Source organism: Dasypus novemcinctus, chromosome 1, assembly GCF_030445035.2.
Source record: "Dasypus novemcinctus isolate mDasNov1 chromosome 1, mDasNov1.1.hap2, whole genome shotgun sequence".
Taxonomy (NCBI): domain Eukaryota; kingdom Metazoa; phylum Chordata; class Mammalia; order Cingulata; family Dasypodidae; genus Dasypus; species Dasypus novemcinctus.
The window spans coordinates 66,716,747-66,788,835 of NC_080673.1; the positions used below are offsets into that span (position 1 = coordinate 66,716,747).

Genomic DNA, 72,089 nt, shown 5'->3' on the forward strand with positions numbered 1-72,089 from the left:
TTCTTTTTCCACTTTGATCAAATAGGAATTTATCAACGTGTTTGGAGGGGCCATGATGTTCTAGAAATGTCTAAATGGTTTCTTTTTCACTCCTTTAGAAGACAACTACAGATAATAATATTGACTTTGTGAGGATGCAGCTATTTCTTCACCTTTATGTCTTTTTTAAGCATCAGTCATTTTACTCCCGTGCTGGGAATTTATTGAAGAGATAATTGACTAAAAAATAAGACACATCACCAACTTGGAAACTCAGTGGAGATAAAGAGCAATCTTTAACTGAGAAACCAAAAGCCTCAAAGAACAATGCTTTAGTTTGCTAAAGGCTGTCAAGGCAATATACTAAAAATGGGCTGACTTTTAAAATGGGCTTTATTAACTAATAAGCTTACAGTTCTGAGGATTTGAGTATGTGCAAATCAAGGTTTCGTCATTGAAGCTTTCCTGCCCAAAGATCAGGTGTCATCCATCCTGGACTCCTATCACATGGCAGGGCACAATGGCAGCACCTGCTGTCTCTTCCTTCTTACTTTCAGCATCTGGCTTCCTCTGGCTTCAGTCTGCTCCTGTGGCTTTCTCTCTCCCTGTTTCCACTGATTTCAGCATCTGGCTTCCAGGGCTTCTGGGAGTTTTCTCCTTGTCTCTCTGTATTCATCCCATACATAAAAGTTTCCAGTAAGAGGATTCAGACCTACTCTGGTTCACCCCCTACCAAAGTAACTTAATCAAAAGGAAGATCCCACCTACAATAGGTTTATATCCACGGGAATGGTTTAGCTCTAAGGACATGATATTTTTTGGAGTACATACAGTCTCACACTACCACAAATAATTAATACCTCAAGTTTCCAGATGATTTGGAAACTATACTATATTTTTGATAGTGAATGGATTTCTGTAACTGATCCTACATATCAATTATATTTGAACTTTCCTCCATTCAAGTCCATAAATTTATTGAGGATCTTCAAAGTCCTGAGGTTACAAAGAAAGAACAAATAATCATTATTATCTACCACATTCTGAGCATCTGATTTAGGCTAATACTGTACTAAATCTTTACACATACTGTATCTTTTGATAATCATAACAACCCATGTGGCAGAAATTGTTATCACTATTTTACCAATGAATATATTGCAAAGTCCTCAGTCCTCAAGACTTCCTAGCCTATAGGGAAAATAAAAGTGATAAGTGCTATAGGTCAGCCATTAATCATCTATTCTGGAAGATACATGTTTTCAAATATTCAGTTCCTTTTCCCTACTGTGCGCCATAATGATCTTCCTAGTAGAGGCAAATAATGTAATTAACCCTAATTTGGCTAGCAGGGGTAGGAGGAAAGGCATCCCTGGCAAGTCTCCAAAGGAATGAAAGTGCATGGCTTGTTAGAAAAAGCAAAGAGTCATACTGATTGGAGTGAAGGGTGTATAGGAAACATTTTCCAGAAATAAATCCAGAAAGTTAGGGTGGAAACACTGTGAAGAGTTTTGAGTTTGGACATTCTGCCTGCAGTAAGTGGACAGCCTACCCTCCAAGCTCTTTCTCCTAAGTTGCTTTGAGATGTTCTTCCACTTCTACCCATTCATTTAATATTTATGTTCTTTGGAACGTTTTTAAACAAATACATACTGAACCTGGTCATTTCCTCCCACTTTTAGTACCTAAGTTCCTATCTAAACTCATGAATCCCAAATATATTCCTATATCCAAATCCCCTCTCCTAAATTTCAGTCCTGTAGCTCAAGCTGCCTTAAAATATAACCAAGCACCTCAAGCCGAACAGGATAAACCTGAACTCATCCTCCTCCTCTCACCATCTTAAATCTTCTATTCTCTTCCTTGCATGTCCTCTATCTACTGAATTGTATAACTCTTCCACAACACTGAACAATCAGTATGTACTTCACCTCTCACACCCATTCAGTTTCCAATTTTGCAGATTCTGCCTCCCAAGTATCTCTATTTATTTTCTCCATTATAATAGCCATCACTGGAATCTAGGTGAAGCCCATCAATCCTAGTATCACACTGGTTGAAACCTAATCATTTATAGTTTAATGAGCAAATAAGAATATTAAAAGTTATGACTAAGGACAGGACAAAAGAAGGCACAAGAAGACATGGATGATATTAATCTCAAATGCTTTGTCTCTGAGATATCAAGAAGTAACCAAACTGCATCAGATGGCACAGCATCAGAAGTGAGAATGAAGTATGCCTATTGAGCAAAAGATAAGTCATATTAGCATAAGGACTTTATTTTCAAGAAACTGGAAGTCTCAATCATACAGATAGAAGTTTGCATGTTTCTGGTGCTACATTTTCAGTCTATCTCTTTACTGAAAAGGTACACATACTGTTTTGGGGATTGTATTACTCAGTTAAGGACCTTTAAAGGACTTATTAGACATGTTTAGGACTAACTTGGAGCATGAAGTTGGAGATTAATTTCAAAAGAAGAGTCAAATTATTAGTCCAATTAGCAACTGGGGAAAGGGGATTTTGCAGATATAATTACAAGTTTCCAGGGAAGTTTTCAAAGTAAGTAGAGAAGAACCTTAAAATATGGCTAAACGAAGAATTTATATTTTTGCTATAACCAGATAATGTAAGAGCAGCTCATCTGCTTCTGCACAAGGCTTCTCATTTAAACTTCAAAAGAAGATTACCTGAATCAGAAGTATAGCCAGGGAAAAACCACTGTCTGGGCTAAACAAAGTATTATCTGAGCACAACCCAAGGGCAGGTTACACTCTATTTATCTGTTAAAGGGGATTAAATTAGCCACATTACCTTTTATAACTTTTACAATATATTTCAATCCCATTAATGTACAATGTGCTCTACCCTTGTTTCATGCCCTTTGGGATTAGTGAATCAACTCTCTCTAAAACACTTCTTCAAAAACTGGGTATCTGATCAATTCCCAAAATTGCATAGCACTATGCTAAAGAATCTGACTATATTAAGTACTTAAATTTGGAAATCAAGTTTGAAATAGGAATTGCCTTTTCACAATGATCCACTTGGGCATTTTAAGACTCAGAGCTCCAATTCAAGGAAAAATTCTAATTTAATTATTACAATGCTCTTTGCAAATGTGCCCTGAAAACCAAATAAAAATTAGATCTTTAATTTAGCTGAAGTGTTAAAGATTAAAAATAAATATAGTTACTCATTAATGCTGACCATTTTATTGATTTAAATATAATATTTAACTTTTTAAGACATTTCTCATTTTCTATCAGAGACTGCATTGCTGAAGTAGCCATGCAGGGGTTTTCCTCTTCACTAACCACAGCATCAGAAAATTTGAACTGATTAATGACTGATTTCCCAGAGTCAAAATCTGGAACATTCTTAGTTCAATTTAACACTATAGTATAAAATGTCATAGTCCAGTTGTTAGGCTGGTAGGGACATTAACTTGATGTTTAATATAATGCCAAATTAACTTTTATAAATTTAAATACTGTCCTCTTACAAATATTCACCTCAATGTCTTGTTAGCATTTTTACTGCTGCCACACATTTGGCAGCTGGTTAAAAGGCATTAGACACTCCATCTTTTCTGCTTTAGAGAAGAGAATCCAAATTTGTGTTGTGTATAGCCCCAAATCATGACAATCAAATGTCATTATTTCCTTAGAAAAATATAACAATGAAAAATATTAAAGGTTCTGTTATCATGTGGTTCTGTATGCCTAGCATGTGAAACATCATGAAAGGCTACAAATTATTGTTATCACATCTAATGATACTGCAAAGCTTAATTACTGCCATTGATGTGAGCACATAAAGCCCCTTCATTTTTCTCTTTGTCTCTGTTCTCTTTCTATTTAAATTCCAAACCACAATGTCCTTTAACCTTTAGCCTCAATCTTTTATTTTTGGCTCCAGAAGCTGAAGACCTATTTCACAATCTAGATATGTTCAAAATATACAAGCCCAGTTCAAGGCTTTTTTAATGGCTAAATAGATTCTGAGAAATAATTTTCCAAATAATTTAAATGTAAATTTTTTTTAAAAATGAGTGTGCCACTGGTTCTCTTAATATATCACTTCTTAATAAAAAGAATTACTTTATCAAATATCTTATCCCTTTACCACAGATGTTTCATTGCATATTAATTGGCTGAAATCCTAGGAGTCTTTCCTATATAATGCATGTCTATTTTCATATTTTTATAACTTCCTTAGTCTTTCTTTTCTAAGACACATACAATATAACTCTAGATAAACCAATTCACTGTGGTTCCCATCAACAGAGTAACTTTCCACTACAAAAACAAAAGAACCACAAACATTATTCCCAAACTGTGGCAGTTTGAAATTATTCTATGAATCACTAAAAGAAAGAGATTATATTTGTGGGCTCGTCCACTCCTGCGGGTGTGAGACCTTTTTTCAATTGGACTACCTCAATGAGGCATGATTCAGGTTTAGTATCCACCCACCTGCAGGGTCTGATTTTTTTAAAAAGTGGAGACTCACCAGAAAAGGAAGCTCTGCCACATTTGATGCTGCCAGGTAATGGAAAAGAGAGGCTCAAGATGCTGAGGCCCTGGGGAGAGATGAGCCATATGCCTGATTCCTTATAATAAAATCAGGGGAAAAGCTGAGCAGCTGAGCCTGAGAAAGGATGCCAAGGGAGAGACAAGCCCTAGCTGCCCCTAGCTGAGCTCTGGCGAAGAGTACAGCCAGGAGGGGAAAGCAGAGGCCAGGCAGATATTGCCCGCCATCTTGCTTCAATACATGATAGCTGACTTGAATGAGAAATCACCTTTTATGGTACCTTGAGCTGTACTTTTTATGGCCTTGGAACTATAAGCTCTTACCCCAAATAAATACCGTTTTAAAAAACCAAAACGTTCCTGGTACTTTGCAAGCTAAAATTCTAGCATTAGCCATTAAATATTAGAATATTCCATTATATCCTAATTCATGTACAAATAATATACCCTTTAGAATAAAAATTCTGAGGCTTTTATTTTTATTATATTTCCTAAGTGAATATAAACAAATCCAGCAATAAATTGCTGGTGCTTATAAGTCATAGATAAAAACACAAAAGTCAAATACTAGCAGAATTATGTATCTAATAAAATTCAAATTAATAATTTAGAGTTAATATTTTGTAAAATATCATTTTGCTGAAACTAAATAGTGATCTTCTTTTATATACTTTTCCAATATTGCTATGGAACAATCTGAGAGTATATACCAAAATAAAATTCTGAAAATTTTTAAAAGAACCATTCAAAATTTATTCATGGGGAATTTCCTAGTACATTTATTGCTAATGAGCCATTTTATAAAGTAGTATACACAAAGACAGAATTTGTACAATGCTAATATGTTACAAAATGACAAGGCACAGGTTTTTTTAGTTCAACACCACTATACTTTTCTCTAGTTATTCTTCTGCTTTTCACTATTCAAACTAATGTGAAATCTTTTATAAAATTCTTTATGAAGCTCTTTGAACTTACTCTGGTACAAATGCATCATTCTTAGGACAAACTTGCCTCTGTTCTTTTCTCATTAGCCTGTTACAATTATTCTGTTACACTATGCTATTTTTGTAATATCAAATTAAAGTCTGGATTGACTGAATAACTTAAAACTCAAGTTATGAAAATAACTGTCAATTGAAATGCCAACTCAGTGGCAGACAGATATGCCCACTAATATAAGAAAAGCAAAAATGCTGTCACTTCAACTGATCACTGGGTTCCAGTATAATCATAAACATAAAACAAATGCTGGAGATGAAATCAAAGAGGAGTACTTGGTTGTGGGAAACAAACGCATGTTGTTTCCATGGAGGCAGGTTGCTTCCATGACCACTGAGTCAAACTGTCCCTTATGATTATTGGTGCAGATCACAATCTTGGCTGGGTAAGCACACCTGCAGGCAGAACAATACATATAGAACAGAACAACCTGAGTAACAAGATTTATGAGCATAGTTACTGATTTTTACAATAATAGTTCCAGTAAAGTTTGTTGGTGTTCATCAATCACTAGTTAATATAGAATGAGGTAAGGGTAATAGGTAACTTGATTTTGTGCTGAATGTCACGTATGCTAGGGGTATATATACTAGCCCCTCGACTCAATAAAGTTGTCTGATGAGCTTGAGAAATCAATGCTCTCAGATCCCCTGAACACAATCTTTCTTTGTCTTTCATTCCCGATACCTCGGGTCACCGACCAAGACTCCCATAGGTGGCGCTCAAACGTGGGGCCCGAGGCAGAGGATTCATCAAGACACGGCAGCGTAGAATCTTCCACCTCTGGATCGGGAACACGGAAAGCTGAAAAGCCTTTTTTAGGTAAGGAGCGTCGAAATTAATTAACCTGGGTAGATTGCTGCTTCATATTATTAAGTTTTGCTTTCCGCTAGCATCAGGGTATGGGTAATCAACCAGGACACTTGGAAGAATATTCACAGGTTTTGAAAACACTGTTGCACAGTGTAGGCATCACAGTTAAGACTGCAGATTTGTTAGAATTGTTTGCTTTGGTTCAAAAGCATTGTTATTGGTTTCAACCACAAGGAAAGAATTTGATGAATGTTAAGCAGTGGAGGCAAGTAATGAAAGCATGGGGGAGAGCATATCAGAAAGGAGAGAATATACCTGTATCAGTTTGGGCCTTAGGACAGCATATTGCTGCAGCATTAGATCCTTTGCAGTCTGACGAAGAAGAAGAGATTGTTCTTTTCTCAAGGGAGGAAATGGCTGTGAATGATACAGGTAAAGACAGGAACTTGGAGGAGGATCAGGAAGAAGAAGAGTTATTTGAAGTTAAAGACACAAATCCATTCTTAACTAAATCCATGTCGGAACTAAATATTTCTAAGGCAAACATATATCCTAATTTGACTCATGAGGTTCCTTCTGCACCTCCAGAACCTGGAAAAGTACCTAGTGGACTTTTCTCTACGGACCTGCCTTATGTTCATAGCAGCTTTAAGCCAAATCCTGTGCCTGTTACTCCATTAATGAGATGTCTTTTCCTGGGATCTAGTCAAGGTGAGCCTCTGGCTATGCAAGCTGTAGCAGCTTTTCCTATAACTATTCAACAAATTCCTCCTGATGCTCAACACCCACAAGGGGGTGTCAAGTTTCATCCTGAGCCAAAAACTTTTAAACTATTGAAAGATTTAAAACGGGCAAAGATACTAAATAATGTCCTTGTTAGTGAAATCAGGCATGGAAGAAAACTCTCTGTTAAAGTGTTAACTAAGATAAGGAAACTATTCTGGCAGCAACTCTGCAACCCCCCTGCTGTCTACATGCCAATGCAGCTGTGGGCTAGTCGGGGTTAATAGAGTTAAGACATTGAAAAAAGAGAAAAACATGGCAACATTGGTGTTCTGTTTTATTTCCATGCTAATTCTAATTGGGCTTATTTAACCAAGGTAATAAAATTAGTACAAAATTTTTATCAAGGTTTAAAAAGGAATTTTCAGTTTTAAATCAATAGTTTACTCCTGAACTTCAAGTCTCAGTATAGTCTTACAGAGTAGTAATCCAAAAATGTGCGTTAATGGTCTGTCTAAACTGCTAAATTAGAGTTTTAACTATATTTATGCTGCTCAAGTTATCTTAACTGATTGCTGATAACTAACAAAAATATTTCCAAGCACAAGCTTGCATGTTACAGGCAACATGGATTCCAGAAGAAATCTTAAGAAGTGATATTTAAAATGTGATATAATGGAGAGCTTAAAAGCAGCTGTATCAAGAAAGTAAGAATTATGAGTTAATTGTAAACTGTATGTTTCTGTTACTGTGTTGTGATTGTTCTGTGTTTGTTCGTTCAATGTCAGTGTATATTTTGATATCTCCGGATGGTAATATAAATTAATAAAAATTTATAAAAGAGCTCTATTCAAATGGCCAAAATTAAATAAGCGCTTATATTAATACATAAGTTTAAATGTTAATAAGATCTCTACAATGATAAAAATTGTGAGTCTTGATTAACAAAATTACTATAAGTCTTTTTATAAAAAGTTGTTCTTGCCTAGATTGAAATGAATAGCTTATTTTTCTTCATAGGATAATATGAAGGATGTAAAACTTAAATGAATATTAAAAAGGTTAAAAGTTTGTGAGAATGCTAATTGAAATTTAATAAGTTTTTGCAAAAAAGTGTGTTTTGCCCTAAAGTAGGATGGCTAATTTTCATAAACTCTTGGAACTTAAATGCATGTGGCAAGTTATAGAAAGTATTGTGGTAACTTTAAGTAAAAAAAAAAAAAAATAAGTTCTGTAAAAGTAAAATTTGTCTTAAAATAATATAATTATAGTCTATATGGTTATAAATAATTATAAAAAGTCTTATGAAGCATTGTTTAAAGTGTTTAACTGGCTAATTCCAAAAGGTCATTATTAAACAAAACTGAATTAATAATAATAATAATAATAAAAGGTAATTTTATGACAGAAAAGCTTGGCTGCAGCCAGTCTCCTTTGACAACTTGCTTCTAGGAAACTGTTTCTGATATTGCATGCTACTAAGTATTTAAAGAAAAGTTTATTATTTTAACAAGCTTGTTAAGTGTTGACGGTATTATGTTATAAGAAGTTTGCTTGATAACTTCGTATATGGGCTATATGAAATGTGTTTTCATTATTAAGGAAACAGGAAATGATTTTGTCCTGAGATAAAATGATTGGTTATTAAGAAAGAGTAAAATATGGAACAAAACCTGAGTGAATACTAAAAGTGCAGAAGGTTCGTAGAAAAGAAATTTTTATAATTAAAGTTAAATAAAATTTGATGGTCTATCTATAAAATTTTAAAATCTTTAATATCAAGTAGTATACTAAAGCAAAGTTAAAATTTTGTTCTTTCTCAAAGCCTCTCAAATCATTAATCTGTTTTGGTAAAAGTTTTTATCCTCAATAATCAGTATACAAAGAAAGTCTATTTTATCAAAATAGTTTCTTGTGTTTTAACCTCATCATTTCCTCGGTGTTCCAAGAAGGAAAAGTGTTATCTCTTTTAAAGGAACATAATGTTCAAAACTGCTTTCTCAAAATCAAATCCTGAAAAGTAGCCTTTTATTCCAAACCAATTATAAAAGATTTGTTCTTTTACCTTGAAAGAAAAATTATAAGTTGAATAAAAGGTGTTTTAAAGTGTTATAAAATTAACAAGTTTTTTCTTTCCTTTAACCCTGTTAATTAAAATTGTATGAGTAAAAGGTTTCTATAAATGCTTAAAAGTGTATAAAGTTACCAATATTTCAGCATAATATTAAAAAGAAAAGAACAATGTAGTTAATCATGATTTTAATTATTATAAGAGTGTGTGTCACAGAAACAACCTCTTATCATAGATAAAAGTAACAACACTGTAGTATGCAGCAATCCCAAACACTGCTAATTTGTTGCAAAAAGTTAGTGTCCAGCTGTGTTGCTATCACTTTGTTTTAAAACTTGCTAAGACTTTCTTTAGTGTCTTCTTAGACAAATCAAGCCAGCTACATTCCTCTATCTGTAAAAAATCCAACAATAAACTTTTGCAGTGCTTTTCAGGGCTATGTGCATAGCCCAACTATCTTGTACAGTATTTACTTATAGTAATAGTAATAAAAAAGCAGCATACATTACTTCTAGAAAAGAACAGGCTTGGCAGACTCCATTCACGTCTGCTCAGCGTACTGAACTTGCTGCCATCATTAAGGTGTTAACAATATTTAAGGAACCTTTGAATATTGTCTCTGATTCTGAATATGTATGCCTTACTGTTAAGCATATTGAAACAGCTCATATCTTTGTTACTGATGAATTATCTCAACTTTTTGCTGATTTGCAACATCTGATTAGATTAAGACAGCATCCTATTTACATTACACATATACATTCTCATACCTCTTTGCCAGGTCCTATGACAGCAAGTAATGCTCGAGCTGATTTATTAGTGGGGTGTTTACAAAGTGCTCTTGATTACCATACTTTAACTCAAATTAATGCTAAAGGCCTGTGAAATAAATATCAAAAGTTAACAAGACTACAAGCGCAAGAAATTATTCGTACTTGTCCTACCTGTGGACCACTAACAGCAGTGCCTTTTCAGGCTGGAACTAATCCTCTGGGCCTGACTCCTAATCAATTATGGCAGATGGATGTTACTCACATTCCATCTTTTGGTAAACTACAATATGTTCATGTTTGTATTGACACTTACTCTCATTTCATGTGGGCTACTGCTCAAAGTGGGGAACGGTTTCATCATGTTCGCTCACATCTCTGGTCTGCTTTTGCTGTGATGGGATGCCCTCAAAAAATTAAAATGGACCCTCTTACATTAGTAAATCCTTTGCTTCCTTTTGTAGGAAATATGCTATTGAACATGTTACCAGCATTCCCCATAATCCTACAGGTCAAGCTATTGTTGAAAGATGCCATCATACTCTCAAGACTATGCTTTTAAAACAAAAAGGGGGAGATGATGGTATGATATCCCCTAAAGATCAATTGGCTAAAGCTTTGTTTACCTTAAATTTTCTTAACGTTTATGATTCTATGACACTGGCTGAATGTCATTTTGGACATTCTCAAAAATCCACAGAAATTACAGAATCTGAGAATCAACCAATATTTTGGAAAGACATTTTGAGTAATGAATGGAAGAAAGGCAGGGTTAAAGTATGGGGGCGAGGTTATGCTCTTACCATTTCAGAAAATGGAGAAGAAATCTGGCTTCTGGCAAAAGGGATTAAACCTAGGACTGAAGAAGTGGAGTCTTCTACACATATGGATCCTACTGATAGTGAGTGAAACCGGCAATGGTAATGGTAATTACACATATTGGGCTTATATCCCTAATCCCCCATTACTTCGAGTGTTAACCTGGAAAGATCCTTCTTTTCCTGTCTATTTAAATAAAACTCATATATTTCCTGGACCCGTGGATGATAGGTTACCACTTAAGCCACGAGAAGAAGGACAAAGGATTTATAATCTCTTTCTTCCATTTGATTTCCAACCTCTTTGCATTGGCAATCGCCCACCATGTATGGCTGTGAAAAATAGAACTATGATCAATTTTAGCCATAATAATACTAAATCTTTGGTAACTTTATTCCCATCCTATCAATACCAAGAATATAAGTATCCAAGTTATAGTTGTCCTATGAGGAATGCTGGTGATATGCAAAGATGGTATGAATGCCATATGGGAAGAGGATCTGTCGTTTTTAATGATTCCTATGGAATAGTTTGGGAAAGTGCCCCTATGGGGAATCCCAACAATCATAAGGGACAGTTTGACTCAGTGGTCATGGAAGCAACCTGCCTCCATGGAAACAACATGAGTTTGTTTCCCACACTTGGTTACATAGTGGCCATTCACATTCTAAAATATTCTTGCATAAAGAGTTTAATTGTCATTGAAATGAAAATCCAAAATCAAAAATTACTTTAGCTAAATTATTTCTCCTGCAGTGTAAGTCTTCTTAACACAAATTGGCCTTAACAAAACACATTAATTCTGAAACAGAACTTGTTTACCAGAGACCACTATTAGTGACTATCTAATAACTGAGAACATCCATGAACCAAACATGAAAAAGTCCATCTTAGTACCACAAAACCACTTTCACAGGTTGTATTCAAATTGCATATTTAATGTTTACTTGTTTTGTTAATCTATCTATGGTGATTATGATCTGATTTATGTCTATTTTTATACCATACTAGTGCATCCTTGTGCTTTGACAGAGATAGCAATGCATAAATGTAGTGAGGTTCTAGCCATGTGTCAGTGGTATTGTGAAAACCTACTTCTACTTAACAAATTCAGCATTAACATTCTTTCCGATATTTTTCTTAGGGTGTTTAAGTTACTTTTTGGTCAAATTTGATCAACCAGCATGTTATTGTAACTTGTGATAACAAAATAGACTTGGAGTTACAAGATGCACCTTTAGTTAATTCTTAAGAGCAAAATAGTTATGTTTCAAATATAAACTCTTTACCTCCTAATCCTTTTTTCTCATTAAAAATTTTATAACACAAGTTTTGATAACATGTACTTTCTTAGCTATTTAATCATAAAGTTGTGAAAGAGTAATCTACTTTTCTTATTTTTTTCCTGCTTGTTCCCAAAACATAAAAGTGAGATGCTTACTTCTAAATCTGTTTCTGTCAATGACTTACAATGCCTTCATTTATTAGCTATTCCTATGCTACAAAGGAGGAAAGCACAACATTTTCATTTTGTCATAGATTGTTTTCATAAAATGTTGCTAAAATTTTTAGAGGAGTTTGGTAATGTTTTCTAATGATTTTACTTCTTCGAGTACACGCTTTCCTACCTCATTGTTGTTATCGTGATGTACCTTATATATCTCTGAGTATTGAATGCATACATGTCATGATGGTTAAAAATTTGTGCATTAAGATACATATTAACTCTTGGGACTCTTCAGAATGCAGTTTACATGCTGAAATGTCCACACTGCAAAACTGTGGCACAGTTCTAGAGAACAGAGTGACCATTCCTTCACTGATAGGAGCTAAATGGACAGCAAAAAATATGTGATCCTCTCTACTTGGTAAAGTCCAAGAGTTTTTGCTCCCAGCTTTCATCTCAAACTGTAAAACTCTCTATATGGAAGTCTGTAGTATCCTTTCCAGTACTTAAAGGAAATCTGAGAACTCACTGAAAGAAAGCATAGAACTTTGAGAAATAAAAGATTTAAAAAAAGAAAAGAAAAGTAAAAGACTTGTCATTTATCATTTCTACACTGCTTATGATCAAGCTACCATAACCGTATAATGCATTGATAGGGAAGAGAGATGTCATTTTTACCACCTTCCCTGTAGACAAATTCTTGGAGTAGTAAATTGCAATGCATCACCAATTATGTATGTCACTTTGTCAGAATTTGGAAACACATATTTCCCATAAGTGAGTGTTCTGGCAATTACTGTGTTGTATAAAGGCTAATTATTCAAAGACATTGATCATTTCAATTCTACCTTTTAAAAAGAAATTTGAATCTTTGCTACAACTGCTAAACTTGCAAATTGTTTCATTAATTTTGGCCCTGGCTACAACCTTAAAGCACAAATTTTTTCATGTTCACTGATAAAGAAATAAATTCCTCTCTACTATCAAGTGTATGAGCTAAAGATTTTTTTAATAAGCTGAAGAAAACAATTTATTAAAGGCTAGTATTAGAAGTTGACTTATCAGTTACATTTGGCCTTAAATTTTCTTTTAGTGGTAGCAAGTACATATGAATCTGCATTATATATTTGATGTATAAATAAGACCATTTCCCCAAAGCTTCTAAATAATGGATGAATGATCATTTTACCTTATGGTGTTTATCATACCAGAGTTAATTATGATGAATCAGCATGTAATTATCATAAACTTTTCTCTAGAATTTCATTCTCTTTAAATTGTACTTGCAATTTTTTCACCTTTTTCTTTGAGAAGTTGTGGGTTTACAGAAAAATCATGCATAAAATACAGAGTTCCCATATACCATCCTATTATAAACACCTTGAATTGGTGTAGACTATTTGCTACATTTTTTTCTCATTATACTATGAACTATAACCTATGATTTAAATTAGGGTACATTGTGTAGTATAGTTCCATGGATTTTTAAAAAATTTAATCTGATACCATATATACAATCTAACATTTCTCCTTTTAATCACATTCAAATATTTATTTCAGTACTGTTAATAACATTCACAATGATGTACTACCATCAAATTCACCCATTCCTAAGACATTTGCTTCATTCCTAATAGGAACCCTGTATATTTCGAGCCTTGACTTCCCATTCCCTATCTTCACACCATCCCCAAATAACGTATATTCTATATTATGACTCTATGTGTTTGCTTAGCCTCATCATTTCAAATCAGTGAAATCAGGCAATATTTGTCCTATTGCTTCAGACTTAGTTCCTTCATCACGATATCGTCAAAGTTCATTCATGTTGTTGCATGTATCAGGACTTCATTGCTTTTTATGGCTGAATAACATTCCATTGTATCAACTTTATTTATCCATTCATCAGCTGATGGACAGTTGGATTGCTTCTGTCTATTAGCAATTGTTAATAATGCCACTCAGTACAACAGGGAAAAATATAAGGTTGAGTCACTGCTTTCAATTTTTAGGGTATATACCTGAAAGTGGGATTAATGGGTCCTATAGTAGTTCTACACTTAGCTTTCTGAGGAACTGGCAAACTATTTTCGACAGTGGCTGCACCATTTTACATTGTAACCACCAATGAAAGAATGTTCCTATTTCTCTCATCCTCTCCAATATTTGTTATTGTCATTTATTTCAATAACGCCCTTTCTAATGGGTATGAAATGGTATCTCATTGTAGTTTAGATTTGTATTTCTCCAACAGCTAATGATGTTGAGCATGTTTTCATGTGCTTTCTGACCATTTGTGTATCTATTTTGGAGAAAAGTCTACTCAAATCTTCAGCTGAATTTTTAGTTGGATTGTTTGTCTATTTGTTAAGTTGAAGGATTTCTTTACATATTCTAGATATTAAACATTTATTAGGTATGTAGTGTCCAAATGTTTTCTCTCATAATGTATGGTGTCACTTTACTTTCATGATAAAGTCCTTTGAGGCTCAAAAGTTTGGTTTTTTGTTTTATGATTTTTGCTTGTTTTTTTTTTTTATTACATTCCATTTATCTATGTTTTCTTTTGTTGCTTTTGCTTGGTGTGAATTCTAAGAAATCATTGCCTAGCACAAGGTCCTGAAGCTGCTTCTCTATTTCTTGTAGGAGTTTGATAGGTCTGACTATATTTATGTTTTTGATCCATTTGAGTTGTTCTTGTACAAGATGTGAGGTAGGGACTCTCATTCTCCTTATTATCATTTTTTGTAAATGGAGATCCAGGATCCCCAGCATCATTTGTTGAAGAGACTATTCTTTGCCAATTGAGTGGTCTTTGCCCCCTTGTCAAAATCCATTGTCCACCAATATGAGGGTTGATTTCTGAGCTTTCACTTTGATTCCATTGTTCTGTCTGTACTTGTGCCAGTACCATGCTGAGTTTTTGTTTTGTTTGTTTGTTTGTTTGTTTTTTGAGTTACCAGGGACCAGAGAATGAATCTGGGTCAGAACCTTATATGTGGGAAGCCAGTGATTAACCACTGAGCCACACCGGCTATCCTGAGTTGGTTTTGCCGTTTGTTTTGCTTGTTGTTTGTTTTGTTTTTTTCAGAAAGTGCAAAGAACCAAACCTGGGACCTCCATTGGCAGGTGGAAGCTCAACTGCTTGAGCTACATCAGTTCCCCACCATGCTCTTTAGATTACTGTGGTTTTGGCTTAAGTTTTAAGAGGAGGAAGTACGAGTCCTCCAACATCATCCTTCTTTTTCAAGATGGCTTTAGCTACTCAGGGCTCCTTACCCTTCCATTTAAATTTGATGATTGGTTTTTCCTTTTCTGCAAAAAAAAAGGTTAAAGGAATTTTTATTGGGAATTGTGCTGAATCTGAAAATTTCTATGGTAAGATTGGCATCTTAATGAGATTTAGTCTTCCAATTCATGAACACATATGTCCTTCCACTTATTTAGGTCTTTTTAATTTTTTTTCAGCAATGTTTTGTAGTTTTCTGTGTACAATTTTTTATATCATTGGTTAGATTCATTTCTAGATATTTGATTTTTTAGTTACTACTATGAATGAAATTTATTTCTTCATAATTTTTGATTGTTCATTTCTTTTGTATAAAAACACTACTAAATTCTGTGTGTTGATTTTGCACCTCACCAGCTTGCTGAAACCATTTATTAACTCTAGGAGCTTTGTTGTGTACTTTTCAGGATTTTCTGTGTACGGGATCATCCTATATGCAAATAGGAAAACTGCTTCTTTTTCAATTTGGATGCTTTTCATTTATTTTTATTGCCCAGCTGCTCTGGCAACTTCCAGAACAATATTGAGTAGCAATGGTAACAATGAGCATCCTTTTCTTGTTCCTGATCTTAGAGGGAAACTTTTCAGCTTTCACCTTTGAGTGTTTGCTGTGGGCTTTTCATACATGCCCTTTGACAAATGTTTCCTTCTATTCCTAGTGCTCTAATTGTTTTGGCCTGGAAGGCATGCTAGATTTTGTCAAATGTTTTTTCTGTATTAGTTGAGATGATCAAGCATTTTTTTATTTTATTATGTTAATGTGGTGTATTGCTTTAATAGATTTTCTTATGTTGAACCACTGTTGCACACCAGGAATAAAATCCACTTGACAAAGGTGTAATACTTTTAATGTGCTGTTGGATTTAATTTGTGACTATTTTCTTAAAAGATTTTTGCATCTATACTCATAAGATATATTGGGCTGTAATTTTCTTTACTTGTGGTATATTTATTTGATTGTGGTATGAAGGTGATGTTCGCCTTGTAGAATTAATTAAGGAGTGTTCCTTTCTCTTCAATTTTTTGAAGAATGTGCACAAAATTGGAGTTAAATCTTGGAATATTTGGTAGAATTCTCCTATGAAGCTATCTGGTCCTAAGCTTTCCGTTGTTGGGAGGTTTTTGAGTAGTTGTTCAATATCATTACTAGTAATTGGTTTCTGGGGTCTCCTATTTTTTCTTGAGTCAATGTAGGCAGTTTGTGTGTTTCTAAGTATTTGTCCATTTCATCTATTTTACTTTGTTTATTGGTACACAGTTGTTCATGGATCCTCTTACAGTCCTTTTTATTTCAGTATGGTCATTAGTAATGTCCCTCTTTTCATATTTGATTTTTGTTATTTGCATGCTCTCTTTTTTCTTTGGAAGTCTAACCAAAAGTTGTCAATTTTATTGACCTTTTCAAGGAACCAAGTTTTGGTTTTATTGATTCTATTGTTTTAGTTTTTCTATTTCACTTACCTCCATACTAACCTTTGTTATTTCCTTCCTTCTGCTCATTCTGGGTTTAGTTTGATCTTCTATTTAAACACTGATAGATTTGAAGGAAGAAATTGATGACTCTAAATTAATTTTAATTACACCATTTTCAGTAATGGATAGAACATCTTTTCAGAAGATCAGTAAGGAAATGCAAGACATGAATGATGCTCTAAGCCAAGTAGAACTAATAGTCATATGTAGAACACCTCACCCAATAAAATCAGAATACACATTCCTGAGTGCATATGGATCATTGTCCAAGATAGACCATACTTCAGAACACAAAACAAGTCACAATGAATTTAAAAATATTGTAAATATAACATGTATATTCTCTGATCACCATGGAATGAAGCTCTAAATCAATAAGAGAGGGAGAAATGGAAAATTCACAAATATTCAGAAATTAAACAACATACTCTTAAACAACCAAGGGATTAAGGAGGAAATCAGAAGTGAAATTAGAAAATATTTTGAGGCAAATGAAATGAATATATGATATACCAAAACTTATGGGATGCAGTGAAGCAGTTCTGAGGGAAAATTTAGAGCTCAAATGCTTACATTAAAAAAGAAGAAAGACTTCAAATTAGAGACCTAACCTCAAAACTGAAAGAACTGTACCTATAATTTTAACTTCTGCAATGTCAGTACTTCTCATTCATTTCCCTTTTATTTTTATTAATATTTCTACTCCTCGATCCAATTTATATGCTCCTCACTATTCTTTCTGCTATTTTCTATTTAAGATATTTTTCCATTATGGATGTATTATTTATAATACTGAATGCAAACATTTTTATTCTAACTGTACTTATTATGGACTAATGATCCAACTACTCAATACAATAGTTTCCATTGATCATTCCTTCTATTCATTGGTTCCTGCTTTTAAATTTTTCTCTGCTACTGGTTATTCTAATGAATTTCTTATTCTGTCAAGAGTCACAGAAACTATTATCTGGTATCATATTTAATGGGACTGATAGACTTTTTCCCAGAGTCTCTTATACTATACAGCCATGTCAGAAAACACACCTTTATCACTTCACATATTTATATTCCTATTCATAGTTTAGTTAATACCATGTCTACTACACTTCATTCTTCCCATTTTATCAATGTGTAGGATTTTTTCTTCTTTGACCAATTATATATCCCTACTCCTGTATATCTCTATGCTTGCAATGAACAGACAAAAATATGAGGGCTACAGATATAAATACTATCTTATAAACTATATTAATGTATAGTGATAGAACAAGACTCACAGCTCTTGAATTACATTTAGAAGTAATCATCCTAAAAGGCTAACCATCATCTGCTATTAGAGAATTAGGGAAGCTTATTAGTAGCTATATTATACCACTTCTCTTAAAAAAAGTACATATCTTTGTGTATTGGAAGGGAGGTCAGGAATTAACTAATTCACCTTTCTGTTATAGTGACTAATATTAATTAACTGTGGTGAGAAGTTAATTTAGAGAGATTCTACTTTCCTCATTATTAGCAGTGAATTATTATGTCCAAGATTTAGTCATTCAAGAGCAATGTTGGATACCTTCTCTGCAAAAACTCTTCACAGTTATAGAAAGGAGAAATAAAAAAATTTTCATACACAATGTGCCTATAGCTCCAATAGTATCTAAGACAAAAAGGTACACTCTTGCCCACAGAATTGCATAAAAGAGAGGAGCAACCCAGAAACTTCAGTTAGGCCTTTGTTCCTCTGTCACTTGTAAGGTTCCATTGCCATGATTCTTACAAACCTCGATTCCCAGCTGACACTCTCCAATAAATGATCATCTCAAATTGAAACTGTCACAGAAAAGGAGATTTTTCAGCATTCCTGAATCTGACTGGAATTTTCTACTCCTTGACCTTGACACCAACATTATTACTAAGTGTCGTAGGACCTAATTCTAAGTGCTCACTGACTGCTAACTCTATCCCAATTTGACTTTATGGCTTCAGAGTCCTATTCTTAAATATCAACTCTGGTTTTCAGTCTTCCTAGACACAGAATATATCTCCATGTGGACTTGAAGTTAGCTTGAAACATATCTGGAAACAAACAAAAAAAGCCAGTGAGAAAAATGGCCAATTAAGTACATGTATCTATGCTCCCATGGGTAGAAACAATAGAAAATAAGGGGGAAATAAGATGGCTTGATAACATACAAAACTTGATAAACTTACAAAAGCAATAGCACACCTGTAGGTCACATTTCCTAAACACTTCCCTCAATAAGGAACTATAATAGAAAAAAACGATTTACAATATAAATAAAAGATACAAAATACACATAAACCCCAAAAGAAATATAAATAGGTTAAGTGAGAAAATGAGTAACTTTACACAGGAACAAAAAGAACCCCTGACTAGATTAGGTCCTCAATGGTAAATGTCACTAAAGATGTTATCCACAAATCAATCTATAAATTCAATGAGATCACAATTGAAATCCCAACGGCCAATTGTAAAGTTTATATTGAACAGTATGCATACAAAGATATTCAAAAGAATTGTGAAATTAAATATATAAGGCAAAGCACTGGGAGCAGAATATTCCCTATCAATATCAAAATATGTTTTAAGCAATTAAAATATTATGATATTAGTAGGGTGAAATAAGTATAGACCAGTAAACCAGAATGAAAGATATGTAGGAATTGTGTAAATGCAAGGGGAATGAAATGCACAATTGCTCATGAAAAAGATGGAAGAATAGGCATTTGTACACTGTTCCCTGCTCCCCTTTGTTTGAGGGTCACCCTCCTAGTACTCACCTCCCACCCAACTAGAATGCACTTGCACATTGACTGAACTCACATGATTTCAGAAAAAAAAGAGAAATAGCAGCTCACTCTGAATGCAGCACTCTGTCAACAAGAGTCTTAGCTTGAACAAAACTCTTCAACACACTGTGGCTAAAATCAGATATAGGCAAATAAGTTGTGACTAAGCACACTAAAGCATCTGCTACAGTTTCTCCTTTGCTCAACTCTTGTCCCTTAGTGTCTCCTATTAAAATCACTCCATCACTAAATTTTCAAAATGATGACCAGCCACTGATGCTTAAATATCTAAAACTGGCTTGACATTGACAGGTCAATGGAACAAGCTAGAGAACACAGAACTACAGCTAAGTGCTAGGTCATAATTTGCTCTTTCCTCTACAGCCATTCACAGAATTCTCAGAGTTTTGCCCTAGGGTTTTTCTCAGGCCATTACAAGAGCAAACCATCAATTAACAGCCATAACTTCATTAACAGCCATAACATTAACAGCCATAATTTCAGTTGAGATGGAACCCTTACTGTATCTTTGATAGAGGTTTCTGAATCAGAGCTCTAGTTCAGTAGAATCTCAAGTTGTAAGAACAGAAAGCACAAATTCTCAAAGTAGGACATTGGAAGTGATATTGAGAAGGTGTAATCTTACTTCTGCCCCTTCATCTTCAAATTCCTGTAGACTAACTACTGATGATATGTGTGTCAGATCTGTCAGGTAATTTTACCCAATTGTTTGGTCAAGCAAGCATTGGGTTAATTGTAATACAAGGACATTTATGGTCTTTAATAACCAGTGACTTTACTGCATAGATAACTGATTACATTTACATCAATCAGGGAGATTGCCATGATCAGCAATGAATGACACTTTATCCAATTGATTGAATGCCTCAAAAGGGGAAGTGATTTCAGCATTCAGAGAGAATATCCTAGCTCCTCTTTGGAGAGCCAATATATCCCAGAAACTCATCAAGGACCTTCACTTTGACTTTCATTGAAGCCCTGGTTTGCCTGTCTGTGGAACCTGGACTTGCGTATTCCCACGGTCTCATGAGAGACTCATAAAATTGCATACTATTGAACAGACATCTCCTATTGATCTGTTTTCCAGAGAACCCTGAATAATACAGCTTGGTACCAGGAGTGGGGTGGTTCATGAGGAACAGAGTCTTAAACATGGTATGTGTGAGGTGATTCTGGGAGTTTTGCAATTGGTTCTCCACTCTAATTGGACTCAAGGGTACTAATGACTCTCTTTCCAATAATGAAGCGGCTGCTAACAGTCCATGGTGTGAGTTGGCAATGGAAATACCCAAAATATCATCACTGGATTCCCCTATATCCATGATTATAAGAAGCAAGCATCTAGGTAAGAGTGTTCCCACACTTTAACAGAGTTTTATGGAGTCAAAAGGTATAATTATGTTGTCTGGCTCCTCCTAGATACTCTAGGTACAGTTACAAAAGAAAGAAATGAGTTAAAGGCTTCAAATTTTAAATCTAAACACCACATGAATGATTTAAAATTTTCTGTGTGTGTTCTGAAAGAAAATCATGTCTTCTGTATCCACAGGCTTTAAGTATCTGAGAAACAAACTCAAACTCTCATTATACAAGTAGCTGAGGTACAAAGGAAGATAAATCTCAACCCTATAGGGTTTCTGCAGTTAGAGTGTAGGCATTGATTGGAAAGCAGTTGAATCCAGGGGATTGGGAATGGACTGCCATGTGGAGACCACACCTTGTCAACCTTGTATCACCCTGCCTCCAGCCTGCTCCAGGGAGTCCTGACCTCCTTCTAGCCCTGAGGTGGGTACCAGCCAAACTGAAACCTATACTACCCAGCCTCCAGTCTGCCTTATGGAATCTGCCTTCCAACCCCTGTCTGGAAAGATTAATCCCGTCTCACCAGAAGAAAATGCAAAGGAATGCCCTGAGGTCAGTAGCTTGCAAGGCATTTCTAACCTTTCTCTTTACCTACCCCCACTGCCCCTCTTGTCTTCGAGACCTATTACTAGACTAAAATCACAGCAAGCCCCCAAAGGTGAAATACAAAGTCTGGTCTATGAGGAAGTATGCTATACTCTAAAAGAACTGCATGAGTTTTTCATCTTATGTAGACAGAAATCAGGGGAATATGTGTGGGAATGGATACTAAGGATATGGGATAATGGTGGAAGGAATATAAAGTTGGATCAGGCTGAATTTATTGACATGGGCCCACTAAGCAGAAATTTTGGATTCAATGTTGCAGCTTGAGAGATTAGAAAGGGCTGTAACAGTTTGTTTGGATGGCTTACTAGTCTGAGTTTGAGATGCCCTATTTGACTTGGTATACTGTAGAAGAAGGAATTCAAAGGCTTAGGGAGATTGGAATGCTAGAATGGATTTACCATTTGAGACCTGCCCAACCAACCTAGGATTGTCCAGAGGACACACGTTTAACCAGGACTGTGAGGAATAAATTTGTAAGACTAACTCTGTCTTCCCTGAAGAACTCTGTGGTTGTTCTTCTCTGTAGTCCAGATATTACTGTAGGGAGGGCTGTGATGGAATTAGAATCCTTGAACATTGAGGATGAGCAGATCTCAGTCCAGTAAAAGCCAAGTATCAGCAAGTAATTGCAAAGACAGCTACCACAATGAAAGGCAGATTAAAAGCAGCACTCAAAATAGTCTGAGTTGCATAGAGGTATGACATTGGCTAGTACATCATGGGATACCTAGAAGTGAAAGAGATGAGCATTCTACTAAATTTCTTCTGGATCTATAAAACTGAAGCCTTCTACATAGAGTAAACAAATCCCTAACTCAAATTATAGACACAGAGAATCACAGCCCCTTAATCAATTCCCAGACTTGAGACAATTTACAGACCCAGAGCCCCTTGAATGAGAAGAAAGCCCGGTCCCCTCGGAAGGATCCTGTTAAACTGCCAAAAATGTATACTGTTAATCTTCCTCCCACCTTTCCCCAAGGAGACCTATGGCCTTTTACCAGAGTAACTGTGCATTGGGGGAAAGGAAATAATCAGACATTTCAGGGATTATCAGGCACTGGTTCAGAAGTGACATTAATTCCAGGAGACCCAAAACTTCACTGTGGTTCACCAGAGTTGGGGTTTAGGGAGGTCAGGTGATTAATGGAATTTTAGCTCAGGTCCATCTCACAGTTGGTCCAGTGGGTCCCCAGTACCATTCTGTGAATATTTCCCCAGTTCCAGAGTGCATAATTGAAATAGACATGCTCAGTAACTGGCAGAATCCCCACATTAGTTCCCTGAGTTGTGGTGTGAGGGTTATTATGGTTGGAAAGGCCAAGTGGAAGCTACTAGAACTACCCTTATCTAGCAAAATAGTAAATAAAAAGCAATGCTGGGAGGGATTGCAAAGATTACTGCCACCATCAAGGATTTGAAGGATGCAGGGGTGGTGATTCCCACCACATCCCCATTCAACTCTCCTATTTGGCCTGTACAGAAAACAGATGGATCTTGGAGGATGACAGTGGATTATCCCAAACTTAACCAGGTAGTGACTCCAAATCCAGCTGCTGTCCCAGATGGGGTATTATTGCTTGAGCAAATCAACACTTCCCCCTGGTATGTGGTATGCAGCTATTGATCTGGCAAATGCTTTTTTCTCAATTGCCACTGGTTGTTTAATGCCTCTTGTGCAGTGAATGCTTTTTATTGGGCATTGACATGAGACACCAAAAGTCTGCAAATATTCCCATGGGTCCATCCATCTATCTGTTTTAAAGACCTTCTTGCCTATAATCTTCCAATCATTCTTCTCTCAAAGCCTTTACCAAGGATCCATAAACATTTGGTTTTTCTAACCATGTAGTGTCTGTTACAACTATTCATCTTTGCCTTTGTAACATAAATACAGCTGTAAACACTATATATTTTTGTCTTTATTTATTTTTTAATGTAACATTAATGTTACATTAAAAAAATATGAGGTCCCTATATACCCCCCACCCCCCTCACCCCACTCCTCCCCCCATAACAACAACCTCCTCCATCATCATAAGACATTCATTGCACTTGGTGAATACATCTCTGAGCACTGTTGCACCTCATGGTCAATGGTCCACACCATAGCCCACACTCTCCCATAGTCCACCCAGTGGGCCACGGAAGGACATACAATGTCTGGTAACTGTCCCTGCAGCATCACCCAAGACAACTCCAAGTCCTGAAAACGCCCCCACATCACATCTCTTCTTCCCACTCCCTATCCCCAGCAGCCATCATGGCCACTTTCTCCACACCAATGTCACATTTTCTTTGATTACTAATCACAATAGTTCATGAATAGAATATCAGTAAGTCCACTCTAATCCATACTCTATTCCTCCATCCTGTGGACCCTGGAATGGAACACTATATAAATGAGTAAGTGTGACTGTGTATAAATAAAAATGTATTTATGGACACTGAAACTTGAATTTCACATAGCATAATTTTTATAATCATAAAATTTAATTATATTTAGTATTACAACCTATGAACATGGAATGTCCTTCTATTTATTTAGATCTTTGATTTTTCTTCGCAATGCTTTGTAATTTTCTGTATACAACTCCTTTACATCCTTGGTTAGATTTATTCCTACATTCGTGATTCTTATAGTTGCTTTTGTGACTGGAATTTTTTTTTCTTGATTTCATCTTCCGATTGTTCATCACTTGTGTATAGAAATCCTACTGATTTTTGGCTGCAACCTGCCACGTCAATGAATTCCTTTATTAGTCCTATGAGCTTTGTTGTAGATTTTTCAGGATTTTCTGTATGTAATAGCAGGTCTTTTGCAAATAGGGAAGGTTTTACTTCTTCCTTTCTAATTTGGATGCCTTTTATTTCTTTTTCTTGCCTAAATGCTCTGGCAAGAATTTTCAAAGCAGTTTATAGATTCAATAAATTCCAATAAAAATTCCAACAAAATTTTTGCAGAAATGGAAAAGCCAGTCATCAAATTTATATGAAAGAAAGAGGTTCTGAATGCTAAAGCCATATTGAAAAAGAAGAATGAAGTTGGAGAGCTTGCACTTCCTGATCTTAAAAACTTAATTTCAAAACCACAGTAACCAAAAAAGCATGATACTGGCACAAGTACAGACACATAAACCAGTGGAAATTGAGAGCTCAGAAATTATCTCTCGGGAAACGGACTTTGGCCCAGTGGTTAGGGCGTCCGTCTACCATATGGGAGGTCCACGGTTCAAGCCCCGGGCCTCCTTGATCCGTGTGGAGCTGGCCATGCGCAGTGCTCATGCGCGCAAGGAGTGCCGTGCCACACAAGGGTGTCCCCCGCGTGGGGGAGCCCCACGCGCAAGGAGTGCGCCCATGAGGAGAGCCGCCCAGAGTGAAAAGAAAGTGCAGCCTGCCCAGGAATGGCGCCGCCCACACTTCCCGTGCCGCTGACAACAGAAGCGGACAAAGAAACAAGACGCAGAAAATAGACACCAAGAACAGACAACCAGGGGAGGGGGGGGGATTAAATAAATAAATAAATCTTTAAAAAAAAAAAAAAAAAAAAAAAAAGAAATTATCTCTCACACTGATGGCCAACTGATTTTTGACAAGAAGGCAAAGATCACTCTATTGGGAAAGAATAGTCTCTTAAACAAATGGTGCTGGGAAACCTGGATCTTGATTTTCAAAAAGAGGAGTAACTTATACAAAACTCAACTCAGAACAAATGAAAGACGTAAATAATAGCCAAAACTATCAAACTCATAAAAGAAAATGTAGGGAAGTAACTTAAGACTTTGTGTTAAGCAATGGTTTCTTAGAGTTTACACCCAAAGCACAAGCAACAAAAAGAAAAACTACATAAATGGAACCACATCAAAAATAAAACCTTTGAGCCTCAAAGGACTTTATCATGAAAGTAAAATGATACCTTACACAATGGAAGAAAATATTTGGGAAGCACATAGCTGATAAAGGTTTAATATCTAGAATATATAAAGAAATCCTTCCACTTAACAAAGAGACAAATAACCCAATTTAAAAATCAGCAAATGATTTGAATAGATATCTCTCCAAAGAAGATATGCAAATGGCCAGAAAGCACATGAAAAGATGCTCAACAGAATTAGTCATCAGGGAAATGAAAACCACAATGAATAACAATTTCACACCCATTACAAAGGCAACTTAAAAAAAAACAGAAAACAACAAGAATGGGAGAGGTTACAGAGAAATAACATTCATTCATTGCTGGTAGTGCATCTACTATGGAAGACAGTTTGCCAGTTCTTCAGAAATCTAAGAACAGCACAACTACATGACATCGTAATCCCATTTCTAGGTATACACAAAAGAATTGAAAGGAACTTGAATAGATATTTACTCACCTATTATCATAGCAGTAGTATTCAAAATTGTTAACAAATAAAGCAAACCAGCCATCCTTCAACTGATGAACAGATTAACAGAATGTGATATGTACATACAATGGAATAATATTCAGCCATACAAAGGAATGAAGTCCTGATACAAGTGACAACATGAATGAACCCTGAAGACATCATATTTAGTGAACTGAGCCAGACACAAAAGGACAAATCTTGTATGATCTCACTGATTCAAAACAATTAGAATAAGCAAACTCATAGAGTCAGAAACTAGAATAGAGTTTACCAGGGGATGGAGTGGGCTAGGGATTGGAAAATTAAGGCTTTTTTTTTTCCCCTGGAAGCTAAGGTTTAAAATGTACATGGTTCTTATTTGGAATGATAAAAATGTTTTGGTAATGGGTAAAGGTGATAGTAGCACAATATTATAATATTTAGCAGTACTGAAATATGTATTTGTTGGAGAATATACGGCTCTTCCTGGGACATGGAGACTGATTGACCATAAGCAAGGAATTTATTTATTGAGAAGCTCTCCCAATGGAGGGGTCTGAAGAACAGACTTCAATCCCCCCATCAGCATGGTGGGGGTCTGAAGTGAGACTTCAGCCCACTCCTGGAAGGGCGGGACTTGAATTTATACAGAACTTTCCTAGGTGGGGAAATGATAGTGGGAGGGGGGTTGAGGGTCTGAGTGAGGTAATGAGAGGGCGTGAGGAAGTCCATGGCTTCTTGGAATGCTGCAAGAGCAAATGTTTCTTTTGATCTGTAGGGTTTTAAAGGGTTTGTAAATAGTGAAGGTTTCTGTCTCAGTCTCCCTCTGATATGCAAGTAGAAGTAGTAAAGATTTCCATCTCCCTCTGATATGCAGATGGTGAAGATCTCTATCTCCCTTTACTCCTGTCTCTATGAGGTTCTTTGTTTAATCTGTGGGAAAGTATGATGCCCTCAGACATGGGGGAGGGGGTTTACCTTTATCCCAATGCATATCAGGGGAAACTGAGGTACAGCTTGTTAATTACTGCAAACCTTTGACAGTATTGGAACATGATTGAAAGAGAAAATGTTATATTGTATATATGGTGACAGAATAAACATTAAAAAATAAAATCTATAGAACCACACTGATGTGGGCTATGGGTGGGAGGCTCTTTGTCTCTTCAGAGATTTAACCTAAGCTCTCTGACTTGTGGGTGTGATGGTAAAAGGCTGCAGTCCTGCCCTTGGTAACAATGGCAAGGACTCAAGTCCCAGGAAACAGTTTAACAATGCAAGGTCTATAAACTTTAAGTATTTAGGGGAAATGCAAACCAAATATGCTAAAAAGCTTATCTAGAATGTTTGAAGTCCATGCTAAAAGCTTACCTAAGATGTGAAAGATATATTCTAATTGAAGCCTATTGAGAACTGAAACAAAAGGACCATTTGGCCTTTCCTCTCTGTATAAAAAGGGATTCAGACTCTTGTTCCGGGCTCCGGATTGAAACAGAAAGCTCCCGCCACTGTCAATAAACCATTTTTCCTTCTCAAAATCATTCCTGAGTCCTGGCCTCTCTATACGCAAATAAATGAACCACACGACACAATGAATCCTAAGTTAAACCATGGGCTATAGGTTAATAGTACAATTATAAAAATGTGCTACCATCAATTGTAATAAATGTTTCAAGCCAATGCAAGGTGTTAATAATAGGGTGGTGTTGCAGTGTTGCAGTTTGAGATTATTTATGAATCACAAAGAGAAAAAGATTATGTTTGTAAACAAATCTGTTCCTCTGGGTGTGATATCCTTTGATTATATTAAATTCAAAGGATTTAAGTTTACTTGATAAAATCAATTTAAGGCTTTTGATTTAACCCCTTCAGTAAGGTATGACTCAGGTTGAGTCCCTGCTTGGTGGGCCTATATAAAGGGACACACATTCAAGAAGATACAAACAGAAGAGTGAGAACTCTGTCATGTTTGATCCTGGGGCCCCGGGCAAAGATGAGCCATTCGCCTGATAGCCTACATCTGACTTTGTAAAGAGACCAGAGCATCTGAGCAGCTGAGAAGACCCAGAGAGAAAGGAGCCCTATACCAGAGGCTGATATATGAAGCCCTGAGAGAAGAGCCCTATGCCTGCTTATAGCTGAGGCTGGGAAGAAACTGGGCCCACAAAGCCTCAAGAGGAAGCAGCAGCCCAGGAAGGAGAGACCAGGCAGAAATCAGTGACCTTCTTGCTTCAACATGCGGCAAGTGACTTTGGTGAGAAAGCAATCTTGAATTGGACTTTTTAGGGTCTAGTGACTGTAAGCTTTTACCTCAAATAAATACCTTTTATAAAAGCCAAAAGATTTTTGGTACTTTGCATCAGAACCCTTTTGGCAGACTAAAACAGGTGGTCTATGGGAATTCTGGATTTTATGCACAATTTGTCTATAAACTTCACAACTCCTCTAATAAAGAAAAAATAAAGTTTACAAACTTATTCCAACCATTTAAAATATAATTAGTTTTAACTCAAAGGCCATATAAAAGTAGTCAGAGGTCATATTTAACCCACAGGAAGTTTGCCAACTCCTGACTTTGTCAAACAAGCCAAAACATCTGATTATGCACAGGAATTAAAGTGTTTTCTTGGGAAACAGATACGGCTCAACCTATTGGGCTCCCATCTACCATATAGGAGGTCCAGGGTTCAATGCCCAGGGCCTCCTGGTGAGAGCAAGCTGGCCCACGTGGTGAACTGGCCCATGTGGAGTGCCGGCCCATGCTGGAGTGCTGCCCCATGCAGGAGTGTCTCCCTGCATGAGAATGCCACCCAGTGTACCCTATGCAGGAGTGCTGGCCTATGTTGAGAGCTGGCACAGCAAGATGACACAAAAAAGAGACACAGAGGAGAGAAAATAAGAAGACATAGCAGAACAGGTTGTTGAGGTGGCACAAGAGAGTAATCACCTTTCTCCCACTCTGGAAGGTCCCAGGATTGGTTCCCAGAGTCACCTAATGAGAATACAAGCAGATACAGAAGAACACACAGTGAATGGACACAGAGAGCAGCCAACGGTGAGAACTGGGGGGAGGGGGAATAAATAAAAAATAAATCTTTCAAAAAAAAAAAAAAGGATACCTTACCTCAGATCACTTTTTCCCTCCAGATAAAGTAGAAAAGTAGACATACTGCTTGCAGCTCTGCTGAAAGGATGGTTTCCCCTTATTGATATCTTTTAGGGCTATCCCTGAAGAGGCTATAGTGCATTGCTAGTCCATATTTGGCTCACTCTAACATATTGAAGCAGCCTACATTTGAACTGGGCCTAAGATCTCCTCCACTCCATGACGTAGCTAGAGGGAACATTCCATGAGGTGTAAATTGAGGAAGAGCAATAGGAAAGCAATGATATGTCTGTCCTTTAAAGCAGTGTGGGCCCAGTCTCTAATATCCATCGTGCAATGAATTGCTGATGTATCTGGCAGACCTTATGATTTGGTAGATCTGACAAACACTGCTCTTTCTAGACAGCTCCTTTCTCATGGTTGCTTACTGTATCACGGTAAACTACTCAAGTCACTAAAAGTGTCTGTTAATCTCTCAGGAGCTGCTCTTCAAATGATGAATAGTTTTCTGCTATGCAAGACATCACCTTTCTCTAGTTGCCTAAAATCATGTGCAACAACTCTCATCCTGGGACCTTCTAGTCTCTACATAGTGCCCTTACTTATTTGGTTGTATCTAGCATCAATGGATCTGTTGCGTCAAATAGTTTAAGTGGCAGGAAAGTTTATACAACAACTAAATAAGCATCTTCTTTGCTGAAAAATACTTTCTCTGGGTCTCATTCAAAACTGATAATCTTCCAAGTAATCTGATAATCATTAGGGGCAATATTACCAATAATACTTATACATAGTCTTCAAATTCCAATAAATCCCAAATATACCAAGCTCTGTGCATTTTTCTAAGACTTAGAAGTTGTAAGGTTTACTTATTTGTCTTTTACCTTAGAGTAAATGACTCCAAACTATTTTCCAAAATTTAATCAATGTGGCAAGTCTCTGAATCATTATAGAATTCATCTCCCATCCTCTCTTGCATGTGTGTCTCAGTAGGACATCTGGGGTTCTGGCCATTTCCTTTCCTCTAGGTCTGATTAGCATGATATAATCAATAGGGTGGCCATAAAGCTTTGTAGAATGTCAAAATAATCAATGACTTTGCAAATTATATTGTGGCAGAGAGTTGGAGATACAATATAGCCCTGTGGAAAGAACATAAATGTATACTGCTGTCCTTCCCATAAAAACAAATGCTTTTAATCCATTTTACTGATATGGATTGAAAAGAGCAATTTGCCAGATCAATAGTCACATATCAAGTACCAGAGGCCATTTTTATGATCCTGTAAAGACATTATATCTAGTCCAGCAACAGCAATTGCTGATACCATTTGGTTAAGTTTATAGTACCGACCATGCTATGATTCAACTGGTTTTGTATAAACCATAAATGTGAAGTATATAGGGATATCATAAAATCACTGTCCTTGTATTTTTTAAGTTCGAGGGAAGTGCTACTCTCTCAAATTCCATTTGAGAATTGGTGTCAAGATGGTCAGGGAACAATCTGAATTTACTACAATAAGTCCATTTATCAACTCTAACCAGGGAGACATGATGACATTCTGAATCTACTAGTATCATTGTCAGCTGAAACTCTGTATCTCACAGCCTTCAAAAGTCTACGTATCCCCCTCTTTCACCAGTATTGTTAACGTGGTTAATTGTTACAGTCCATTGGAGAAGGATTGGAGAATATTTATTGTATATTCTTGCTTTGATTTTGAAGTATCCTCCTCAAAAGGACCTGGCCTTTTGATCAATGGATTAAATCTGTATATGATGATTTAGCAGTCATTGCCAGAGATCCCCATAAGTTAAGACATGGTTACCACTCTATCCTTATTGCCCATTATGATAATTATATCACACTCACCTCTGATGTTTAAGAGTCTCCTCCTGGCCTCTACCATTCCACCCACCTATCCTTGTCAACTCAATTCCATGACAGTATAGTCTACAGATAACACTAGCCTTCAGAGGATAATAACCAATGAGATTCTCAGCAATATTATACTTCATTCTTCATTGCCACCTTTAAGAACATGTCCACTGGACCTCCCAGTCAAGTGGTGGGTTCTCTTGTCTCACATAATAAACCCATCCTAATATTCTCTACTCCCTTAGCATTCCAACCCTTATACATGCTTTTCTCTAGGAAGAGGGAGGGACAGAACAAAAGACTGAAGTAGTTCAAGCTACACAGCACATCCATCCAACACTCCCATCCCACTTACAAAGAATTGAATACATTCCTATTTGTCATTTGACTTTAACATAATTGACTCATTATCTCTGATATTCAGTCTCCTTTGTAGCTCTGCAAACCCTGAGAATTAAACCTATCTAGTCTTCCCTCTGAATGTTAGAGTTTGTTTAGAAAGGTAGATCTTTCTAAAAGTCTATCTTTCTATTTTTCCCCAAGAATCTTAAGATCTTTAAGAAATAACAGTATCTCCACCATCCTCATATTTGCCATTGTTTCTATTTCTTGCAGCTGGTAATGGTTATGCACAACTCAGTCCTTCATCTTCCACTTTTAACTCATCCAATAAACTACAAATGAGAGTTTTAGAAATTGCAATCTCACTTATCTAACCACCGTTTCCATTCTCACCATCCCAGGGCATTCAAACCCTATACAACAAATACAGTGTGGTAATTCTTGCTATCTGATTAATGATATCCCATCTTGACAATCTGGTTAGGACTACCATAAAAGGGAAAACTGAGGCTTGGGACTAGTTTATTTTGGAGGTGATCTTAGGAAACAAAATTTGGAATTTGGGGAAGGAAGAAAGGGAAGGAAGAAAAGCAAGCATAAGCTGGTTTCAATTACCTTAGAATATTTAAGAAGCATACTAATACATCTTACAACTGTTGGTTTACGGAAAGAAAGACTGAAGCATTTATTCACTGCCTTCCGTCACCTAAGGATTGAAGTTGCCCATGTGGACATTATCCCTTTTCTAGTTCGTGGGCTACAATTACATACTGGCTGGGAAAGGTCCATGTTTGTTAGAGAACATCCTGAGAGCTATTGGTGTGCAGTTAAGGGGGACTCTGTCTACCACCACTACAGCTAAAATCAGAGTTAGACTGAGAGGATATAAAAAGGGACACCAAAATGTTCACCATAAACATTATTTAAAAATTACAAAATTTAGTGTTAAATTGGGATGAAATATTTCAATATATTTAGTGCTTAAAGAATTATATCCAGACTATGAGTAACCAAACCAATAAGAATTGATTATAGAGGATATAAACTTGCAACAGAGAAAAAATAAAAATGAAAAACACACATGAGGAGATACTCAAAATCATTATTAATCAGGGATATTTAATTAAAACAGCAAAATGATATATTTTCTATCCATCAGATTTGAAAACAAAATATTGATATGGCTAAATGTTGGTTTGAGATAAGAAAAAAAGAAGAAATTTGCTTACATTATCGATGAGAATTTTAAATTCAGTGGAATCTTTTGGAATGGCAGTTTGGCAAACATCTATAAAACTTGCACAGAATGATCTAGTCATTTCACTTCTAGGAATATAACCTGCAAAACTATTCACAGAAACTTAATATTTTTGGTACAGGATTTTCTAACGACAGCAGTGCTTGTAAAATAAATCGCTAAAATTTATTGAGTACTTATGATATGCAGGATACCGTCATAAATGTTTTATATGTATTACCTTATTCAGCTCTCACAATCCTGTTAAGAAAGGATTATTATTATCCTTATTTACTTCTAATTATCCTAAGTCCATAAAAAAGGTGGCTGACTAAATTATCAATACTTTGAGTACAGTGCAGCCATTTAAAATTGAAGTAGCCCTGCAAGTATTGGCATAGAAAGAGCTATAAGATATATCATTAAATGAAAAATTAAAGTTGAAAAATATACTCATATTATTCTCCCATTTATGTAAAGAAGGAGGAGGAGAAAGGAGTGCGTGTGTGTGTATTTACAGATAGACACAGAACAATACAAAGGAGATAGGAAGCATTTTGCAGATGTTACCTTTGGGAAAAGCGGTTGAAGTTTGAGAAGGAAGATGAAAAAGCAACTTTCATATTGTACTGTGTGAATTTTTATATTGTTTGCATCTTTTGAAAGTAAAGATGAGTTTGTGGATTATTTTTATAACCAATATATTAAACCTGTCACTGACACCTAGCTTCTGATAATGAGTCTGCTAAGAACAAGACCAGAGAGGAAGACTGCACAGATATAAAATGAAAACCATCTCCTGTCTGCCTGCTCTGCCTTCTTTTTTTTTTTCTCCTTAAAAAAAGAAACTCATATCTTTTCTTCAGGAAGCCTATTCTTACAAACACAATCTCTGATTTATTTTTTTCACATGTGCTTGAGCAATTTTGCTGTACTGATGGGGGTTGATAACTCTGTGTGGATACATATGCACATATTAGGCTTAGACATTTGAATTTGCCATTTTTAAAGTTTAGAAATATTGAATATTGGTAATTTCATATGGTTCAACACAGAAAATACCAAACTAATGCTAGAATTGATTTAAACAAAAAGCAGTGTCACTGTCCAGTTCTCCATTTCTGTAACAGAAAGAACTAAATCCAGATATCCTATTCCTTTTCTTAAACAGATGCTGAGATCGGCTGAATAATGGCCTCCCCCAAGTTACATCCTAATTCCGAGAACTTGTGAATATCCCTAATATAATGAGAAAGGATATTGCAGATGTGATTAAGTTAAGGATCTTGAAATGGGAGAGATTATTCTGATGGGCATTGAATACAATCCCATACGTTCTTATAAAAGCAAGGTACAGGGAGATTTCACACACACACACACACACACAGAGAAGAAAGCAATGTGATCATGGAGGCAGAGAATGAAATGATGTGGCCACAAATAAAGTAATGACAGCAGGCACCTGAAGCTGGGAAAGGATCTGTTAGAGCCCCTGGAGGAAGCATGCTCCTGCCAACACCTTGATATTGGCCCAGTGAAACTAATTTCAAATTTCTGGACTCCTAAACTGAAAGAAAATAAATGTCTGTTGTTTTAAGCCTCAAACTTTGTGGTAATTTGTTATAGCAGCCACAGGAGACTAATACAGATGCTAACATGCTAACCAAAGTTTAGTCTCACCTCTTTATATCATCTGCAGTTATATCAAGGAAGTCTCAAAGTTTTACCTTTTTAATAAAAAATTAAAAGCTTATGAAATTATAAGCTAAAATCAACGTTCAAGATTCATTTGTTTGCTTGTTTTGTCAGTCCCCTGTACTCCTCCAAGTCTTGTCTTCCACCCTACCTTAGCCACTCACTGCTGTGGTTATACCTGAGGCTTCCACCCCTTATCTTTCCACTTCATTCCCGATTGTTTTATCCCACCTTCTACAATTCTTCTATCCAATTGGAATTTGCAATACATTAAATGTTTTCATCTCACCCACTGGATGTTTTCCCTTCCTTCCTTACCCAGCTGTAATTCCATTATCACTCATTATAATCCTTTCTTTGTATTCTCGCAATTACAGTTTTCTTGGTCATTTCTAGCTTCCTCATATTCCTTTGGCTAAACCACAATCCAAGTTAAATACAATTTTTAGTCTTCTTTTTGCCTGCATCCAAGCTGCTGAAAGTAACAAAGAAAAACCCACAGCCACGCCAACTTGTTCCCTTTAAATTCATGACCACAAACCACAGTAACTTCTCATCATTCATATTCTATTTCCCTGGTCCATTTGCTTATTCTCTATCTTAGGCTAATATTTCACATGCCTCTTCTGATTCCTCAAATGTCCACCATCACTGTCAGCTGATGGCCTTGCTTCCCTCTTTACTGAAGACAACTGAGGCAATCAATAGGGTACATCCACAAAAACACACCTCTATATCTACCCACCAACCCGCATCTACACCCACGTAATTGCACTTCTGCTTGGTGACTTTTCTAAAGCCAGTCACTCCACAATTTTACTTGGTCAGATCCTCTATGGGGACTTAGTGCCAGCCCTTTTCCCTTCTATCTCCTACATCATTAATGTTTCTGTTTTTTCCAGGTCATTTTTATCAGCATAACAACACATGATTATGTTTCCCCTGTTAACACAAAACAAAGCAAAATTTCCTCGAGTCCACTTTCCCTGTTAATTCATGTTCTGTTTCTCTCCTCCCATTTGCAGCAAAACTCCACAAAAAAAAGCTCATCCACTACCCTGAAGTTTCCTCTCTTGTAGTTTTTTCTTAATCCCATTTCTATTAACCTTCACCCCTCACCAAACTATTCTCTGTAAGGTAACCAAAGACTTCCACATGCTAAATCCATCAGTCAATTTTCTGGCTTCATTTTTATCTGTCCCACCATTATTTTGGCAGAGTTAATCATATCTTCCTTCCTAAAACAGATTCTTTGCATGGCTTCTGGATACCACATCCTCTTGATTTTCTATGCTCACGAATATGATGATCTCATCTACCTCAAGATTTTAAATATCATCTATAAGCAAATAACACTCATACTTATATCTCTTGTATTCCAGATTCACATATCTAAATTCCCATGCAACATCCCTCCACTTGGATTTCTGATGGTCATTTTATACTTAATAAACCCCAAACTAAACTTTGCATACCTCTCCAAATCCTCTATACTCTTAGTCTTCCCATCAGAGCAGATTCTATAAATTCAGTTGCTCATGCCCCAAACAAACCTTGGAATCATCCTGAATACCTGTTTCTCTCATACATCCAGTTCAGAAGAAATTCCTGTTGTCTATATCTTCCATATATTTCCAAAATCTAACATCCTTTCTGTGCCTTCACAGTTACAACTATGGTGCAAGCCATTAACATTTTTTAGTTGGATTATTGTGATAGCCTCCCAACTGCCTCCCACACTATTCTCACATTGAACCAATCCTTGTAAATGAAATTTAGATCACATCACTCTTTTGCTTAACACCCTCCAATGGTTGCAATCTCACTCATTCATAACAAAGTCATAGGGTTGCTACAGAACTCTGTGTGATTGAACCACTCCTCGTACCTCTGTGACCTCCTCTCCTAATTCCCTCTCCCTCTCCCTCCCCCTCTCTTTTTCCCTCCTGCTCTTGAATTAGAATATTTCCTGAATACTTCAAGCACAAGCCTTCCTGAGGATCCTTGTGCTGACTGATCCCTTTGCCAGAGCACATCCCCCTTAAATTTCCAAATTGTTAAATCCCTTACCTCCTTCAGGTCTTTACTTTAATGCTGTTCAGGGAAGGCAATCCATACCAACCTCTCTAAAGTTGTAACCTGCAAACTCAAACATTAACCCTTTCCCCTTCTCCATTTTTTATCACTCTTAAACAACATGCTCTGAATTTATTGTTTAATATCTAATGTATTTACTACCATAAGTAGTAACACATTTACTACAGAGAGGCAGGTTTTCTCTGACTTTTTTCACTTACATTAACCAAATACCTAAAACTGTATTTGGCACATAGTGGTCCTTAGAAGACATCTCTGTAAAATATATATTTCTCTCCAAAATTCCCAAAATTTCTATTTCTACTCACCATTAATTTTTACAGAAAAAATATTTACAATCAAAACAAAAGTGCAATACCATGAATCTAATATACTGACAACTGTTTCATATTTAAGAATAATAATCTGTGTTGTGTTGTGATGCAAGGGAATAGGCACTGTTTTTATGCTGGTGGCTTCAAGGTAAATTAGATTAAAACAACCTTTGTGGCATTGGCTTGACAATACATATAAAAATAATTTTGACCCTGAAATTCTAAATTGATTAATTTTTATAAGGCATTGTAAACAATGATGTCGATAAATTTTATGTTCAGAGATGTTCTTTTCAGTGTTAATTATCATATTCATTTTGGTAAATTTAAAAATTACAGAAGAATGAAAGAAAGAAACAAAAATTGTTGGTAAAAGCTTTCAACAGTACAGTTTATTTGTTTGTTCAATATTTAACTAATTTATTTCTTTTACTTATCCTATCACTTGCATTTTCCTATGCCAGGAAATATTTTCATAAAATATGATTTGAATAATTATATTGTATATCAGTTGGGATGAGTTTGGGAAGCATAAAAAAATCATAATGGGGAAGCAGACTTGGCCCAATGGATAGGGAGTCCGCCTACCACAGGGGAGATCCGCAGTTCAAACCCCAGGCCTCCTTGACCCGTGTGGAGCTGGCCCACGTGCAGCACTAATGTGCACAAGGAGTGCCCTGCCACGCAGGGGTGTCCCCCGCATAGGGGAGCCCCACTCACAAGGAGTGTGCCTGTAAGGAGAGCCGCCCAGTGTGAAAGAAAGTGCAGGCTGTCCAAGAATGGCGCCGCACATACAGAGACCTGACACAGCAAGGTGATGCAACAAAAAGAAACACAGATTCCTGGTGCCATGGATAAGGATGGAAGCGGTCACAGAAGAACACACAGTGAATGGACACAGAGAGCAGACAACTGGGGGAGGGGGAAGAGGAGAGAAATAAATTTAAAAAATAAAAAATCATAGTGGCACAAATGAAATAGAAGTTTATTTCTCTCACACAAAAAAGAATTCCAAAAGTTGGTAGATTTTGGTTAGTAGAACAATTCCCTAAAGTTAATAGAGACCCCAAACCCCTTCAATCTCACTACTTTGCAATCCTAGGTATTTCTAGGATGTGGCCTTCAGCCTCATTATCCAAGATGTGTCCTCAAACTCTAGCTATTACATCCCTATGCCAGAGTATGAGTTTGTCAAAAGGCAAAAGTAGGTATGATACCTCTAATTTAAAACGTTCCAGGGAAGCGGACTTGGCCCAATGGACAGGGAATCTGCCTACCATATGGGAGGTCCACGGTTCAAACCCCGGGCTTCCTTGACCATGTGGAGCTGGTCCATGCGCAGTGCTGATACGCGCAAGGAGTGCCCTGCCTCACAGGGTTGCCCCCGCTTAGGAGAGCCCCACACGCAAGGAGTACACCCTGTAAGGAGAGCCACCCACTGTGAAAGAAAGTGCAGCCTGTCCAGGAATGGCACCGCACACACGGAGAGCTGACACAACAAGATGACACACACAAAAAACACTGATTCCCGGTGCCACTGATAAGATAGAAGCGGTCACAGAAGAACACACAGCAAATGGGCACAGAGAGCAGATGGGTAGAGGGTGGGGGTAGGGGGTGAGAAGGGGAGAGAAATAAATAAGAAATAAAATCTTAAAAAAAAAAACAACTTTCCAGAAGTACATACAACACTTTGTTTATATACATTGGCTAGAAATTAGTCATACCTAGTTTTAAGGGCCTCTGAGAAATACAGTCTTTTTAGCTAAGTGTTTGTGTCCACTTAGATTTAGGAATTCTTTTACAAAGATATTGGTAGAAAGTTGTATATTTATTTCTTTAGTAAAAATGAATATCAAACTATAGAACCAAATGCAAATTCTGTACCTGGCTTCATTACATGATATTTTACATCCCTGGAGAATTGTGGAATAATCAATACATGTAGAGATAATGTCTGCCATAAATTGTTTTAGATAGACAGAGATAGATAGATATTGGCTTTGCTTCAATTTTTTTTAAAAGAATCGCCAAATATTTTTTCCTATCTCGAAAGATGGGTTGACAGACACTTCTAAGTGACTTTTCTAATCACATGCAATTTTCAGATCCATTTCTCATTCAGATGTTTATGAAACCAATATTTGCCCTAGTACAAGATAAGTTTTAAAAGTCTACATGTTAATATATTAGGAGGTAAAGAATATGCAACTGAAACATTAATATAAGCAAACTTCCAAATAAAAACAACTAAAATCCCTAGCTTCTCTAAGCTTAACAAAGAACAGAAAAGCACAACCACACACGCTTTCATATCAAAGAACGTAACTCAGTCAGAAAAAACCTCAACTCAAAAACTACTAATACATTTACCCTTGTTGATGAAATAAGAAAAAATAAACATATATAAGGAAAAAAATTGTAGTTTTGGTTTAGTTATTGAAATATTAATTTAGAGCTCATTGAAAAATTACTCTAACTTTGTACAAAGTTTCATTGGTCCTTTTCCCAATTTAATATTTGGTGGCACAGCCAGCCTGTCTTGAACATAAATAGCTCTTTTCATGATGCATTGCTTCTTTGGAGTAATGTTTGATGTTTAAGGATATATGATATGAATCACTATCCTGATTTTGACTTAATTTGAAGAAATAGTTCTCATGAAGCTCTTTTCATAGGTGAAATAGTAAGTTTTATTAATAACTCTTACATCATTTCTCTAAAGGGCTGTGATTTTTTTTTTAATATTTAGAGACTGGAAATTCTGATGATAACAAACACAAAGTCAAAACATCACTGTATTTCTTTAGTGCTGGCCACTTGGGAAAGTTCTCATTACAGAGTAATAGCCACAGGCCATTTTCCCTGTTAAACTCAGATGAAAACTAAGGTACTTTGATCTGTTCCTTTTGAAAAGATAAGACTAGTGTCATGGTTAAAACCTCAGCTGACAGATTTCAAATAGGACCACAGTTTGAAGCTATGGGGTTTAAGAGAAAGAACAAAGAGCATCTGAATCTGCCTACAATGGAGCAGCTCATTTAATGGAATAAACTGCAAGGAACCTACACTTTTCTTATCAATTGAGGCATCCTTTACTTTTGCTGGGCAGTTTTAATTGCTCAATCTCCTTGGTTAGGATATTTTTCAGGCTAATTACCTGTCAGCTATCATTAGAAACATTAATGGCACTTTAAAATCACCTATTCCTCAAAGTTTCCTTTGTGGACTGTCTTACAAAATAGCATCCAATTGCTGGCCCATGATAAATGTTGATAATTGTTAGGGAGTGGGAGAAAAGACAGTACAACCCAACCACAATAAAGTGCTAATACTCAATTTTATGCCAAAAAAAAAAAAAAAGGCGTGGCTTGGGTTGTTAGAGCTGTTTTAGGATTCCCCACTCTGGCCAGCCCCACCACAATCACGGGTTGGTAGAATGTGGCATGAACCCTTCAGGAAGGTTCTCACTCTGCATTGCCAGGCAGGGTTTCAGTTCCCACCCTTGATGATCTCCAATCCCAGGAGTGGATCTATCATGAAGTTAATGAAGCTTAAGCTTTAAAGACTCTCACTTGCCCAATCCCTTCCCAACAACGGGTACCTCACCATCATTCATAATTTTATATTCTTTTTTAAAAAGTGCCCCCAACACACACATGCACATACACAAATTTTATAAGTTGGAAGCCATGAAAAACCTAGATTTGCTTAGGTGATTCATATGTATGATACAAAGATAAAACCAAACTAAAAGTTTTGCTCCTTTAACCTAACTTAAAGAGAACCACAAGCAGTCTGATCCATGCCTGCAAGTCATTAGGTCTCTGCTCAAAGATCACTGTTAAGAGAGGTCTTGCCAGCTACAGTATTTAAAGATCATCCTAACCTCTCTTACCACTCTCTGGCTCCTTGTTTTGCATCTTTTCATAGCATTTAATAATAATAAATTATTACATTTATTATGGTATTATTAATACTATAATACTAATAATACTATTAGTAGTGTTATATAACATTTCTAGTTATTTTCTTCCTCCCCACTGTAATGTGGGCTTCAAATAGAAAGGTTGGACTTTGTTTTTCTACCACAGAACAGTAGCCAGCATATAGAACACCACTTTCTCTTGGGCTAAGTTTGCCACATCCTTATCACCCAAACAAGGACACTTCTGAGAAAAAAAAAGAACGTTACAAATAATTGCAACAAAATTATTTTTTGGTTTTGTTTTAAATATTTATTTATTTATTTATTTCTCACCCCTTCCCCCACCCAACCCCGTTGTCTGTTCTCTGTGTCTATTTGCTGCGTCAGCGGCACGGGAATCTGTGTTTCTTTTTGTTGCGTCATCTTGTTGTGTCAGCTCTCCGTGTGTGTGGCACCATTCCTGGGCAGGCTGCACTTTCTTTCACACTGGGCGGCTCTCCTTACAGGGTGCACTCCTTGCGCGTGGGGCTCCCCTACGCAGGGGACACCCCTGTGTGGCACGGCACTCCTTGTGCGCATCAGCACTGCACATGGGCCAGCTCCACATGGGTCATGGAGGCCCCGGGTTTGAACCGCGGACCTCCCATGTGGTAGATGGACGCACTAACCACTGGGTCAAATCTGCTTCCCACAAAATTATTGCTAGCTGTAAATTTGACCAGTTTCAGGAAACTGGAATCGAGTTCACCCTATATAAGCCCACATTAAATTTACTGTCCCTATGTAGGAGGAAGTAAGAGATGTCTTTATATCAGAACAGCCCTCTCTTTACTTATGTTACTTTGGTGCCTTGCCTAAATCAGCCTGAGTTTTCTAAGTTGAGAGAAAATCTTTTAAATGGGAAAAACTCTTCGATCTAACTTATTTCTACAGTAGCTCAGTGGTTCTCAACTGGGGCTATTTCATCTCCCTCCAACCAGGGTACATTTGGCAATATTTCAATACATTTTTCATGGCCACAATTGGGAGAATTCTGTGGCATTTGATGGGTAGAGTCCAGGGCTCTTGCTAAACAGACAATAATACAAAAGAGAGTCCTTTCTTGCTCTCTCCATTGCCTCTAACATCTGGCCCAAAATTGTCCATTGTGCTGAGAAACCCTGCAATAGCCAAAGTAGAAAAGGTACAAGAAAATAATTACTATTCAGTTCATTTTTAATTTCATTATTTTTAATATTGTTGCATAATTAAATGTTCCTGAAGTTTCCTTTTTGACTTTGACCTAGATCAGAGCTGTTCTTTCTTAGACATGTAATCACTGACGTAATGAAAGGAAGGAGGAAGAAAACAGTGGGTTAGAAAGAAGAGGAAAGGTTAGGGATCCTCCAAATTAATTAGTTTCCTCCAAGAATCTGAAATTTAAAGAATAGAATGTAACCACCACATACTATGCCATACTGCCCATTGTGCAAAAATGGAAATACAGTAATTTTACCAAATAATAATATTGCATAAATTTCAGAATTTCTTACCATGCATGGCATAATTTGATCCTCAAGGAAAAGTTCAGGTGTTATGATCTTTAATAAACAAAGAGAGGCATCAGCCTTGGCCCAGTGGTTAGGGCATCCGTCTACCACATGGGAGGTCTGCGGTTCAAACCCCGGGCCTCCTTGACCCGTGTGGAGCTGGCCCATGTGCAGTGCTGATGCGTGCAAGGAGTGCCATGCCACGCAGGGGTGCCCCCGCGTAGGGGAGCCCCGTGCACAAGGAGTGCACCCTGTAAGGAGAGCCGCCCAGTGTGAAAGAAAGTGCAGCCTGCCCAAGAACGGCACTGCACACACGGAGAGCTGACACAAGAGGACGCAACAAAAAGAAACACAGATTCCCATGCTGCTGACAACAACAGAAGCAGACAAAGACGATGCAGCAAATGGACACAGAGAACAGGCAACTGGGGTGGGGCGGGGGGGAAGGGGAGAGAAATAAATAAAATAAATCTTTAAAAAAATAAAAGATAAACAAAGACAGAAATAGAGCCACAAATGGAGCCAAGCTTACTTAGAAAAAGCCAAATCAGTGTAATGACCTAAAGAAGAAAAAGGAGTTTTGGTATGGTCTAAATCTAGTATCCAATATGTACTACATTCTTTATGTCATTTTATTTACTCCTCACAACAGTCATAAAAGGTATTATTTACATTTTGTTAAAGAGTCAATGGAGGCTGACAGGCTGACCCTGACCAACGTTTAAACCCCAATCTGAATCTCCGGACTGTCCATGTGCCAATGGACCCTGAGCCTCAGCACAGTAGCAACACCTACTCTCCGGTTCATTGAACTTACCCAGGTCAGCTGACAGGGAGGTAAGAATGGTCAACCACCACATCAGGGAACCAAGAGCGTATACAGCTGCAAGCAGGAGAATCGCATCCATCAGCCACGTGGGATCTAAGCCCTCTCTCGATTTAGAGGTGGAGTGGACATCACCATCCCACGGTCCACAAGATGGAGGAATATAATATGGATTAGAGTGCACTTGCTGGTATTCTACTATAGAACTGTTGCGACTCTAGCAATGGAAGAAATTGTATCATTCATGTTGAGATGGTGGCCACGAGAGTTGCTGAGGGCAGGGAGAGGGAGGAACAGGGATGATATGGGGAATTTTTGGGACTTGGAGTTGTCCTGAATGATACTGCAGGGACAGATGCAGAACATTGTTTATCCTGCCATAACCCACTGGATGGACTGGGGAAGAGTATGAACTACAAAGTAAACTATGGTCCGTGCAGTATGGCAGTGCGCCAGGGTATATTCACCAAATGCAATGAATATGCCTCACTGATGAAGGGGATGTTCTTGTAGGAGGAGTATGGGGAGTAGGGATTGGGGTATATGGGAACCTCTTATGTTTTTTAACATAATGTTTTGTGTTATCTATTTATCTTAAAAAAAAGACAATAAAAAAATTTAAAAACCCAGTTCTTCTCACACTATACCCAAAGTTTCTTCCAGAAAATTAAGTCGTTTCTTTATTTATATGAACCAGTTTTGCTTATTTTTATTCATTTATTCACTCATTTCATACAGCAAGTATGTATTTTTAGAGTACCCACATTATTCCAGGCACACTTCTAGGCCCAGGGAAAACAGCCTTCAACCAAAGTCTCTGCCTTCAGGGGATTTAATTTCACTTAAAAACAAAACAAAACAAAACAGACTTGCTTAGATATTCATTTCCTTCTCCCTGGGAACTGAGCCATTACCCAGCCATTCACCCTGAGAACACCAGCTGGCACATAGTGTTGAGGGGTGTTGGGAAATTACTGCCTAACTCTTTACAAATTATTTTTGCTATGTTATGTTGTTTTGAAAATGTTATGATGTTAAAAGAATGAGGTAAACCCTTCCAGAATTTTTCTATAAGAATGAGACTGGCTTAGAAAACTAATTTACTGACAACGCCATGGCTTCTTCTTTATGCAACATAAACCTGAAAGAAGCCCTGGGCTAAAAGAATAAGAGGAATGAGCCATCAGGTTAAGTAAGTATGAACAAGCAGAGTAACCTAAGGAAAAAACATGGAAAAGGATATGGAACACAGGACCCAAATTTTCAACAAAACGTGGAACTACATAATTTAACCATGTCATCAGTTTTCCTTCAGAGACAACATGCCATCTGGAGAACAGTGCACATATTATAGAAAAACACCCAGATTTTTGTCTGGTTGAATCAAGTAGAAGAAAATAGAAATGTCTCCTGAATTTGGAACATAAGTTTAAATTCTAGTTAGAATTTTTTTAAATTCATGTATGTACTTATTATGTGATTACTTCCTAAAGAAAGAAAGAAATATATAATATATCAAGTGATGATGAGTGTTATGAGCTTAAGGTGAGGGGGTGGAAGCTGAGAGAGATGGAGGGTTCTATTTTAGATAAGGTGTTAATGGAAGGACCCAAATAAAGTAACGTTTGAGTAGACTTAAGAGTCAGCCATATTGACATTTGGAGAAAGAGTGTTCCAGAGAAAGAAGCAGAATGAACACACAAAAATTTTGAGGTGGATGCTGTCCTGGAATATTAAAGGAATAGCCAAAAAGTCAGTGTCACTGAGTACAGACTTCCAACTGAGTTCAGCTTTCCCAATGGAGGCAAGGGAAAGATCATGAAGGCCTTGAGGGTCACAGTAAGGTCTGAATGAAATGGGAAGTCATTGGAGGATTTTGAAAATAGGAGTAACATGACCTACCAAACTTCTAAAAGATCACCCTGTCTGCTATTCGAAGAACAGGTAGTATTAGACATGTTGAGAATCAGGGAGACCAGTTAGATCATTTAGCTGGATATCATTAGTGAGAAGTGGCTGTGTTCTAGAGATATATCAGAATTGGTGCATTTAGGATTTGAATAGATGGAATGTGGGGTGTGAGAAAAAGAGAGAAGTAAAGAATATTTCAAGGCTTTTGAATTAAGCAACTGGCAGAATGAGGTGGGAAAGACTTCTGGAGGAGCAGATTTTGGGAAGAAATTCAAAAGTTCAGTTGTTGATGTGTTAGATTTGAGATGCCTAGTTGGATGCTTGGATGCACAGATGACTAGTATCCAAGTGCAGATGTCAAGTAGTTGAAAATTGGATAGGCAAGTCTAGGGTGAGATCAGAGCTAGACATATAAAACTGGAAATCACCAGGAAATAGATGTTTTTTAAAGCCCTGAGATTGGATAAGAACACAGATACAAAAGAATTGAGGACTGAGCCCCAAGGACTCTAATATTTGAAATTTGGGAAGTTGAGGCAAACCCAACAAAAGGTAGAGAGCAGTGAGGTCAGAAGAGAACCAAGAAAGAGGCATGCTGAGGCGTCAAATGAAGAAAGTATTTCCAGAAAGAAGAAAGGATAAAGTATGATTATGTACTTGAACAAGATGTATAGGCCATCAGATTTGCAACAAGTAAATTATTAAACAAACTGATAAGAGCAGTTCCTGTTCAACAGTGGGACAAAGATGTGGACGTCAAAGTTTGTTTTGTTTGGTTTTGTTTTTAATGGGAAATACTACAGATAAATATTGTAATTCCTTAACCAAAATCCAAAATTTCCCAAGTTGCTTTCAATCTTTCCCACATAAACCTGTCCAGCTCTATGGTATCTGTAGAGATCATTTCTTGTACCCAGGCTAGAAACTGGACTTTGACCCTTGATGTCTGCCTCTCCTTCAATATCCATTCACCAAATCCTACTTATTCATTCATTGAATTTACTCATTCATTCATGCAACAAACTTTTATTGGGAGCTTACGGTATGAAAGAAAGAGTACTAAGCATTAAGGATAAAAGGATTAAAAAGTACAGACAGGCTACTTGTCCTCATCAAACCTGTATCCTAGCATGGAATACTAACACTAAACAAGAGCAAATCTACTTTCAAAATGGGAGCCCAAGTCTTTTCTGAGACTGTTTCTGACCAGTAGGTGGGATGGAAATGCCAACTAGATAAGATTCATTGAAAAGTCCTGAAGAAAGAATCTGAAAAAGACAGGAAAAGGGAGACGTGTTGAGCAAATTCCCTGCAACTAAAGGAGGATCTTCTGGGAAGCTCCCAATTTAGTGAGAGCTTATTGCATTGCAGAACCAAAGGAAGCCAGATTAGAGAGTGAAGAATCTGAGAAAGAGGTGGGGCCAGGAGGAGGCAGAGATAGAGCCTGGAAGGTGTTATGAACCAGAGTAAGCATTCTAAGTTTTAAACAAAGAGAGAAGCAACAGGTTTTGGTTTTTATATTGGCCTCTGGCAATGTATATTTTATTTTCCCACCTCGATTCTTTTGCATATGGTTTTCCCTCTGCCCTAAACACTCTTCTCCCATCTCGTACAAGACTTGTCTATGACCATCCTTGAATCTCAGAGTAAGCATCACTTTTGTGAATACCATGTCTAATGTTAGGCACCTAGTAATGTTATTCATAACATAGCTTTCAAAATACCTATCACAACTTGTTAGCCACGACTTATTGTCTTGTTTATTGTCTGTCTCTTCAACTCATGAAGTCAGGGATCTCTCCGTTTTATTCATTACCATATCCTCAGCACAGGCACATAATAGGCACTTGATAAAAACAATTAAATATAAGTTAATTTATTGGATATAGTCATAGCAAAAGAGGGAAAGTCAAAGATGTTTCCAAATTTTCTGGTATGAGTAACAAGAAAGAGAGACATTGTGGCAAGGAAGCAAGTTTTAAAGTTTTAAGAGAGTTTTTATATAGTGCATGTGGAACACAGGCTTAGGCACAACAAAAATGTTTAGCAGATGTTCACTTTATCATTTGTACAACACAAAGTCCAAATGAGCAGAAGAAAGAGATCCCATTGAGACTGGTCTTCTAGAGCATCTAACTACTTAGCTTAGGGTGACAACTCTACATACCCTGGTTAACATCAGAGAGGAGAGACGCCTGTACTGCCTGAGTGGGAATTTATACCCAAGGGGAGGGCCCTGCTCCTGAGCAAAAAGCATGAATCAAGCAATCTTTGCACAGCAATCCTGCCCTGGTAAGCAGCTGGAGCTGCTGTTTCCCAGTTTGGGGTTCAAGGTATAGTCAGACCATTCCATTAGACCTAACCATTTCTCCCAGGCTGAAACGGACACATGTTGAAACATCTGCACACAAATAAAAGGAGGGGGTTAAACAAAGGAGGAGAGATGGCTATCGATCATGTCCATGGTTTTCCTGCATACTGGTATATTGGATTTGAAGATGCTAAAAGAAAAGCAAGAGAGGGCAGGACTGGAGGCAAAAATTTCATAGTCTTTGGCAAAGAAATAAGAATAGCTAGCCAGGAAAGTAAATAAGCATCAGCAGTGTAAAGTGCAGAGAGTGAAAACAGGGAAGGACCTAAACCAAACCAAAATCTGAGATAAAGAGAAGACAATTAAAAGTCAGACAACTAGTGGTAAGAATTAGGGGGAAACTGGGAATTTGTGGACAGAGAGAAGAGAGTGTTTCAAATAATAGCAAAAATTCCAACAGTGTCAAATGAAATCATCAAATTAAGTAAAGGATGACATTTCCCTTAGGACTTAGGGGACACAGAGGTGTTTGGTAACCATTGCTGGAAGCAGATTGTTTGAACAAAGGCAGATTGCTGCCGTTGAGGAGTGAATGAGTGGCAAGTGTAATGAGTCCATTAAGGCAATTTTAAGAGCTTTTGGGGAGCAGTGAAGGGGGTCACTGGTGGATTGATGGGTTGGTTGGTTGGTCATCTTATAAGACTGAAAAGAATAGAATATATTTAAATTCTGATGGGATGTTGCCTAAGACAAAAGGAAGAGTGTGAAGATTCAGAATACTCAATGCCAAAAGGCCCTTAACAAGGTGGAGGATATGGGGCTAGAGGACAGGGAGACACATCTGTCTTCTATGGGAAAATAGGTACAATGCCATAGTAAAAAGAGAGAAGGGGTTAAAACTGGTCAGTATCCAGGTACTTTTACATATATGATTAAAAAAAATTGAAGGAGTTACTGTGAGATGACTTCTAATTTTTCTCTGAAGTAAGTACAAATATTTGGCGGCCTTTTTGTACCTGAACTGTTGCAATAGTTTCCTAAGACCTTCATGCCCCCAGTCTGCAAATTAGTCCTCCCATTTCCTCCAAATCATCTCTAAAGTTAACTAGCCATGTCATTCTTCTACCTCCCATTTCTTTCCCCTGCTTTACATGTTTGTCATCTGGGTCTTTAAAAATATGTTTTCCCTACTGTATTAGATGTTAACTACTCTTGTTTTGAGGGATGTACTTTATTACTCTTACCCTCCTGGATACCTAGTCAAGTACCTGATGCCTAGTAGTTGGCTAAAAGAGGCTTCTTAAATATGTTTTTTTTTCTTTTTTTTTTTATTTTAAAGATTTATTTATTTATTTAATCCCCCCCTCCCCTGGTTGTCTGTTCTTGGTGTCTGTTTGCTGCGTCTTGTTTCTTTGTCCGCTTCTGTTGTCGTCAGCGGCACGGGAAGTGTGGGCAGCACCATTCCTGGGCAGGCTGCTCTTTCTTTTCACGCTGGGCGGCTTTCCTCACAGGCGCACTCCTTGCGCGTGGGGCTCCCCCACGCGGGGGACACCCTTGCGTGGCACGGCACTCCTTGCGCGCATCAGCGCTGCGCATGGCCAGCTCCACACGGGTCAAGGAGGCCCGGGGTTTGAACCGCAGACCTCCCATATGGTAGACGGACGCCCTAACCACTGGGCCAAAGTCCGTTTCCCTTAAATATGTTAATTAACATTAAGGAAATATCATGGAAAATATGTATTTATATAAATAAACCTACATTCCTATGTTTCTTTAAATCTTTTTCCAAATTATATTTATGTTTGTCTTTATCTTTTAGGAACTGCTTATAAAAGTTAAATGGTTATATTATGATAAAATAGGAAGAGGTTTTTTAATATCTACTTGTACAGTGAATTAAAGTCAGCCAAGCCTGCTGGGGATGTATAAGATCATCTTTGTTACCCAGTGATAATACCAACAATACCAACATCTAGTGATTAATGACCTGAATTTTGATTATGTTTCATTACCTCAAAGGATAAACTAGTTAATTTGAAAATATTATCTAAACAGTATCTCACTTATACAACAATTGTTAGTATAATTTTAAAAGATCTATACATTGGGGATGTACTTTTAAAAGAAATCATCTTCTAAAGAAACAGAAAATATGAATCCAGAATGTGAGCTCCCCAAGCTGACCTAATGAGGTTCCAAGACAAGGTTCCCAAAGTATTTTCTGTAGAATTCTAGTTCCATAAAGTGTGAATAAGTATTTCTCATGCATAAAGTAGATTCTGTGGTTGAATAAATACTCAATATGTTCAATCCCCACTCCTACTCCATCACCTTTATTTCTCTCTGTAGTATTTTTCTCCTTCTCACTTTATTTTATTTGTTTGTTTATTGCTTGCGTCCCCCACTGGAATGAAAGCCTGATAGGGGCAAGGCTTTTACATATTTTTTATCTTTGCCTGGTCCCCAGAATGGAGAAGAATGTGTGGCATGTAATGGAAGCTCAATTAAATATTTGTGCTTGAATAAAGTAAATAGAAAAATACTGGGTTGGACAAAGCTAAACAAATATATCTACTATAGGAATTGTCAGAGCTGTTAATAAGGGTAAGATATTGTGCACTGTGAGTTCTGAAGGAAGGCATATATCTTGTCCAAATACAACCTCCCCCATCCCCATCCCAGACATCTACAGGACTAATGTTCTATTGAACACATTTGGGCAAAGACAGGACTGGTTCGTTGGCCCAATTCCTAAATTCATTCACATCAAATTCTGTGGCTCCTGCCATAACCTGGTATCCATATTTTAAGTATTATAAATTAACACACCATCTAATACTGAGAACACACTAAATTAAAGAGAAAACTCAGAAAACATCTTCGATACTTAGCCAAATAATGAAAAAAGGAAACAAACGAATCCTAGTGAATGACTCATGACTGACTATATTGAAATGATGTTTATCTGAATGCCACTTCCTGCTGGCCTCAAGTGCATGTGTCTTTCCAGAATCTGCTGATCAACCAATTTGGGTTCCTGCACGGTTCGCCCGACTTGCTCCAGTTCAAGCCGATGACCACCAACACCACACCGACCAACACCATGTCGACTCCTCCAACTCAGCAGCTGGCAGCGCTAACGCTCAACGACACCAACAACGACACCCCCACACCAATCATACTCGAGTAGCTCAAATAACTATCCCAGACTTAAGTTTTGTCCAACGAGCCTTAGCAAAATTTGTTAGTATGTTCCACCCTGAAACCCTAGACAGTTATCTCATCATTGGTGCCTTGATTATCTTAGTAATTATCGTATGAAGATACTCCCACAAAAAACAAAAAACTCTCCACACCTCCCTCACCAAAATACAACTAATTTGACTTGCTTTATTCAATAAAAACGGGGGAGATGAGCGAAGGCCCGACAGTGCAGCCGTCCAAGCCATGAGACTTGCGCTACAAGACACAGGACTATGAGTAAACTCAGGGATGGTCTTCAAAGTGCTGAGTCATGGGGTGAGGACAGTGCGCATGCGCCGCGCCGCGCCGCCATTTCATCTCCTTCCGCCATTTTGTCTAGTAAATCTATAGTTACCATATATAGACATATTGCTGTCCCAACCAATCAGATAATGTTTCCGCGTTCACCCTATATAACTCCCATTCACTACCCCTTCCCCGGAATCGCCCGCAGATCGTGCATAAGCCCGCGGGCCCTGGCTCACCCGCTTATGCCAATAAAGCTGTCTACTTCACCTGCCAGTGGCTTGCGTGAGTTTGTAGCGCAGTCCCCTTTCGCTGACTAGCAGCCCCGGCCAGCAGTCCCCGGCTCACGGATGGTGAGGTGTGTCGACAGCTCGAGGCTCGCAAAGGGGGTGCGAGGAAGGCTTCCAGCAGGCGGAGGAGAAAGTGAAACCAACATCTGTGCCGGCGGCGCGACTCCCCGCCAGACACTCAAGGATTATCAAAATGGAAGCCTGAATTACAAGGGAAATAAAAGAAGTTGTCATTGAATAGAGAAAGGTGGCATGGAGCAGCATGACAAAATAATTGCTCTCTTTCTTCAGAGAAAACATAGGCATGATGTATAATAAAGATAAGTCATTCAGTAGCTATTTACTCAAAGAAGCAACAATCCTATATGATAACTTGTAGGGATGATGCTTGCAAAAAATATATAATGGAAAACAATGACCCTCTTAGCATCTGATCCAAATTTACTTTAGCAAAGCCCTTTCAGTTTTATTCCATTCTTCTTAGTAGCTGCATCCAGAAGAGAGAGGATCCTTTCTGAAAATGGATTGCATGGTATTGTCATCACAGCATGCTTTCCATCTTTCATGGAGAGAACAGGTCGTTCACATAGCCATGGAGTTTGTTAAATCCCTAGGTACATTGAGAAATGCAGCACAAAACTAAGGTGATACTATCCATTACAAAGACAGAACCAAAGTCTGCACAGTGAGGCTAAATTGCCAGAAATCTTTTCACATACTGAGCTAGTCATATAGACTTTGCATTACTTTTAGCACTGTACATTTAGCAGACAATTTCTTTGAAATAAAATAATTGAAAAAGAAAACACTGAACTACAGAAAAGCTGCAGGAACATCCAAAATCTGTCTACTGATTGGGAGGAATTAATAGCCATCGGTCTAGGCTTGACCTCAAAATCTTCCCAGGAATGCTAGAAAACACACCAGAAAAGTTCATCTTTTCCTCTTCTATAATTGGATGTGTGGCAGTGTGTTCTTACGGAGAGAACATGCTTTCAAGATTAGATTCCTGGATATCTGTGTTGAAGTCCAGGTCAACCACTAACTAGCTACCTGGTTTGCACAATTCATATTGACCTGTATCCACATCTATAAAATGGAGATTGTAATTCTGGCCCTAACATCCTCACAGGGCTGTAAAATAATACACATGAAAGCATCTTTTGAAATTTTGGATACTATCCAAAGTTCTGTGGTGAGGAGAGAATAGAAAGAAAAGAAAGCCTGTTGTGAGGGAGAAGATTGGAATTGCTGCACTGAGGTTAGGTAGGTTACCCAAACAATGAAATCTCCATTCGTCAATTCAAATTAATCTGTGAGCAGTCTCAAAAGCAATTAGAGTTTTCCAAAGGAGGTTCATATCCTGCCTGGGAAGCTCCTTACTACATTAAATTGGCAAATAATACTAATAAATATTCCTTATATTTCCATGTTGTTAACACCACTACTCACCATGTCAAAGTGTTGGTTTAAAGGATATCAAATACAAACCAGTTCAATAATCTAGTCTGCAACATTTGACAGGCAACGCTAATTAGTTACTTTGGGGGGAAAAAAAGTTTTCAAAACAAAATGTTTATATCTGAGAACATTTCAAGGACAAAGAAAAATGTTCTTTTCTTTGGACTTTCGTGTCCTCTTACTCTTTTGCCAGCAGTTCCTCTTACCAACCATTTTACACTGATCTTGAATAAAAGAGTAATTATACTTTTCTTATATTGTTGTGCATGTCAATCTGGTTATTCTCTACTCTGCCCCTGAAGGCTTTCTCCATCCTGTAACATGTGTGGACACATGGAATTGCATTCTTTAGCTTCCAAGGCACTCTGCCTCTACCAATTTCACATCTGGATCACTATCTTGAAGGAATGTTTTCTCTGTGCAGTTCCAAGTTGTCTTTAACTTCATGGCAATCTATTCTTCCCTTTGTAGCTGGCAAGTGTGCAATGAACATGCTGCACGTTGTTTCCTCTTCACAGAAGAAAACAACAGGCAGAAGGAAAACCATTTGCTTGGCGCTTTTTTTTTTTTTCAATTTTTTTCTAAGATATAAGGAGCTCTGGATGACTGTGGTTGAGTATGGCGATGAGCATGGTGGACCCCTGAGATATGTAGACCTAGGTACAAAAGTAAGCAGCAATAGAACCACTCCTGGCTGTGTTTGTTGTGAGAAAGCTCTCCATTTGATAGATGTAGTGGCAGTGGATTGGGGTGATAAATCCATCATCATTTTGATTCCCTCAGACCACTCAAATTAATAGCAGTGATAAATTTGAGATGGATACTTGGTGTTACCTTACCTTCCCTAAAGTATAAATAGCGGCATCCCTAAAATCTTAAAACTGTGCTTGCTCTGTGAAAACAACTCCAAATTTTTAAACTAATTCTCCTACTTCCCTGACCCAAAAACATCCCCCCAAGTAAGTCTCTTCTATATGTATTCATTGTGGGGGTCTTCGATGATACAGAACTAGCTGTGCCAAGAGACCTTACACTTTGACCAAGAATTGAGATGGCCTTTTGCTTGGTGTGATGTAACAGAAGTATCTGTAGTGAGATGTGCAGAGGGAGGGATGAGTCTATATACACTTGAAGCCAAGGTGACAGTTAGAAAGCCATCAGGTTACCCTTCTCAGGCATGACCATGCAAGCTCTCTGAATTCTCATGAGAGGTGCAGATCAATCTTTAGAGTCCCCAGGTACCTTTCATATGAAAGAAAAGAGCTATATTTTCCCCTAAAATGTAACAATTGATGTATTAAAATCTCAATGATTTTAGTCACTTTTTATCTTTCCCCTTTAAATCTGAATGATTGTACTGAGCTTTTAAGGTCTGTGCCAGCAAACTAGGGCATTTTAGTAATCTATTTTTAATATATACCAACTTCTGTTCTTTTTAGTTCTGCCTTAAGACATACTTTTATCTTTACTGGTATGCAGAGATCATCAAAAAATATAAGTTCTCCATTACATGACAACTCATAATGAGTCTTAATGAAGCTTGGGAACAGCTGTTTAAAAACTCCCGTTGAATAGCTTCCTAAGCAGCATTCACTTAGGATGGTCTCTCTGTTGCAGAATTGCCTGAATCTCAGTACTCACCATACATATAATGAGAAGGGTGAGAATGAACTCTTTCTCCAGTTTCATTAAGTATTTTATTTTAATCAGACTGCTAAGACTCTATTATGAATTAGTGCATTATGAACCATCAGCTCAATGCCTTTCACCTTTTAATTATATTCCTCCACAGAGCATAAAAGAAAGTAAATGTTACTATGCAAATTTTTTAAAGAATTCATGCCCTCGTTGAAAATGACAGTGGGAGAGAGAAAACAGAAAAAAAAAAAAACTTACTTTTTAATTATATTGGAAACACGTTGCAACTGCAAAATGTTGAAAATGAAGCTAAGCTCAGATGACTTCAAATAGGATCCACAATTTGAAATTTAAAGGATTTTAACTTCACAGTGTTGTAGGTTAATATGTGTGAAGGAAAACTAAAACAAACCTCCAATATGAACTTAATCTCATTCTTTATTTCATTTACACTTTCAAATGGACTCATCTAGCTTTCCTACTTTTTCTTCCTGCATGTCAAGAGCCTTAGAAGAAAAGTTAATGGTCATGAGTGTCACTCGACTACTTACTTCCTTGGGCCTTGTCACTTTCCAAAGCCTGTTTTTCTCTACATGTATCATTTTATATCAATTATATATATCTAGTTGAAACCATTTCTTTTTACCTGTGATAGAATCTTCTGCTTGATGCTAAGTACAGGAATAACCTTGTACCTAGTAAAGAGCCTTTCGCAGAGTAGGCACAGATGGTTTGCTGACTTGAATTGAATAAGTGTCTTTATCCCTAATCTTTAGGATCTTCAATTCATGCACATATTTCTTAAATTATCCTTCTGGCTACTTAAAGCATTTTGTGGGTTTAAGTTAGTCAACTACAGAGGGTCCTGGTGGATTTGCCCCAGGTACGCAGTCGCAGTTCCATTGTGTGCTTGTTAGGAATTTATGATCCAGTCTGTTAATTTGCTGTTCATTCATAGAGTGACAAATTTGCATTCCTTTACCTTTACTGATCAAATTGATGATTGTCTATTTCGATCCTCTGTATTGTTCTGGACAAATTTAGTCAGGATTCTTTCTTTCCCATGGCTCCCTGAACTATGCTTGCTCTCAAACCTGCCCAAGCACAAAAAAAAACTTAAATGTGGCCCTCCCTTATCAGCTTCTTCTGGAATTCGGCTGACCATGGCATGATAATTTCCCCTTGCATATCCAGCTTCTCCTTAAAATATTCTGCTTACCTCTGCTTACCCCTCCTTAATCTATAAAAGAAAATAACCTTTTTTTTTAAAGATTTTTAGACTCAAATTTTTCTGAGATTGAAGTGTTCTCCCAATTGCATTAGTCTTTCTTTCAAATAGTCTCTCCCTATCTAAATTTGGATTTTTTTTATTTGAAATCATTATTTGAAGCCATTATCTTTTTTTTTAAGGAGTGGGGTGAGGGGGGTGGGGCGTATATGGGAACCTCATATTTTTTTAATGTAACATTAAAAAAATAAATAAAGACAAAAATTAAAAATTAAAAAAAAAAGCAATCAGACCATGTGCTAGTTTACTTAGAAAGAATTGTTTCTTAATGCACATCCTGACATCAATGAGTTCAACCTCAAACCTGGGTCACAGTCTCATCTCTGTAAGAAATCTTACTAGGATTGTCTTAGTCATGGTATTATGCATTATTATTGTCTTCATTTGTGGTCACTGTTATTAAACACTGTTGAGTTTTTTTTTAAAAAGTCATTATCTTTAATTCTAAAAGTTTCCTGTTAATGTATCCCAAGATAAAGATATAGCATGTTTATAAAATACAGAAATTCTATCTTTAATGATGATGTTAATGTAGGTGTTTTCCTCTTCTCCAATTTATGCAAAAACAACAAGGAGGATAAGAAATAGAAATACAATGTCCATCTTTGATAAAAGCAAATGATACCTGTAACTCAAGTCACAATATATAAATAAGATCTTCAAAATTCAGTAAAAACCAATAAGAATTATAGGAAGAATTCATAAGAAGACAGCCATGGCTAGTCTCAGAGAAAAGCATCAGAGCACTAGCATCCAAAGAAAGTCATATACATTTAGGGACAATCCCATATGTAGGCAAATGAAAATGAAACGTGTCCTGGTAACAATATATTTCCTTGATAAATTTGGCCATGGTCTCCAGAAGCAAGGAACACAGCTACACATGCACAGAGATACACACTGGGCCTTATTTGTAGGAAGCAGACTAAGCTGAGGCAAACTGTTGTAGAATTTGAGAGAAGTTCAATTATTTGAGTATAGAGAGGCCAGGACTCAGGAATGATTTTGAGAAGGAAAAATGGTTTATTGACGGCTGGCCGGCCTCGGGAACTTTCTGTTTCAATCCCGAGCTCCGAACAAGATTTTTTAGTCCCTTTTATACAGAGAGGAAAGGCCAAATGGTCCTTTTGTTTCAGTTCTCAATAGGCTTGAATTAGCATATATTTCCACATCTTAGGTAAGCTTTCAGCATGGACCTCAGGCATTCAATAAGCTTTTAGCATATTTGGTTTGCATTTCCCTGAATACTTAAAGTTTATAGACTTTGCATTGTTAAACTGTTTCCTGCTCACCAAGGGTGGGACTGCAGCCTTTTATCATCCTAAACCCACAAGTCACAGATAGTTTAGGTTATCTCTGAAGAGACAGAGTCTCCCACCCATAGCCCACATCAAAACAAGAGGGGAGATTGTATTGTTAGCTCCTTTGTGGTGTTAATATCGATTTTCTAGGTTAAATAAAGGCTAAAAACTCAATTACACAGTATTTTGCTTCATAAGGAGACTTGATGCTAGCTGGAACAGGACTGGCAAACTCCTTATGTAAAGTACAAGGCAGTAAGTATTAGCTCTGTGGATCACATATAGTCTCTGTATCTTTATAGTAGTAGTAGCAGCAGCAGTAGTAGTAGTAGTAGTAGTAGTCATGTAGTTTGATAGTAGTGGTTGTATTACAACATTTTAAAATGTAAAACCTATTCTTAACTCACAAGCTATAAAAATCAAGCCATGAATCAGGCTGGATTGTAGGTTACAGTTTTTGACCCTGGCCTAGAACATGGATCTGACATCATTCTCTCTCAAAACAAAACAAAACAAAACAAAAACCTCTTTTTAATAACTGGTCTAAAAAGAATTCATTTTATTCGAATATGAGCACTACAATAATCCTCACAGAAATGTATACAAGATTGTGCCACCAAAGAGAAATATGAAGAAGAAAATCAAATAACAAAAAATTTTTACTCAAAATAAAATTTTCCATGGATCAGGAAAAATTGTGACCAAAATATTGAATGAATTTCATAGTCATTTAATGTAGTAATCACTTCTATAAAACAGGATCACAAAGTAGAGATTCAATAACTATAATGTAAACTCCATGAAAGAAGTAATTTTTGTCTCCTTTTTAGTGCTCCATCACTTGCCTATCTAACATTGCCTGGTATGTACTAAGTGCTTCATATATTTTTTGATTGAATAAAAAATGGCGAGAGAACTAAATGGAGAAAATATAAGCTGGGAAAGTTCAGGAAAGAAGTAGAAGAAAAAATAAGTGGACCACAGAACGGAAGGCCATTTTCGGAGCAACAGGAAGGAGATTAGACAGTTTGAACACACAATAAAAGACATGGTAGGCAAAGGATTAAGAAAAAAATAGAAAGGATACATATGGAAAACAAGCAATAAGTATACAACATTGCATAGTTGGAGTCCTCAAAGAAAGAAATTTAAATAAATAAAACAAAAATATACAAAAATAAAGTTCAGGACACCCTCCTAAAATAAAATATTTAAACCTATGTGTTGCAAGAGCATACTCTGTCCTACCAAAATTAAATATGCACATATATATACAAAAAGTATATAATAAACAATAATCAGTGCTAAGAGCCTCATAAATTTGTTAGACATCAAACATAAAGAAAGAATTTGGGGAATATCTAGTAAAAAAAAAATCAAATCCTTTAAATTAGGAAAAATCAGATTGGTTTCAGACTTACTTCTGTAAGGTAACATTCAATGCTAAAATTCAGTGGAGCAATGCCTATTAAGTCTTAGAGATGGAAAAAGTGTGACCCAAAAACTTAACTCCCATTCACACTATTATTCAAGTATACAGGTAATAGATAAATACCACTAAATGTATAATATTTTAGGGAGTGCATTTCCCTAGATGCCTTCTTAAAGAATCTATTAAAAACCAACTTAAGCCAACTAAGAAGTGAACGGAGAAACAGCGGCAAAAGGACTGATGCTGAGAAATAAGCATGTTTAACTACAAGACTAAGACTAGAACAAATGTAGGGAATATTGCTACAGTGAGTATATAAATGCTATAAATCAAGTTACAAGCAAATGTTATAAACAATAAAACCTAGAAGGATGAGCAAAGGTTGGAGGTAGAGTAAATATATCCGACTTCCTCATTTTAGAGCTTGGGGTTCAAAAGTCATAAGTCGAGTTTCAAAACTCATAAGTGGAGTTTAGAGATAAAAGAATATTTCATAGTAAAAAAGTAAACACTGAAAAAGAGAACATAATCAACTGCAATGATGGAAAAGGGCATAAGATGAAAAGCAAAGAAGAGCAAATATGCACTACTAACGATTGAAATAGAACTCCACAGGAACTGTTTAACCAAATAGATAATTAAGTATATTATTACAAAGAAAAATTCATGGTAAAAATAACAGCCATTAGAAAAAAAGTAAAAACTTTTTGAATTATCAGTGGAAACATATACAAATCCAAACAAAAGAAACCACATGGTAAATAACAAAAAGAAACAATAAACGTAAAAAAGCTTTAATACAAGAAAAACACATTAAGTAAGTCCATGAAGATGCTTTACAATGAGAAGTATGGAAAAAACAATGCAAATGTAATTATTGAGTATATATGCAAAATTAAAGCCTACCAGAACATCACCATTCACAAAACAAAATTACATGAATACAAAGTAGAACAGATAGAACTACATTATTAGTACAAGTTTTATTCAACCATCTTCTTTCATACAGTTCACATGGTCAAAACCATAAAGATCAAAATGATACAATTAAAAAGTAATACTAATTCATAAGCATTGAGTTTTGTTTCACAACTTCTCAAATGTCCATTGCACTTTTACAACTAACCGTAAAATAGTCTCCAAAGAAAACCTGAAGTATTTCCAAAATGTCAAACTAATAGACACTGTTCTCAGATTACAATACAATAAAAATCAGTCCAGTAAATATCTATCACCTGGGAAAAACAAAGACATAAGCAAAGCATGCCCCTTATCTCAATTACTGGGTCAAAGAAAAGGTACAAACAGAACTGGAGGATCTAGGAAATAATCATAATAAAATGCTCAAAAGGAAATCCATAGTCTCAAATACTTATATTAATTTATACTATAGTTTTATTTAATAAACAATTCCATAGTGCTTATTATGTGCCAGGGAATTTTCTAAGAACTTAACAAAATTTACCTGACATCATTATTATAACCCTAAGAGGTAGTACAGTTATAGCCCTATTTTATAGATGAGAAAACTGAGGAAATTTTTCTAATCTTTAACATCTCTAGATGTTAGACAACTTGCCAAAGTTCACACACCTATAAGCAGTAGAGACATGATTCATATTAGAGGCTCTGATTCCAACATCAATTCTCTGAAGAGCTATGTTCTGTTAAATGATAAGCTAACTTTAAAAAAGAATAATAATATACCTACCTTAGAAAATCAGAATAAGGGAATGAATAAAAATAAAACTAGAAATAAGTGCATTAGAAAGGAAAAAATATTCAATGCTTAAATCCAGTGGAGCAATGTCTAGTAAGGAAAGAATGTGTTCTTAGAAGAATAAAAAAACAATATAATAGATAAACTGATGGCTAATTTAATTTTTTTAAAAAGGAAACAAAGCAGAAATTTACCAAACAGGAAATAAAATAGAGAAATAACCACAAATTCAGAAAAATGTGAAGAATCAGAAAAGCCTCCTTTGCTCAATTCTATTCACATAATGAAGTATAAATGTTAAATAGAAAAATGAAACAAAGTAGAAAACCTAAAAATAGATAAATACATTCAGGAATCTAGTAAAGGCAAACATGGTACTTCAATTCACTGAGGAAAATATGCATAATAACAAATGAAGGTAGAGCAACTGATCAGGCATATGAAACAAATAATCATTACCTAATTACTTTCACCAAATAAATTTCAGTGGGCAACTTACTCATACGTAAAAAAAATGAATAAAAAATTTGTTAGAAATATGGAAAACTTTTATCTCATAATTTTAAAGTTACAAAAACCCTTCCAAGCATGATTCAAAATTGAAATGCTATGAAAAAGCTGATAAATTATACCATAAAACTCATATAAATATAATAAACAAAGGCAAATAGAAAATTTGTGAAATATTTTTGAAACACCTATCAAAGAAAAGAGCCGAATTTGCTACAAACATGAAAAACCTATTGTATTAGTCAGCCAAAGGGGTGCTGTTGCAAAATACCAGAAACTGGTTGGTTTTTATAAAGGGTATTTATTTTGAGTAGGATCTTACAGATACCAAGCAATAAAGGATAAGTTACTTGCCTCACCACAGTCTATTTTCACATGTTGGAGCAAGATGACTGCCGACGTCTATTATGGTTCAGGCTTCCTGGGTTCCTCTGGGTTCAGCTCCTTGGTTTTCTCCACAAGGTCAGCTGTAGACTAACAGGGGAGTGGCTCTGTCTCTCCCTGAGGCTCCAGCTTCAGCATCAAACTCCAACATCAAAACTCCCAACATTAAAAGACCTCAACTCTGTCCTTTGCCATGCCTTTTATCTGTGAGTCCCCACCAGCCAAAGGGTGGGTACTCAACGTCCTACTGGCACAAGAGGTTTACATGATTACTTAATCAAGGAAACCTATGAATCCAATATAACCTAATATGCCCAGAGGAAAAGATCATTTTACAAACATAATCCAGTATTTCTTTTTGGAATTCATCAACAATATCAAACTGCTACACCTATATAAGAGAAACACAAACAAAACAACCCAATAGGTAAATGACCAAAGAATATGAACAGGAAGTTCACAGAAAAGGATTTACAAATCACACATAAAGGATGAAAAATAATGTTGCTCATTCATAATAAGAGATATGCAATTTAAAATTATGAGATCTCATTTTTCATCTATAAGTCTACCAACAAAAAGAAATTTTGAGAAGCACCATATTGACAAGAGCATGGAAACTTAGGGAATATAAATGAGAATAACCTCTGAGGAGAGCAACTTGGCAATGGCAATGAAAATTCTAAATGCACATGCTTTTGACTCAGTGATTTTACTTCTAGGACTTGATCCTACACATAAGTTTGCACATGAGTAATAGACAAACATACAATAACATTCAATTCTGCACTGTCTGTAATGCAAAATATTGGAAACAATATGAACGAGAATCCATAAGGAAATGGATAAATAATTTAAAGCATATTTATACAAGAGAATATTGTGTGTCCATTAAAAGAATGAGGCCTATATGAACTGATAAAGAATGATTGCAAAGGCGTATTGTTAAGTTAAACAAAAGGACATGGCTTAGAGATTTCAAAGTGAGTTGGGAGGTCATTCCAGAGGTTACACTTACGCAGGTCTCAGACAGATTTTACCGATTGCGCAGTATAAAAAGCCTCAAACAAGACTGTCCCCAAGTGCTCTTGGGACAGCTGAACAACAGAAACAAAGCACAGAGCATCATGAAATTAACACCCCTTCAGCAGGCGCTATGTGGGAATATGAAAATCTGTTTTTCCAATATAACATAGTTATACTCATCTATAATTCCCCTAATCATGATTGTTTTACTGCTTTCTTTTTAACTTCTAATTTTCAATGTACAGTTAAGTACAGTTTACAGAGACTTAAGTCTTTGGACTGTTCAAATAGCAGTTGAGTCCTGAATCCCAGCAAAGTAGTCGACAACTCCCTCCCTCCAGTTCTGGCCCTGGAAAACCAGCAAAATGGCGATGCACAAGTCCCACCCAAAAAACAGGAAGTATTTGCAGCTACAAACAGGATAACCCTTTTCATCTGTCCTGTGGTATATGGGTCCCCTCTCAGCCTGAGATTGTAGGAGCAGATGCTTTCTCAGGGAAAAGAACAATCATTGGGGGAGCAGGTGGCCACAGACCAAAGTAAATTAGTTGTTATCATGGGTGTTGTGTTGATGGAAGAACTTGTAAACATTGACATAAAGATAGGGATTTCCAGGGGTTCAGAAAGGAAAGGGGAGTGAATGAGTGGAACAGGGCATATTTAGGGCTGGGAAATTCTTGTATAATACTGCAATGAGGGACACATAACATTATGCATTTGTCAAGGCCTATGGAACTATATAGCACAAAGTGTAAGCCATAATGTAAACTATAGACTTTGGTTAGTAGTAATGCTTCAGTATTGGTTCATAAATTGTAACAAATGTTCCACACTAATCCAAGATGTCAATAATAGAGTTAACAATGTGTATGTGGGGGAAGAGGCTTAAATAGAAATTCCCTATACTTTACGGTACAATTTTTAAGTAAATGTAAATCTAAAACTTCTCTAAAAATAGAGTTTTTTTTTTTAAAGTAAGTTGCAAATCAGCATGTGCATACGTATATGTATATATTCTAGAAAATTACACATAAAACTGATGTCAATGACTTTTAGCAGTCAATAATGTAACTGGAGAGAATTTGGGAAATGGGGTATGGGAATAGGAGAAAGACATGTTTTTCAATGTGCACTGCTTTTTTTAAAAAGGTTTATTTTATTCATATTCCCCACCCCTGCTGTTTACACTCACTGTCTGCTCTTTACATCCACTTGCTGCACACTCTTCTGTGTCCGCTTATCTTCTCTTCTCATCTTCTCTTCAGGAGGCACTAGGAACTGATCCCAGGACCTTCCAACATGAAAGGCACCCAATTGCCTCAGCCTCCTCAGCTTCCTGGTTTTTCGTGTCTCTCATTGTTTCTTTCTCTGTTTTTTGTTGCATCATCTCATTGCACCAACTCTCCACATGGGCCAGCTCTCCACCCAGGCCAGCTTCACTGTGTGAGACAGCTCCCCTTCACCAGGAGGCCCGGGGAACAGAACCGAGGGTTCCCATATGGTAGATGGGAGCCCAATCACTTGAGCCATCTCTGTTTTCCAAGTGTGCATCTTTCCTCATCTTTTGAAATTTGTACCTTGTGAATGAATTATCTAGTCAGAAAAAAAGAAACATTAAGTCATTTTATAAGAAATTAATAGCTGATACTGCTAATATTAACTCAAAAAATATTAAGTTTATTTCTATAAAATAATGTGGCTTGGGTGTGAGCTACTGTGCCTGGTTAGTTTGTAGTAAACTATCCACAGATTATGATATTTGTTGTGAATTCAGGCAAAACTGGTATCCTAAATTATGTAGGTAAATTACTTCAATTTTCCACTTTGTTGAGTAGATAGAATCCAACTGTTAGAATGCATTTGTTTTTCCATGTCCTAAAATTCCCATCCAAAATGTGTATGTGATATTCAGATGTCTACCAAATAAGACTGTTTCATGATTTAAAACTTTAGTCTTCAGTAAGGTGTTGCTGCCTGGTGACAAAGAGTACAGCCAAGTGCCTTGAGGCATTGTTCAACTGGGAGCCAACAGAGGTGGGAGGAATCCCAAGTCACTAGGATAAAACTGACCAGCTCACTGCCCAGAGTTTTACAAGATAAAAACGTCCTTCCCAATGTAGACAAGAAACATAAAACATGGTGGCAAATCCTTATTTTACCTGATCCCCCAAATCTTAAATTCCAATAATATAGATTTTCACTTGCACTTCTGGTAAAGCATACTAGTTAGGGCACATTAAACTCTTGCAACAATGTGACCCAAAATGTCAAAAGTTAACACTCATGCAGCAGTTCCTGATGGTTCAAATGAGGTCGCAGAGCAATTGCACTAATGTTCTGCAATATATGGCTTCCAGAGATTACCAGGGCTGTGCCTTTACAATCAGCCAGCAGAGGAAAATATCACAAGCCTAGGGCATTGCCAGGCCCAGATGTGACATCTAAGGAAGACTAAGAAATGTAACCTGGCTGTGCCCAGGAAGAAAGCACAGTAAATTTTGTTGAACCGCAATCTGTACCACAGAAGGGAAGAAAGATATAGAAGATCTCCTTGACACCTACAAGCAAATAAGGTTTTGCTGTTTGTTTTTTAACTTTATTCTCATTGTGTATGTGTGTGTGTGTGTGTGGATTTTGGTTATTCATCCAAGATAAAGTGAAGAAAGATAAGCATCCGAAAATACAGTTCAAAAGAACATTGTATATATTATATCTATCACTGCTGTCATACATACCAGGTACATGCCTCACTGCCTGTTACCTTCATGTCCTGTAGTTGTGTCAGCACTTCATTGGATTTGAAGGAGTTTTGTTTTGTTTTGTTTTGTTTTTACCAGAGGATATGGGTTGGAATGCCTTAGATTAGATGAATAGACAAGAGGATCACAAAGACAACTCAGAAATCCTTGCCTGTATATTATAATGAGCAAGGAGTTCTGTTTGGGGGGAAAAAATGGGTTGGTGAGGAAGAGACGGAGAATACAAGTGTTCCCATTAGGCAAACATGAAAAAACCCAGGTCAATTCATCAGACAACACAAAGCAAAAACAAAATTCAAAGGGGCATAGAGTGGTTTGTTTTAGCATAAATGGATGAACTGGCCAAAATGACACTTCAGCCTCTGCTCATGGCCTAGGTGAGAAGTTGAGCAGCTTGAGGCTAACTGCAGGCAAACTGGACAGGTTAGGGGCTGCAGGCTTCCCTTGATAATACGTTGATACCAATTTCCACTCTTACACATTTTCTCCTGGAAAATTACCATGGGAACCTAGGCTGGTCAGAGAGCCATGGCTGTTGAGAGAGGAGCTAATTTCAATTTGTTTGCTGCTTCCTTTTATCAAACATACAGAACTCTTCTTCTCTAGAAGTCCTAAATCTCTGGGTCCCAGAGGGGCCATTTCTACCTTTCATATTTTGATTGCTGCCTTCCAATAATGACTTTTGCGTCAAATGTTTAATTTGATTGACATCTCATAGATTAGGAAGAAATAATAAATGGGATTTGGTGCTAAAAGCTATAAGTTATAACAGTAATTCAGTACTATCTGGCCATCTGTTAGAAAATCCTATAGTCATTCGGGCCCACTCCATCTCTAGAGGGCTGTTGATTCAGGATTTTATGAAGGTCTGGGAATGACTGAAATTCCTTTACGATATGAAAACTATGTATATTTCACTACACACAACTTTAATCTAACTACTTAAAACAAAATATAAATGTTTATGCTGTGGTTGTAAAATATCCAATTTTTATTCATAAAGACCTGATGAAACCCCCTAGTTTCATCTAAAGAATCATCTTTAGTCTGGTTTGGTTTGGTTTCTCCCACTTGCACTTTTTAATTTTTGCTTTGATTCCCAATACCAGCCTTACTATGGTAGTGTGCCATTTTCTTATACCAGAGAACTTATCACTTAAAAAATAGTTCTTAAGTAAAATAATATGTCTAGGTTGAACACTGCATTTGCTGACCACTGTCTTCAACAAAATTCTTAGTACTTATTCTGGCCTGGGTTGTGGAGAAGAGAAATATCATACTCTAGGTCTACAACAGAAACAGTAATCCAAGTTGGAACTAAAAACCATGTTCTCCACAGAGATGTGTTGTAGAGTCCCCTGGACTTACTGTATATTATAAAACATCCTCTCTGAGTAATTGCTCTAAACCATAATAACATAAAGGAGTTCTGTAAATATCACTATTTAGGGGTTTATTGTTTAGCAACTAAAAAAAGCAAATTTCCAATGAGATATCCATGTAAAAGTCTCAATTGTCCATTTCATCCAATATGTACAGACACAATTCTAGGCAAGAATTTAGTTTATGTATCTGTTATGTGGTCTTTCATCTAAAAGCTAATATTTCAGTAAAACATATATTTCTTTAGTATTGGAAAAACTTCTCCACACAGAGGACCCTGGCAATAACTATCAATAGATTATATCCAGTCAAGTGCAAAGTTGTTCTGCCTTATCTTTAACATCTAATCTAGGCTGATATGGGTTCCAATATATATCAACTACACATCTATATCAAATATATGATATTATATATAAAATATATAAATTATATAACAAAATACTTAGCAACCAAAACCAGAGAATTCTTGTTTTAATTCTTGATTGTTGATAACTTTGCACCATTATTGTTTTAATTAACAAGTGTAAGATGGAATTCCAGGTAGGAGATAGGAAGTAAACATCTAAGCACAATTGCTTCAATGCAACTTGACAACTTTAACTTAAAAAATGGATGGTAAAAATCACCCTTCCCATCTTTTAGCTTCAAATGGTTAAAAAGAAAATATTCAGTCCCGGTTGCAAGTTAAAATGCCATCTCATATTTAAAAAGAGTAAATTACTTCTTGGATGAAAGCACTGAATAATTCCTGAATAGCATATTCAGCTTTGTGGTAACTTCTTAATATAAATCACACATTTTAATGTGTCAACTTAAATTTCCCTGGTTTTTCTTAGCATAAGTTACAGGAATGATCTGTATTCTTTACCAAATGAAATGTTAAAAATTAGATGGGAGAGCATGTGTATGTGTGTGTGAATACATGTATTCATGTGTAGCGTAAAAAGAGTTTTTAGCATAAATGTACATGAAAACTTTAAATTCTCTTTAAGTAAGCTATTGCCAAAGTTAAAATGCTATTCACTTTGTATTCTGACTCACAGAATTGCTTGATTATCAGCAGAATGGTATAGAAATACAAGAGTTAAAGCTTTTCAGAATCTGCAAGAAAAATGTAGATTGAGTTATTTCCATCATAAATCTGTAGTTCCTGGTCGCATCATTCACATCTGTACCTTCACATTACCAAACATAGTGTCTTGCACATAGTAGGTACTTAATATTTTTGATAAATCGAGCTAAATATAAATTATCTGATTCAAAGAGCAATAATGGAGTTGAATCCAGGAACCTAATTCTTTCTTCTGCAAACACCAGTGACAATGACAAATACACTCAATGCTAGGAGCAGAAAAAGAGGAGGAAAAAATATTAAGTCACATAGAACACTAAATCAGAAAGGAAGTCTTATGAGAAAATATTGATAGTCAGAATACATGAAGAACCAGATGAAAACTTAAAAAGTCCAAAACTGGATAAATAGAATAAAAACAGTCATCATGCAACAGCCATTTCATTTACTTGAGGAAATTGTAATGTTGCTGTGCATGTAAAGAAAACTAGAAACTATTAGTGAAGCAATGTGAAGACAGTCTCTATTACAGAAGAAGTGCTCATCAGTCAGGAAAGAAAACATAGAGTTAGTAACATGAATATTGAAGTGAAATCCTGAATTTAAGACTTGACAGGGTTCTGTGATTTCATTACAGACATTAAAATAACTGACATCATCACATTTATGAGACACCGATTTGGTCATCGTACTTCTTCCAGTGAAGGTATGAGCAAAATGGGAAGCACAATGAATAATCTGAGATGCTGCTGCTTACAACCTAAAAGTTTAAATGCTCAAGAATATTTCTAAATGTAGATACTGTTAGGTTCGGAGGGAAGCCAAAGAAGGGTGGAGTCTTAAAATCAGACTGGGAGCCAAGGTTAGTTTAAACAAAGCCTTTAAAGAGAGAGAGTTTAGCAGGCCAGCTGAGTCTAGAATAGACACCAGCAGTAAAGGAAGGGGAGAGGGCCTTATTTATAACTTGCTCTGGGGCTAGACTACAAAGGGGCTGGTTTGTTATGGTTTATGCCAGCTTTGCAGCTTTAAGGTTAGGGTGAGATAACTCACATCAGTTTTGTAGTTCCATCCATGTCCCTCAGGTGTGGGTTGTTACTTTTCTGTCAATGGGAATATTTAGGGAAGGCACAGAGGCAGAGGCTCTGTTTGCGTATCAATTAGGAATGTGCAGCTGCAAGGGAGGGGGGGATGAAGAGAGGGGGCCAGGATGGGAGTCCTGGGCCTAACAGATACCAATAATATTGGGAGGCAGAGAGCAAAATAAGGACGGACAAGAAGCTAATCTGTCTAACATGATTTGGTTCTCGGAGAAAATATACAGAGATCATTAGAAGACATTTGGAATGTTCTTTCTACCTTCACATTCTACCGAGCAAAAATCTAAGAACCAGGAAACAGCAGCCTCAAGCTGGGTCAACTTTGGCATCGAGTTATTGAGCAACATCGAATGTTGCCCCTCTAGTTTTCATCTTTCCTAAAATGAACATGTTAGACTGGACGATTCTCTCCAATTAAATAACTTTCCTCATACAACTTTCATTACATAAATTCAAAGATGTGGAAATTACAGTAATCATCCAAGTGATTTGATGAGTGTAGTCTGCCAGGCTAGGTGACCTGGTGAAAATAATTCCATTTTCCAAACAGCATTTTTAAATGCCCGTGTTAGCCATGTAATTCTTGAAATATCCTCTTCAGTAACTCTGGATAGGCAACATGAGACAAACGCAGAGCAATTCAGCCAAGCAAAAGGTTAAGCTTCTACACTGTCTGCAATCATAAAAATTTTTTTCTTTTATAAAGGTCTGGAATTAGTCATAGGCCCTGTGATATATATATATATACACATATCTTTATATTCACCTTCCAATTTATTTACAGTTGCCTTTGAAAACCATGTGGAAGTGAATGTCTTCTACATTAATAATACTATATCCAACCTATGCATAATTCTCTCTGAAATAGAAATTTCATTTGCAAATAATGCCTAAGGAAAAAGCCAGACCTTTCTTTTGGTGAGTTCATCACTAACATTATTTTTAATACAGTAGCAAAGAATTCATGTCTACCAGAATGAAAATAAGTACCTGAGAGAATACAGAGCTATATATGACTCCTAGCTATATAATGAAGTCTTAGTCATTACATTAATTTGTTCTTTGACCTGTGATTTAGAAATAGTGGATGCAGTGAAGTAACTAGAGTTACTAGTAACTAGAGTCTGTCTTGAGTAATTAAGTGATAGATCCATTTACACTTTTTACTCGCAACTGCAAAAGAAAGTCAAACTGGAAGTAGGAAGCTACTGCAGCAACAGTGTCAGGACACGCGATAGGAATACATTCTTTCCCAAGACAGAGATGAAACTAGTAACTATGTCTAAGTGAAGTGGTCTAGTAAACCACCAATGTCCAATAAACATATAGGGCAAGGCACATTCATCATTTAAAATTTTTCGATAATCAAAAGCATAAAGAAAAAGATGAAAATAATTTTAATATTATATTTTATTAAAACCAATATATCCCAAATATTAGCATTCTAACATTATCACTTCAATATTATAATTTCATTTTTAATATTTTTAAAATTATTAACGAGATATTTTGTACTGTCTCTCAAGTCTATATTTTATATTTCAAGCATATTTCAGTTTGCAATAGACACATTCAAAGTGCTCAATAGCAACATATGACTTGTGGCTATGGCAGTGGGCAGCAGAGGTCCAGATTACAAGGTCAAGACCACACATATCAACTGTGCTTCCTCCTCACTAAAATACACACACACACAACCATCTTCTCATCTATACCACATCATTCCAGAGATGTCAACTTAATAGATTTTGGAAAGATAGATATAAAAATGAATTTCTTATAGTCAAATGGGGATCTGCAAAATCACTTGACCAGTTCAGTATAATAAGAATAGGGAAAGTACAGTTGTATTCAGTAATGCATCCATCAGAACCCTCACTAATGCAATATTCTAGAAGACATCTTTTTTACCTGGTATTGCCTTCTTTGGACTCTAGAATCTTAACTTTATTAATGAAGAGAAGATTCATTCAATCTACTCATTTCAAGAATTTCTCTGTAAAAATACTTCAGATGATTTGTTTACTGCTTCATAATTTTTTGGAAAAAAAAGATTGGTTGAGAATATCTGAGCCTACCTTATGTAATAATCATTATAGTCAACTTAAATTCATTGAGATATTAATTTGTTCATAAGTGTTAAAAACTCACAGGTTTGGTCTTGCAATGTTTGAGGATGTGGAATCATGTTTCCTAAGTGTCCATTTCAATGCAACTAGAATTTTCCAGAGAAGAAAGAAGGTGTGGAAGAGTTTTCTTCTTTAAAGGTGGAAGGAGCAAATCTGTGTTTATATGTTAATGGAAATGATTCAGAAGAGAGGAGGAAAAAATGATGAATCAAGAGAGATGGGGGGAGTTAATGGAGAGATACCCTTGAGTAAACAAGTGTTTATATCCTATCAAGTGGAGAAGTTAGGTGTTAGCCTTAGATAGGAGCACAAATGTTGTATCTCCATAGAATGAAAACAAGAAAGCAAAAACAAGCATTAGGCACCAATGCAGGATAGTAGTGATGCTAGGTGCTTGTAAAAGTCTTTTTATGATTGCTAATTTTTTTTCAATGACATAAAAGAGAGGAGGAGCTTGGAGGTTTGGTGATATAGAAAATGTATAATCATTTGTGTGACAGTTTGACATTCTTTTTTGAATCCCAAAAAGTAAAGAATTATGTTTTAAACTAATCTGTTCTGTGAGCAAGAGAATTTTGATTGGACTACATCAGTAAGGTGTGACTCAGGTTGAGTTTCTGCCCTCTTGCTACATCTGATATAAACAGAGACACAGAGAAAGGCAGAAACACAGAGGAAAAGGAAGTTGCCGTGTTGATCCTGCCATATGAGAGAGAGGAAAACAGAGAAGCCCCAAGAGGCTAAGAGAGGTCCTAGAGTTTGGAACCAGCAAAGAAAAGAGGCAGAGGAAGAGACTCCCATGTGCTGCGCCCACAGAGCAGTCCACAGCTGAGGAGACAAACCATGGCAGATGCCTGATAATCATGTGGCTGGACACCTGGATCACCAGAAGGCAACTTTGGTGAGAAAGCATATCTGCTGATGCCTTGATTTAGAGATGTCACAGTCTCAGAACTATATGCTTTTACCCTAAATAAAATCCCCATTATAAAATCCAACTCATTTCTGGTAGTTTGCATTGGTAGCCCTTTGACAAACTAAGACAATTGGTTAAAATATGGTGGAAGAGTGAAAGAATTAAGATTAAGGATTTTATTTCCAGGACAGAGTACCTACTTGGGGTTCATGGTCTTGAATTTGAATTAAAAGCAGTTGGCTTCATTGTTTATCTGCCCCAGGCTGTTCAGCAGTAAGTATGAACAAAGTATGTAGAGACCTGGGTTTAACCAGGAATGGGATTTTGCCCAGAGAACATAATAAAGAGGGAAAGCAGCCAGAGAGTTGAAGATGTATGGAATGTAATCAAGTGGCCAGATTTTAAGCTGTATAAAGGAGAAGTGAGAGTGAGAGAGATAGGAAGCAATGAAACAGATGTAAGATCAATTTTCTTAATGGGCTGGTGTATTATTAGCATGGACTAGAGGAAGCGAGCTAAAAAAATGGGAAATGGTCATAGGAGAGTGGGATGCTTGAAACCCAGATTATTTGGGGATGTAGTTATTAAAATGGCAGAATCTGTATTAAGATGGGAATAAAGAGGTGAAATGGGGCAGAAGAAAAGGTTATGGAAGAGAAATAGTCAAAGAACTGAAAGGCACCAATATCAATGAAATCTACAACAGAAGATGGCGAACTCTTTCTGTAAAGGGCCAGGCAGTAAATATTTTAGGCTTTGTGGGCCATGTAGTCTCCAACATAATCACTTAACTCAATCATTATAGGGCAAAAGTGACAATGGGTAATACATGAACAAATAAATATGACTGTGTCCAGTCAAACTTAATTTACAAAAACTAACAGTGGTCCCACGCAGCTTGAAGAGTCCTAATTTGCTGACTTCT

At 36.7% G+C, this 72,089-nt stretch overlaps 1 protein-coding gene across 13 annotated transcripts; it reads left to right on the forward strand.

Moving 5' to 3' along the window:
* The first annotated feature begins 5,808 nt into the window (after positions 1-5,808).
* Positions 5,809-51,107, forward strand: LOC111766013 (endogenous retrovirus group K member 113 Gag polyprotein-like). 13 transcript variants are annotated; one of them, XR_002798184.3, is made up of 6 exons: positions 5,809-6,341; positions 20,841-20,908; positions 21,000-21,098; positions 21,501-21,667; positions 29,058-29,146; positions 33,830-34,263. XR_002798184.3 is itself a non-coding variant. In XM_071214669.1 (5 exons), the coding sequence occupies exons 2-5, from the start codon at positions 20,885-20,887 to the stop codon at positions 50,588-50,590; spliced, it is 591 nt and encodes a 196-aa protein (XP_071070770.1). In that variant the 5' UTR covers positions 5,809-6,341; positions 20,841-20,884; the 3' UTR covers positions 50,591-51,050. The 13 variants fall into 13 exon arrangements, 4 of the variants coding, with proteins under 4 accessions (XP_071070770.1, XP_071070773.1, XP_058146889.1 ...); XR_011648627.1 differs by having other exon boundaries at positions 21,000-21,667; XR_009184319.2 differs by having other exon boundaries at positions 21,000-21,538.
* Positions 51,108-72,089: the final 20,982 nt, after the last annotated feature.

Excerpts from the sequence above, each read along its gene's own strand:
- LOC111766013 (XM_058290906.2), top strand. The coding sequence starts at position 6,422 with ATGGGTAATCAACCAGGACACTTGGAAGAATATTCACAGGTTTTGAAA. Across the intron at positions 7,044-29,057 it reads TTTCCTGGGATCTAGTCAAG|GTCCCAGGATTGGTTCCCAG; the intron begins GTGAGCCTCTGG and ends CCACTCTGGAAG. Across the intron at positions 29,147-50,279 it reads GACACAGAGAGCAGCCAACG|AATCTGCTGATCAACCAATT; the intron begins GTGAGAACTGGG and ends GTGTCTTTCCAG.